Source organism: Dendrobates tinctorius, unplaced genomic scaffold, assembly GCF_039654945.1.
Source record: "Dendrobates tinctorius isolate UK_male_01 unplaced genomic scaffold, ASM3965494v1 ptg000187l, whole genome shotgun sequence".
In the NCBI taxonomy this organism is placed as follows: Eukaryota; Metazoa; Chordata; class Amphibia; order Anura; family Dendrobatidae; genus Dendrobates; species Dendrobates tinctorius.
In genome coordinates, this window is record NW_027361854.1 from 171,221 (window position 1) to 243,309 (window position 72,089).

The following is a 72,089-nucleotide window of genomic DNA, read 5'->3' on the forward strand; positions in this document are numbered from 1 at the left end:
CAGAAAAGGCCGTTCCCTAAAGGTCAAGCTGGTCCGCAGCCATTTTTCCCAGAAAATCTCAAGTAGCTCGACATGGCTAGGTACACAACCGAAAGGCTGCTATAGATGTGGCAGTCGCAAATACTGTACGTCGATTCAACAAAACGGGGAATTTCAAAGCAACGTTACAGGGAGGACGTACCCCATTTGCCAGTTCATCAATTGCAGATCAGTAGGAGTTGTATATAAAATCACCTGTAGATGCGGTTTGGAATACATCGGCAAAACAAAGAGAGAGTTTAGGGTGAGGGTAGGAGAACACCAGAGACGCCGTAAACAAACGTGATACACCAGTAGCTAACCACATCAACCAAATTCACAAAGGGGATGTGAAGGCTGTCAGTTTCATGGGGATAGAAAAGATCCCTAAAAACCAAAGAGGAGGTGACTGGGACAAACGAATCCTCCAGAGGGAAACTTACTGGATTTTTTCCGTACAAACCGTATACCCAAAGGGACTTAATGAAACACTTTCCTTTTCTTCCTTCTTGTAGGGAGACCTTAACAGGGTTACGTAATTTAGGGAGAGCCGCCGATGAGTCGGGGCGCCACTTGCGCAGGATTTTAGGGTGCCAACCTCCACGTGAGGTAGGGAACAGCTAGAGATGGAATAACAGGGCCAGATTGAGTGAGCACCCTTTCTATACTTCATACAGACACTTGGAAGGTCTGTGGTGCCCGACCATTTTCATCCAACACATAGCCTAAATTGATGAAATTTACATCTTTATAGTCGATTATCCCTAACCAGAATAAGTCTATTTTGCTTTTTAACTCTGATATGATGCGTAACTGAATGTACTAGGTAATCGCTGAAAATGTCCACATGATGGGTTAATTGGCGTGAACTATGTTTTCCAACGCCTTTTTGCGTTAATCAAGACGTGCATATGAGAGCATCATAAACGTTATTGTATACTTAGATGAGTGGAGCACTGTTGATTATCTAAGTATTCTATATGGTTAACTATACAGTAACATCACAATGAACGTGAAGATGCAGTAGGTTTCCATGGATACATGGGCGTCACATGACTGTTTGCTTCTATGACGCTTGCTGACAGAGTCCGGATGATTGACAGCGCTATAAAGCCCAGGAAGTGGGGCATGTGTATCAGCGATGTCCAGACCGGATATGATGTGCAGCAGTCTGCAAATTACCCAGGAAGTGGGGCAAACAATGAGCGCAGGTTGTAGCGTTCAGCACAAACCGGAAGTACCGTTTGTGGCGACCGGAAGCGGCACTAAGCCGCGGTATGCCGTGATCTATAAGAAGGAGCTAAATCAGAACGGGCGCGCTACGCCTCAAAACAAGATGTCAGGATACCCCTGATGATTCTAAAACAGATGAAACGCGTTGGGTGATGTCTGTGGAGACTAGGTCACTTTTGTGAGCATTAGGAATATGCTGAACCTTCTCATCCCCTCCCAAAATGAGCGCAAGATAAGATAAGTACAGCGGTTTTGCTAATGAGATTACCATGAGAACATAACAATACAATGTTTTGTTGAGGAAGTATTACCCTGACACATTGTGTTCCATGATTAATATGCAAATTTATGCTGTCTAGATAAAGTAGCTTACATGAATATATGCTGAGACATGTTGGATTACTGAAGGTCCATTTTGTGTGTTTAAAAGAACATTACCATTGGCAGAGACCTAAGGCTGTAGGTGGTTTACAGATACATTATAGGTCCAGAAATGTGTCCATTTGTGTCTATACGGTTATAATACCTGTGATATAATGGGGCACAGTGGCATAGTTTACTTAACCAGTTGGTGTCCTTTATTTTAGGACACAGAGGCGGTACAATACGGTTTGTTTTTATAGAGCACTTTACACCAGCACTTTGTGCACCTGTTTGTGGTTTTTGTATTTGATTTTAAAGGGCTTATAAAAGCTATGTTTTAATATATTATTTCTACCAATTTGCTATATATCGAATAATCTGACATTGGTCAATATACCCCTGCTTTATTGATGAGAATGGATGGAGCCATGTACTGTAAAATCCGGAGTGACAACCTCCTTCTCTCCGCCAGGACATCAAAAATGGGTCGTGGCTGGTTCTTCCAGCAAGACAGTGATCCAAAACATACAGCCAAGGCAACAAAGGTGTGGCTCAAAAAGAAGCACATTAAGGTCATAGAGTGTCTTACCCAGTCTCCAGACCTTAATCCCATAGAAAACATATGGAGAGAGTTGAAGCTCCGAGTTGCCAAGCAACAGCCTCAAAATCTTATTGATTTAGAGATGATCTGCAAAGAGGAGTGGACCAAAATTCCTCCTGACATGTGCGCAAACCTCATCATCAACTACAAAAAACATCTGACTGCTGTGCTTGCCAACAAGGGTTTTGCCACCAAGTATTAAGTCTTGTTTGTCAGAGGGATCAAATACTTAATTCCCACTGCAAAATGTAAATAAATTTGTATAATTTATACAATGTGATTTTCTGGAATTTATTTTTGATATTCTATCTTTCAATGTTAAATTTAACCTACCCTTAAAATTCTAGACTGTTCATGTCTTTGTCAGTGGTCAAACTTAGAAAATCAGCAAGGGATCAAATACTTATTTCCCCCACTTTATAGTATGATGGCACACCTCACAGCTCAATTAATATTATGATGGTACCCCCAACAATCCACCATATATTATGATGTTTTACCTCATTGGCCCCTATATATTATGATGATCCACATCATAGCCACCTATATAGTATTATGGTCCACCTCACATCCCCCCATATAGTATGATGGTCCCCCAACACCATCTCCCATATAGTATGATGGTACACCTCACAGCTCCTATTTAGTGTGAAGGTACCCACAACATCCCCCCCATATAGTATGATGGTTCACGTCATAGCCCCCTATATAGTATGATGGTCCACCTCACAGTACCCTATATAGTGTGGTGGCCAACCCCACAACTCCTTGTATACTATGATGGTCCAACTCACAGAGCCCTATATAATATGATGTTCCCCCAAAAATAAAAAAAATCCCTATACTCACCTAATCCAGACACATCATCCTCTGCAGCGTCTGACTACTGTTTCATCCATTCTAGCAGTGGATGCAGGCAGTAAGATGCAGTGATGTCATTGCACCGCCGACATCATCTGTTGGTGCTGGACTCTGGCAGGTTACAGCCAGAAAGGATGCTCGTGGCATACTGGGAAAAGTGACGGAGCCAGCGACTTTGTGCTCCATCACAACTGTTAACAGTATTGGCGTATTAAGGATGCAGATTCTGCTAACAATGTAGCAGACAAGGCAGCCCACAAACAGACGTTCTGTTTGCCAGAATTGCCAGATGGTCAGTCCGGCCCTGGCGCCATCATATTATTTAAAACGATACCTTGGTTGATGAAATCCGTCTTGTGGTTGTTGTTAAATCTGTATTTGTAGTTTTCAGTTAAAGAGATTCTCGTGCTTCGAAGTGGCCTGTGGGGGGGGGGGGTCTTTATGTGATGCTCTGCTTGCATATTCATCTGTATAGGGCTTATGACAGGTTGCTGATCCTTCAATGACCTGCCTCCTATTTTACATACTGCATATAATAATGTTGGCTTAGAAAAAAAAATTAACTTTAACAAAATGGCCCAAGTGGCCAACAATATTATCTGCATTATGTAAAATAGGAGGCAGGTCACTGAAGGATCCGTGACCTGTCATAACCCCATCCAGATGAATAAGTGAACAGCGCACCACATGAAGACCCCCCCATAGGCCGCTCCGAAGCACGAGGATATAATTAACTGAAAACTGCAAATACAGATTAAACAACAACCACAAGACGGATTTCATCAAACCAAAGTATCATTTTAATCACCGTATCAGCGCCCACGAGACAGTGCCTGTAGTTTACTTAGCAAAATTCTGCTGCAAGTTCACTTTAAAGGAGTTTTGCCACTAACAAAGTACATTTTAATTAATAGATCTTGGAATAATAATAATTTCCACAATTGGGTGTGTTTAACCCCTTAAGCCCCAAGGGTGGTTTGCACGTTCATGACCGGGCCAATTTTTATATTTCTGACCACTGTCCCTTTATGAGGTTATAACTCTGAAACGCTTCTATGGATCCCGGTGATTCTGACATTGTTTTCTCGTGACATATTGTACTTCATGTTAGTGGTAAAATTTCATTCATATAACTTGCGTTTATTTGTGAAAAAAACGGAAATTTGGCGAAAATTTCGCAATTTTCCAAATTTGAATTTTTATGCCCTTAAATCAGAGATACGGCACACAAAAAACTTAATAAAAAACATTTCCCACATGTTTACTTTACATAAGTACAATTTTGGAACCAAAATTTTTTTTGTTAGGAAGTTATAAGGGTTAAAAATTGACCAGTGATTTGTCATTTTTGAAACACCATTTTATTTTTACGGACCACATCACATTTGAAGCCACTTTGAGGGGTCTATATGATAGAAAATACCCAAAAGTGACAACATTCTAAAAACTGCACCCCTTAAGGTGCTCAAAACCACATTCAAGAAATTTATTAACCCTTTAGGTGCGTCACAGGAATTTTTTGAATATTTAAAAAAAAAAAAAATGAACATTTAACTTTTTTTCACAAAAAAAATACTTCAGGTTCAATTTTTTTTATTTTACCAAGGGTAACAGGAGAAATTGGACTGCAAAAGTTATTGTGCAATTTGTCCTGAGTACGCTGATACCTGATATGTGGGGGGGAACCACTGTTTCGGTGCATGGCAGACCTCAGAAGGGACGGAGCGCCGTTTGACTTTTTCAATGCAAAATTGGCTGGAATTCAGATCGGATGCCATATCGCGTTTGGAGAGCCCCTGATGTACCTAAACAGTGGAAACCCCCACAAGTGACCCCATTTTGGAAACTAGACCCCCCCAAGGAACTTATCTAGATATGTGGTGAGAACTTTGAACCCACAAGGGCTTCACAGAAGTTTATAACGTACAGCGGTACAATTAAAAAATCATATTTTTTCCACAAAAATGATCTTTTCACCCCCAATTTTTATTTTTCCAAGGGTAACAGGACCCTTAAAGTTATTGTGCAATTTGTCCTGAGTACGCTGATACCCCATATGTGGGTGTAAATGACTATTTGGGTGCATGGCAGAGCTCGGAAGGGAAGCAGCGCCATTTGACGTTTTTAGCTGGAATTGAGATCGGACACCATGTCGCGATTGGAAAACCCCTGATGTACCAAAACAGTGGAAACCCCCCACAAATGACCCCATTTTGGAAACTAGACCCCCCAAGGAACTTATCTAGATGTGTGGTGAGCACACCCCCCAGCACTTCACAGAAGTTTATAATGCCCAGGCGTGAAAATAAACAAATCGTATTTTTTCCATAAACATGATCTTTTAGTCACCAATTTTTTTATTTTCCCAAGGGTATAAGGAGAAATTGGACCCCAAAAAGTTGTTGTCCAATTTGTCTTGAGTACGCTGATACCCCATATGTAGGAGAAAACTACTGTATGGGCACACGTCGGGGCTCAGAAGGGAAGTAGTGACGTTTTGGAATGCAGACTTTGATGGAATGGTCTGCAGGTGTCATGTTGCCTTTGGAGAGCCCCTGATGTACCTAAACTATTGAAACTCCCCACAAGTGACCCCATTTTGGAAACTATACCCCCCCACGGAACTTATCTAGATGTGTGGTGAGCACTTTGAACCCCCAAGTGCTTCACAGAAGTTTATAACGCTTGGGCGTGAAAATAAAAAAATCATTTTTTTCCACAAAAATGATATTTTTGCCCCCAATTTTTTATTTTCCTAAGGGTAACAGGAGAAATTGGACCCCCAAAAGTTGTTTTGCAATTTGTCCTGAGTATGCTGATACCCCATATGTGGGGGTAAAACACTGTTTGGGCGCATGGCAGAGCTTGGAAGGGAAGGAGCACCATTTGACTTTTTCAACGCAGAATTGGCTGGAATTGAGATCAGACGCCATGTTGCATTTGGAGAGCACCTGATGTGCCCAAACAGTGGAAACCCCCCAATTATAACTCCAACCCTAACCCCCAACACACCCCTAACCCTAATCTCAGCCCTAGCCCTAACCCTAATGGGAAAATGGAAATAAATACATTTTTTTTATTATTTTTCCCTAACTAAGGGGGGATAACGGGGGGTTTGATTTACTATTTATGGCGGTTTTTATGTTTGGCAGCTGTCGCACGCTAAAAGACGCTTTTTATTGTAAAAATAGTTTTTGCATCACCACATATTGAGAGCTATAATTTTTCCGTATTTTGACCCACTGAGTCATGTGAGGTCTTATTTTTTGCGGGACGAGTTGACGTTTTTATTGGTACCATTTTCGAGCACGTGATCGCTTTTTATTCCGATTTTTGGGACGCAGAATGAACAAAAACCAGAGTTTCATGAATTTCTTTTGGGGGGGTGCGTTTACACTGTTCTGCGTGTGGTAAAATTGATAAAGCGGTTTTATTCTTCGGGTCAGTACGGTTACAGCGATACCTCATTTAGGTCGTTTTTTTATGTTTTGTCGGTTTTATGCAATGAAAACTATTTTATATAAAAAATAATTATTTTTGCATCGCCTTATTCTGCGAGCTATAACTTTTTTTATTTTTTTGCGGATGACGCTGTATGGTGGCTCGTTTTTGCGGGACAACCTGTCGTTTTCAGCGGTACCATGGATATTTATATGCGTCTTTTTGATCGCGCGTTATTGCACTTTTTGTTCGGTGGTATGATAATCATTATTTTTTGCTTCGTTTTTTATTTTTTAAGGGGTTTGTTAAAGGGGTTAACTAATGGGACAGTTTTATAGGGCGGGTCGTTACAGACGCGGCGATACCAAATATGTGTACTTTTATTTATTTACTTATTTTTTTATTTTCAAAAATTAATTTATTGGGGAATATTTTTTTTTTACTAATTTATTTAGCGTTTTTTTTTTTTTTATTATTTTTACACTTTTTTTTTAACTTTATTACCTTGTCCCAGGTGGGACATCACTATCCTATCAGCGATCTGTCACAGGCATTGAAGCAGACTTCCTCATGCCTGCGCTTTGCAGGCAGTGAGGAAGTCAGCTCCCTACAGGCCCCCGAAGGTCCCCGTCGCCATCTTTGATCCGGGGGCCTGTAGGGGAAAGAGCCTCCCGCAGCAGCGCAGCACATTGCGCTGCCGTGGGGGGCTCAGGGAAGCACGGAGGGAGCCCCCTCCCTGCCGATGCTTCCCTTTAACCGGTACACCGCGATCGTGTTTGATCGTGGTGTACAAGGGGTTAACATTGTGCCGGGTGTCAGCTGTGATAATCAGCTGACACCCGGCCGCGATTAGCGGCGCTCACCATGATCGCTATGACGTACTATCCCGTCCCTGGGAATTAAGTCCCAGGGCACATGGACGGAATAGTACGTCTGTTGGCAGAAAGGGGTTAAAAAAAAAAGTTCTTGTTCTGAGATAATCTAATAAATGTGCCCCTGCTGTGTACTGTGTACTGGCCGTTTCTAACCATACAGGAACATGGTCTGATCATACCACATCTCCTGGGCCGGGGAGGAAGCAAGAGAGTATACAGACATTGCAGCAGCGGTGGGGAACCTTATTGGATATTTACAGTATACCATCCTTTGGGGGACGCACAAATCGCATGCTAACGCCGCCATCAAAGTATGTGTTTGTAGGGGATTGAAGTAGAAGATCCTTTTAATGCCACCTCCCCTTTAAGGAGTTCTAATATTGATATATTGTAAATGTTGTGTAGATATGCTCGGTACTGCTACACTATTACCGCCGTTCTCATTGGTACTGCCACATTATATGTGTTACATAGATTGTATTGTATTATGTTTTGCATATTGATGTATATGTTTAGGGTAAGCCAGTGCATCCTTCAGGTTCAATAGTGGAGGGCACTGTTAGTATAGCGTTCATAGATATGATTAAGCATAGTTCCGTTGCGGGCCACTAGATGAGGGTATACTAGTGGGCCTTGTTAGGTATAGCTGATAGGAAGTTCATATAGGGGTTAACTGTAGGAGTAGCTGCTATGGGTTAAGTAATTTAGGCTGCAGGAACAAGTCAGAAGGGCGAGCACGCCCGACAAGTCCACAAGGGCTCTAAGCCCAGGACGCCATAGCAGTTATGCAACGTTGTTTAAAGAACAAAAGCACGGGCACAGTCAGACGGATGCTGGATAAGACCGGAGCACCCAGGGAAATTGCAGTTTATGACAGCAGCAGGAATTAATACGTGGTCAAAAAGTCTTGCAGAGTATTCACCATGTGGCAGATCTTAAATAGGACTGAAGCTTGCAAATCCAGAGCGAAGCGGATGAATGGGATCCCCTATGTCTTGAGGTCCTACAGGAGTGATGCTGCGGTACCACCAAGGGCGCTATTTCCCCGTAATGCACGTGAGGATACAGAAAGTAAGAAAGGGAAAGTGCAGGAGGAATGCTGTGTGGACTGTAATGTAAATTATGTGTCCGGGACCGTTGAAGAGCAAAGTAAAATCGTTGAGTTGACTTAGGAACCGGTATCTGTGTCCGTTATTTCAACCTTAAGCACTGAAACCAAGTGTACAGGAGCTGGGTCGCACTGCAGTGGAATCCGTGTCCATGGACCATGGTCCATGGCAAACAGGTACGCCGATAGAAGCTGAAAGTTTTTCTGTGGGAGGAGGCCAGGACACCAGAATATCAGTGTCCTCGGCTACAACTACCGTCCTGGCCCCCTCTTACATGTTGATGGCAGTGGTGTCAGGACGTAATCTTTCATTTCATTGCTCACGCCTCAGCATTCACTAGTGAACACTACGTGTGCATACTCAGAGATCTAGAAGAAATGAAAGGGCTGGCGGCCATCAAAATACAACTGCCTAGAGATGACCTCAGCACTACTGGATAATGGTGGACAAGCAGAATCCAATCCCCCTCAATGATGAGTAAGAAAGCTTGGTAGATTAAATTAAATAAATGATTTAATAAATAGTATTTATTGCGTAAAAGCAACAAAACATAAAAATAGATATAAATGTGGTAATTGTACTGACCCGAAGAATAAAGCTGTCATCACTTTTACCACACAATTTGTAAATTGCTGGATTTTGTTCATTCGGTCTCCCAAAAATCAGAATTGAAAGCATTCAAAAAATGTTATGTGACCGAAAATGGTACCAATAAAAATTTCAGCTCGTCCTGAAAGAAACAAGCCCTCACATGACTCTATCAGCAGAAATATAGAAAAATTATAGCTATCAAAATATGGCGATGCCGCAACAAAAAGTGTCTTTTAGTGTTTGATAGCAGCCAAATATAAAAAAAACTATATAAATCTGGTATCACTGTAATTGCACTGAAAAAATAAAAAAAACCTTTTCTTCACTTGATGGTGATTTGCTCATTCTGCCCCCCCCAAAAAAAATCGCAGTATGGCTCGGCGCACATTTATCTTGCACTCTACACTGAGCGCTTACACTGGGGTTTCCACGTAAATCTCTGAAATAAGCGATTCAGACAAAACCCCCGTCGGAAGACGGAAGATTCCCTATAATGAGGCAGATTGAGAGATTGTGGACGCTGTATAGCCTATGATCGAGAGGTGTCTGTCTTTTGAAGCAGTTTTTGCATCTCTAAAAAGGACACCACTGAACAGAGGCCAGAGAGAGTACAGAGTAAAGCCCCCGTCACACATAGCGATCTCGCTAGCGAGATCGCTGCTGAGTCACAAGTTTTGTGACACAACAGTGATCTCACCAGCGAGATCGCTGTGTGTGACACTGACCAGCAACCGGCCCCCCTGCTGGTATCGCTGATCGTCCTGAAATGGCCAGGACAATTTTTTTGATCGCTGGTCTCCCGCTAGCCGGCACGCATCGCTGCGTGTGACAGGTGGGAGACCAGCAATCAGCGCGCTGGTAACTAAGGTAAACGCAGGGTTTCTAAGCAGCGCGCGGTGCTTAGAAACCCGATGTGTACCTTAGTTACCAGCGCGCTGATGCAGGGAGCTGGTAACCAAGGTACACATCGGCTTTCTAAGTGACGCGCGCTGCTTAGAAACCCGATGTGTACCTTGGTTACCAGCTCCCTGCATCAGCGCGCTGGTAACTAACGTACACAGCGACGTGCCTGCTCGGCGTCGCTGGTGCTGATCGCTGGTGAAGCTGCCTGTTTGACAGCTCACCAGCAATCATGTAGCGACTGACCAGCGATCCTGACAAGTTGATATCGTTGACAGAAAAAACTGACGGCACATCTAGAACTAGTCTGAACATGTATGTTAGCTTTCTGACTGAGCACTCCGCCCTTCATCAAGATGCGATTTTAATTACATCCAATCACATTTTGGTTCCCATCTTCCTATAAATACAGGCTTTACCATGTTATTAGCCAGAGGTTAGTTCACACTAGGCAGTTAGAATAGGGACCCATTCAATGAGATCACCTTGACGTTGGTGAATGGGCTCACATCTTTTGGCCAAATTTTGTGCTAAGTATCGCATGTGTTTTCTAGATTACAAAAGCCATTATGCTATTCGTACTTCATATATTTCATATTTGATATGCCTTAATGCAATTGAGTGCAACCATTTCCTTATTTGATATGTAAGTTGATATCGTTGTTGGGATCGCTGGTGAGTCACTATGTGTGACGGGGCCCTAACTCTTCTGCCTCATTATAGTGAATGGATCCCTCAGGGGTTTCATCTGAATCATGTCATTCAGAGATTTAGGTTGAAACCACAATATAAGGACTCAGGGTAGAGCGCCGAATAAATGTGATCCAAATTGTTATGTAAAATGTTTCCAACAAAAGCTACAACTCAATCCATAAAAAAGCAGGTCCCCACTCAGGTCTGTCACCTGTCAATGGAAATATAGGGGGCTTCCACGTTACTGGTAGCACAAAGGCTCTGTAAAAGCAAAATAGCTCATCACTCCTCAAAATAAATACAGCAAATTCGGGGCACCCAAATCCACATACCCCTCTGTGTTCTGAGCCCTTAAGTGTGCCTAACCCACTTTTAGCGTCCACATGTTTGGCATTTTTGTAGTGATGAGAGCCCGCCTAATTTTCTGGGGCTGCTGAGAGCTTATGTTTTTAGTCTGAGATGGGGCCCATATCCATGGCCGCTTCCTAAGTTAGTAATATCAGCCCACAGCTGTCTGCCTAGCCTTTGCTGGTTATTAAATATAGGGGGTCCACCATTTTAATAACCAAGAAAGGCTAAGTATACAGCTGTGAGATGATATTAATAGCCTGAGAAGCTCCATGGGTATTACCCCCTTCCCAAGCTATAAACGTCAGCTTGTCCTTTGCTGGTTATGAAAATGACATGGGAGTACACGCCATTTTTTTTCAGAAAAATATTTATTAAATACATGTACAGTAAGCTGCTGGGCTTATTATATATGTCACTGACATTTTTATATCTATCCGATGTATATATCTGTTCTATTTTGTCAGGTCACGCTGTGATATTACGGTACATGGCAAATGAAATGTCGGGTTTTCAAGGACATGGATGTCCGAGTGACACACTTTTTTTTCTTACACCCATTGACTTGCATTGGCAAGCCTCGTCTAATATACAAGGACAATCGCAGCATGCTAAGATTCTTTATTCTTAGTGTGTGTTTAGTTAACTCTTTATTTACAGGTTTAATAATGAGGGTGCCCCCCCCCCGCACACAAAGTAAATTTTTAGATCTATATTGTAAAACTGAGTACAGTAGTGGACATTTTGATTTAGATAAATAGAAAAAAAAAAAGGTGTCCAAACACAAGGATGTCAGCGGCATCACACGCACATAGAAGAACAACACAGAAGTATCCAGAACAAGGGTCAATAATGGCAATAATAGGCCTGGCACAGGGCCGGACTGGGACAAAAATGCAGCCCTGCCACACAAATCCCACCAGCCCACAAACTGTAACACTCAGCCCCAATCAGTGAATTTTTGCTATACTTTGCCGTCCCCTCATCACTTTCTTAAAGGAGTTATTTGATGAGCCACATGTGAATGGCACCACAGTGCGTATGATTCACCACAGCTCCATTTACAAGGTGCTCTTCAAAGCTATGTTTCTCAGGATCATGGGGGTCCCAGCGGTCAGATCCACAACAAACAAAGTCATCCCCTATCCCCACATAATGCTCCATACAGTATTATGGGCCCCATATATTACTGCATACAGTATTATGGGACCCATATAATGCTCTATACAGTATATTGGGCCCCATATAATGCTCTATACAGTATATTGGGCCCCATATAGTACTTCATACTGCATAATATGCCCCATATATTACTTCATACAGCATAATGGGCGCCATATAATTCTCACCATACCCCACTGCTCTGGTCTCCTCAGTGTATTCTGATTCTCCGCACTGCTTGGCACAGGGACATCATTAACTTTATGTATATAATTATCCACTTGGAAAGATAGTAATAGTGATTTGTTTGTACCCTGTTGTCTGGGGCTGGCCCACTTTATGGGAGTGCTCAGGGCATATGATTATACACCAGTAAAAAGTATGAAAGGCTCAATGTGACCAGTGCCACCTAGTTTCCTACCCCTCTTATTCTACCAGTACTGTGGGCACACTGACTGGTACTGAGGAAGAGAAAGGAAGAACAGAGAGAGAGAAAAAAGAAAACAGAGAAAGAAAGAAAGAAGAGAGAGAAAGAAAGAGGGGAAAGAACAGAGAGAGAGAGAGAAAGAAAGGACAGAAAAAAAGAACAGAGAAAGAAAGAGGGGACAGAAAAAAAGAACAGCGAGAGAGAAAAAAGAAAGAGGGGAAAGAAACAGAGAGAGAAAGAAAGAGGGGAAAGAAACAGAGAGAGAAAGAAAGAGGGGAAAGAAACAGAGAGAGAAAGAAAGAGGGGAAAGAAACAGAGAGAGAAAGAAAGAGGGGAAAGAAAGAACAGAGAGAGAAAGAAACAGGGGAAAGAAAGAACAGAGAGAGAAAGAAAGAGGGGACAGAGAAAAAGAACAGAGAAAAAAAAGAAAGGGGAAAGAAAGAGAACAGAGAGAAATAAAGAAAGAACACAGAGAGAGAAAGAAAGAGGGGAAAGAAAGAGAACAGAGAGAAAGAAAGAGAAATAAAGAGAGAACACAGAGAGAGAGAGAGAGAACAGAGAGAAAGAAAGGAAGAACAGAGAGAGAGAAAGATTACAGAGAGAAAGAACAGAGCAAAAGAAAGAACAGCGAAAGAGGGGAAAGAAAGAACAGAGAGAGAGCGAGAAAGTGGGGAAAGAAAAAAAAGAACACAGAGAAAAAAAGAAAGAGGAGAAAGAAAGAACAGAGAGGGAGAGAGAAAGAGAGGGGAAATAAATAAACAGAGAGAGAAAGAAAGAGGGGAAAGAATGAACAGAGAGAGAAAGAAATAGGGGAAGGAAAGAACAGAGAAAGAAAGATGGGAAAGAAAGAGAACAAGAGCGAGAGAGCAGAGAGAAAAAGAACAGAGCGAGGTGAAGGAAGAACAGAGAAAGAAAAGAGAGAGAGAGAAAAAGAAAGATTAGAGAGAGAAAGAGGGGAAAGAAAGAACAGAGAGAGATAAAGGAAGAGGGGAGAGAAAGAAAGAAGAGAGAGAAAGAGAGGAAAGAAAGAACAGAGAGAGAGAAAAAAAGAAAGATTAGAGAGAGAGAGAACAAAGAGAGAAAGAAAGATTCTATAAAGATACTATAGCAGCCCGGCTCCCATTGTAGTGCCCACCTGAGCCTCCCGATGCAGGACATATCATGATCCGCACACATGGCCGGCATCCCCGAGTCCAAGGCAATCCCGCTATCCGCGCTGTCGGTGGACATGGTGATGGATCTGAAGCATTCCCTGAAGTGCGTCCATGGTTCCATCACAATCTCCTCGTGAAATTCCCTCACTTCCGGTCAGCTTCTAGCACGTCACTTCTGGTGGAACGTCATGTGCGAATTTTAAAGTGCTCCTCGGGGCTCCGCCGTGTACTCCTGTGTCTGCGGGAAAAGTAAGCTCCCGGCTGGGACAGAGGGGCAGACTCTCAAAATCGGGACTGTCCCGCTGGGAGGTATGGATGCTCCCTCCATACACCTTGTACACGTATGGCTCCACACACCTCATACACACACGGTTCCGCTTTTAATGCCTCGCACACACACAGCTCCACTCCGTAAACCTCGTACACATGCGGCTCTGCTCCGTACACCTTTTACACACGTGGCCACGCTCTGTACACCTTGTACACACATGGCTCCACTCCTTAAACCTTGTACACATGCAGCTTTGCTCCATACACCTCGTACACATGCGGTTCCACTCCATACACACGTGGCTCCACTCCGTACACACATGGCTCTGCTCCGCTCCATACACACGGCTCTGCTCTGCTCCATACACATGCGGCTCTGCTCCGTGCACCTTTTACACACGTGGCCACTCTCTGTACACCTTGTACACACTGCTCCACTCCTTAAACCTTGTACACATGCGGCTTTCGTACAGACGCGGTTCCACTCTATACACACGTGGCTCTGCTCCGCTCCATACACACACAGCTCTGCTCCACACAACCACGGCTCCGCTCCGTACACCCTGTACTCACGCAGCTCCACTCTGTACACCTCGCGCCCACACACGGCTCCACTCAGTACACACATGGCTCCACTCCGTAAACCTCATACACATGCGGCTCTGCTCTGTACACCTTTTACACTCGTGGCCACGCTCTGTACTTGTACACACATGGCTTTGCTCCATACACCTAGCACACACGCGGCTCCGCTCCGTACACCTCGTACACATGCTGCTCCGCTCTGTACACCTCGTACACATGCGGCTCTGCTCTGTACACCTCGCACACACGGCTCCACTCAGTACACACATGGCTCCACTCCGTTAACCTCGTACACATGCGGCTCTGCTCCGTACACCTTTTACACACGTGGCCACACTCTGTACACCTTGTACACACATGGCTCCACCCCTTAAACCTTGTACACATGTGGCTTTACTTCATACACCTCGTACACACACAGTTCCACTCCATACACATGTGGCTCCACTCTGTACACACACGGCTCTGCTCCATTCACTTTTTACACACGTGGCCACTCTCTGTACACCTTGTACACACGGCTCCACTCCATAAACCATGTACACATGCGGCTTTGCTCCATACACCTCGTACAGACGCGGTTCCACTCCATACACACGTGGATCCACTCCATACACACATGGCTCTGCTCCACACAACCACGGCTCCGCTCCGTACACACGCGGCTCCACTCTGTACACCTCGCGCACACACGGTTCCACTCAGTACACACATGGCTCCACTCTGTAAACCTCATACACATGTGGCTCTGCTCTGTACACCTTTTACACATATGGCCATGCTCTGTACTCCTTGTACACACATGGTGTTAGGGCTGGTGGAACGCACCAAATAATAAAGATGGTAATAAGGTGCGTTCGCAGCCCGGGGTCCACCGTGCAGGGGTGGTAACCTGCTGCTCAGTAATGGATGCTATATGGCGGTATACTATAAGAACACATGCGGGTTATCGTCACCCGGTGTGTACAGGGGCGGACTCTGTTGCTTTACAGAGCCGCACTACCGCTGAACATAAACGCCGGAGCCTGTTTGTGCTCACAGAGCTCGGCTAAAAGAGTGCACAGTGTACGGCCACAGAACGTTACCCCAAGGACACGGGGTTAGAGTCCCTCTAGGCCCACTGAGCGTGCGGCGTCGCTGCCACGAGCGCCGCTAAAGACACTGGCAATGAAGTGTGGATCATGTGCACTGAGGCATGCTGGATCACTGGTGAGGACCAATGTCTGACTCAAACCCTGACCTACCTACACCTAAGCCTGGGCGCTAGCAGGCTAGGCTGCACAACACATGCATACCAAGGGTAGGGGTTTCATAATGAGTCAATCACCAGATACATTCATATGTGCATACATCTCTCACACCTCATAGTCTGTAAATACATTCTATGCTAGCGCATGGGTGAGCAGCCATGCGAATCTGAGCAGGCTCCCCTGCATTTGAAGAAGAATGGGAGACCGCTGGGTGCAAGGCTCTGGATTCCTGCTGTGCAGTGGCAGGAACCCGACGCCTAACATTACCCCACCTCCTAGGGCCCCCTCCCCTCTGAGCCTCGCTACACTCAAACGCCGCAATTAGGAGTGGAGCGTGGATGTTCTCCACTGGCTCCGAGGTCCGAGCCTCCGGACCATGTCCCTTCCAATCCACCAAATAAAACTTTTTGCCCCGCATCACCTTGCATCCCACGATGTCATTGACCTCAAACTCGTCCGAAGACAAGTCTGATGTCCCGGCAGATGACTCGGAGAACCGGGACAAGCGAACAGGCTTAAGGAGGGACATGTGGAATGTATCAGAGATAGCCAAGTGTGGTGGAAGGGCTAGACGGTAGACCACAGAGCTGATCTGCTCGAGGACCTTGAAGGGGCCAATGTAGCGCGGTGCGGACTCTATCCACAGCCTGATGTTTCGGGCGGAGAGCCTCACCAAGTCGCAAGGGGCAAAAGTCGGAGCAGGGCACCGGTGTGCGTCAGCGGAGGTCCTCATTCACTCCTTGGAAGCCCGGATAGCATCCTGGGTGCGATTCCCAAATGTCGCGTGCCTCCACCGCCCAGTCTGCCACCCTTGACACAGTGGATGACACGGGCATGGGTACAGGGACGCGTGGATGCTGACCGTAATTTAGGAGGAATGGGGTCTGACCGGTGGAGTCGGCCACAGCATTGTTCAAAGCGAACTCTGCCCATGGTAGCAAGGATGCCCAGTTGTCCTGCCTGGCCGAGACAAAATATCGAAGATATGTGATCAGGGTCTGGTTGGCTCTCTCTACCAACCCGTTCATCTCGGGATGATAGGCCGAGGAGAGATTCAGCTCAATGCTGAGCAGGCAACAAAGCTCTCTCCAAAACCGGGATGCAAACTGAGGACCCCGGTCACTGACAATTTTATCCGGCATGCCATGCAGGTGGAAAACGTGCTTAATGAACAACACTGCCAGGCCCAGCGCAGAAGGTAACCGGGAAAGAGGTACCAAGTGCACCATCTTAGAGAAATGGTCGGTGACAACCCAAATGACCGTGCTGCCACTGGACTTGGGTAGCCCCACCACAAAGTCCATACCGACCATCTCCCAGGGCCTGTCCGCTACCGGCAGAGGAAAAAGAAGCCCAGTGGGCCGCTGCCGAGAGGAACTATTCTGAGTGCAAGAGACGCACGCCTGAATATAGTCCCTGACGTCACGAGCCATATGCGGCCACCAGTACGTCCTTGCCAAAAGCTTAGAGGTCCGTTTTGTCTGAAATGTTCACCCACCCTGGACGAATGAGCTCAAGAGAGGACTTCCGGTCGCAGACGGGCAGGGACAAATGTCTTGCCCGGAGGTACCGACTCAAGGGCAACCGCAGCCACAGTCCTCAGGCTCTCGGATGGGACGATCAGCCGAGGCTCCTCCTCCTCTTCCTCCGATGACACCACGGAGCGGAAGAGAGCATTGGCCCGGACGTTCTTCTCCCCGGAGAGAAAATGGAGGGTGAAGTGGAACCGGGAAAAGAACAAGGACCATCTGGCCTGGCAAGAGTTTAGCCGCTGGGCTGTTTGCAAATACACCAAGTTTTGTGGTCGGTGAACACCTGGAAAGGGTGGCGAGCCCCCTCCAGGAGGTGTCTCCACTCCGAGAAGGCCAACTTCATCGCTAGCAACTCCCTGTCCCCAATGGCATAATTACTCACCGCCGGTGTGAAGCTCTTGGAGAAAAAGAAGCATGGGTGCTTCCGACCTTGCGTGTCCTTCTGAAACAGGACCGCTCCAGCACCGACGGAAGAGGCATCCACTTCCAGAATGAAGGGCTTATCTACATCGGGGCGATGTAGAATGGGAGTACTAGCAAAATGGGACTTAATGGAGAAGGCCTTGGAGACCGGTTCCGACCACAACTTGGGATTTGCACCCTTCTTGGTGAGTGCTACCAAGGGTGCTACCAAAGTCGAGAAGTGGGGGATGAATTGGCTATAGTAATTTATGAACCCCATAAAGCGCTACACCGCTTTGAGAGAATGAGGTTCCTGCCAATCCATCACCACCTGTAGCTTGGCAGGATCCATGGCCAATCCCCGGGCAGAGATGATATAGCCCAGGAAAGGCAAGGACTCCTGCTCAAACACACACTTCTCCAACTTGGCATAGAGGGAGTTTGCCCGCAGGTGATCTAAAATTTTGCAAACATCTCTCCGGTGGGAGTCAATATCTGGAGAGTAGATGAGAATATCATCCAGATAGACTACAACCAAGGTGGTAAGCATATCCTGGAAGATATTGATCACAAAGTCTTGGAAGATGGCCGGGGCATTACAGAGGCCGAAGGGCATCACCAGGTATTCATAGTGCCCATCCCTGGTGTTAAATGCCGTCTTCCATTCGTCCCCATCACGGATGCGAATCAGGTTGTAAGCTCCCCGCAGATCAAGTTTGGAAAACACCCTCGCTCCCCGTAGCCTATCAAACAGCTCTGATATCAGGGGCAGAGGATACTTATTCTTAACGGTGATGGCGTTAAGACCCCTGCAATCAATGCAAGGATGTAGTTCCTAACTCTTCTTCTGGACGAAGAAGAATCCCGCCCCCGCTGGTGACACTGACTTCCTAATGAATCCTCTTGCGAGATTCTCCCTGATGTATTGAGACATGGCCTCTGTCTCCGGGAGAGATAGGGGATAGACTCGACCTCGGGGAGGCTCAGCACCAGGCAAGAGGTCAATAGGACAGTCATAGGGGCGATGCGGTGGAAGGGTCTCCGCCGCCTTTTTGGAGAACACGTCCGCATACTGTCTATAGTGTTTGGGGAGCGAGGAGAGATCAGCGGGAACCTCGGTGGAGGCAACCTGAACGCACTCCATCAGATATCTACCCTCACATGATTTACTCCACCCAATAATCCTCCCTGAGGACCACTCTATATGGGGGGAGTGGTACCGCAGCCAGGGGACCCCTAGGAGTACCTGGTCAATACCCTCGGGCATGACGAGAAGGGATATCGTCTCCTGATGAGATGGATCCACTGAGAGTAACAAGGGGACGGTCTGGTGGGTTATCTGTGAGGGTAGAGTGGCGCCGTTCACCACTCTGACGGTGACTGGTGTAGACATCATAAAAAGGGGTATAGCGTGCCGTTGAGCGAAGGCTGACGACATAAAATTGCCCTCTGCCCCAGAATCCACGCAAACCTCCACCGCCAGAGTGGAAGAATCAAACTCAAGTGTCCCCTTAAAGGACAGCTTGGAGGAAAACGTCGCTGATTCTAGTGCGCAAGTGTGGGGAAGGTGACTTGACGGACAGATGTGACTGGTAGAAGGAGGGGACGGTTTGTGCACAAGGGACAGAGCTTGACAGGTTAGAAAGGTAACAGCAGGGAAAGACAGAAAAGGGAGTGCAGTACCGTGAATTGACCACAAGATGGCAGGGGGGAGTAGTACAGGACTTAACATCAGCTTAGGGCTTAGGAATCCGCTTAGTCATGGGGGGGCGGGGAGATAGGAGCCCGGGCGGGAAATTCCCCTGTGAGAGAGGGGATAAATAGGAGAAGGCGGGGCCCCAGGAGAGATTAGTACCGGGAGGAGCTCAGAAAAAGATTGGAAGGGGAGAAGAGCTTGGCCAGGGGGACTGACAAGGGAGAGACAGTCAGGGGGGTGGCCCTGACCCGACGGACCGCAGGACAGGCAAGGAGAAGAGACAATCAGGGGGAGACCCTGACTCAACAGACTGCAGGACAGACGAGGCCCCGGGGGTACTGATTGGAAGACGACCTCGGGCAGGTGAAGTGCTGGGGGTAGATTGGTCTAGGACAGCCCCAAGTGAAAGATCCGCGAGGTGCGTTACTGCGACTGGAGCTGAAGAATAGGTACCCGGGCCTGGTGATACAGTGGTGTAAAGAAGCTGCGGTGCGTGTTTGGTGGTCAGGAAGACGACAAATAAATCCGGAACTGTTACAAGTGGAAGCTGTCTCCGTCTCGTCTTTGCCTCGTCTGGTAAGCAGTGGTCCACCCCCCAAGCCCCGCCCCCTACCACACCACCTCCTACGGCCACTAGGCGCGAGCGTTCTCCCAGCTGCTGTGGGCACCGGTTGGCAAGGTGACCGGACTGCCGGCAAACATGACAGCTCACAAGAGCTCGAGTGGACAGGGGCCTGGATCCCTCATGGGAAGCCTCCTGACGCTCGGACGCCCGATCGGAAGATTCCAGAGGTTTAGCAAAACTAGGTGCCAACCTAAACCTCTGCCTGCACTGGTCCCGCTCCAACCTTCGCTCGGTGAAGCGAAGATCTATACGGGTGGAGACAGTGATAAGCTCCTCCAGTGTAGCGGGAATCTCCCTGGTGGCTAGAGCGTCCTTCTCATGGCCAGCCAAACCTCTCCAGAATGCTGAAATGAGGACCTTATCTGGCCACTCTAACTCTGAGGCCAGCGTCCGTAACTGGATGGCAAAGTGGCTGACCATGGACAAGCCCTGTGACTATGCCAGCAGCTGGAGCGCGGTGTCATGGGTGACTCGTGGTCCCAGGAAGACCTGCTTCAGAGTGTCCAAGAACCACGAGACACTCTGCACCACATGATCACCACGCTCCCACAGCGGTGTGGCCCAGTCCAAAGCCCTGCCCAACAAGAGGGAAATAATGAATCCCACTTTAGCCCGCTCAGAGGGGAATCGAGCAGCCAGCAGCTCCAGCTGTATAGAGCACTGGCTTATGAAACCCCTACAAGAAGCACTATCACCTGAGAACTTCTCGGGCGACGGGAGGAGGGACAAAGTCAGGGCAGGGATGGCTGTGGTCACACGGGAGACAGCCTCTGTGGCTGCCTGAAAAGTGACCACAGTAACATCCGCAGCTGAGGCTGAACACTCGAGAGCCTCCAACATGCCCTGCAGCTGCCGGATGTACTGCAGCAGTCGCTGTTCATCCGCCATTACTAGCCAGACCCTGGCGCTAGGATAATGTTAGGGCTGGTGGAACGCACCAAATAATAAAGATGGTAATAAGGTGCGTTTGCAGCCCGGGGTCCACCGTGCAGGGGTGGTAACCTGCCGCTCAGTAATGGCGGATGCTATATGGCGGTATACTATAAGAGCACACGTGGGTTATCGTCATCCGGTGTGTACAGGGGTGGACTCTGTTGCTTCACAGAGCCGCACTACCGCTGAACATAAACGCCGGAGCCTGTTTGTGCTCACAGATTTCGGCTAAAAGAACGCACAGTGTACGGCCACAGAACGTTACCCCAAGGACACGGGGTTAGAGTCCCTCTAGGCCCACTGAGCGTGCGGCGTCGCTGCCACGAGTGCCGCTAAAGACGCTGGCAGTGAAGTGTGGAGCACGTGCACTGAGGCGTGCTGGATCACTGGTGAGGACCAATGTCTGACTCAAACCCTGACCTACCTACACCTAAGCCTGGGCGCTAGCAGGCTAGGCTGCACAACACATGCGTACCAAGGGTAGGGGTTTCATAATGAGTCAATCACCAGATACATTCATACGTGCATACATCTCTCACACCTCATAGTCTGTAAATACAGTCTATCCTAGCGCATGAGCGAGCAGCCATGCGAACCTTTTATAGCCACGGGTGTCCGGGACCTTCCTGGCTTCTCGGATGGGTCAATCCGAACACGAGCAGGACCTGAGCACGTGACCCTCGATCTCCAATGGGAGATCACTCCACGGGCATGCTCAGTGGCCCGACATGAGGACTTAGTCCCTGGAGAATCTCGCTGCTGAGCAGCATGCATTGTCATAGCTGTGGCAGAGGTGGCAGCAGCAAGCAAACCCACGGAGTTGGCCTGGGCAGAGCGTCAGGACTGAGGAATCTGCTGAGCAGGCTCCACTGCGGCTGAAGAAGAATGGGAGACCGCTGGGTGCAAGGCTCTGGATTCCTGCTGTGCAGTGGCAGGAACCCGATGCCTAACACGCGGCTTTGCTCCATACACGGCTCTGCTCTGTAAACCTTGTACACATTCGGCTTTGCGCCATACACCTCATACACACATGGCTCTGCTCCACACACACACATTGCTCAGCTCCGTACATGTCGTATGGATGCTCCCCACCATACACCTTGTACACGTATGGCTCCGCACACCTCATACACACACGGTTCCGCTTTTTATGCCTCCACCTCTTACACATGCGACTCTACTCCGTACACCTTTTACACACGTGGCCACTTTCTGTTCACCTTGTACACACATGGCTCCACTCCGTAAACCTTGTACACATGCGGCTTTGCTCCATACACCTCGCATACATGCGGCTCCGCTCCAAACACACGTGGCTCTGCTCTGCTCCATAAACACGGCTCTGCTCCGTACACACAGGGCTCCGTTTTGTACGCCCCATACACACACAGCTCCACTCCGTACAACCCTTACACACGCGGCTCCGCTCCGTACACACGTGGCTATGCTCTGTACTCCTTGTACACACACGGCTCCACTCCGTAAATCTTGTACACATGCGGCTTTGCTCCATACACCTCGCACACACACGCGGCTCCGCTCCATACACACGCGACTCCACTCCGCACACACATGGCTCCACTCTGTACATCTCGCACACACGGCTCCACTCAGTACACACATGGCTCCACTCCGTAAACCTCTAACACATGCGGCTCTGCTCTGTACACCTTTTACACACGTGACCATGCTCTGTACTCCTTGTACACATGCGGCTTTGCTCCATACACCTTGCACACACACGGCTCCGCTCCGTACACCTCGCACACATGGCTCCACTCCGTAAACCTCGTACACATGTGGCTCTGCTCTGTACACCTTGTACACACGTGGCCACGCTCTGTACACCTTGTACACACATGGCTCTACTCAGTAAACCTTGTACACATGCGGCTTTGCTCCGTACACCTCGAACACACGCGACTCCGCTCCATACACACGGCTCTGCTCCGTACACACAGGGCTCCGTTTTGTACACCCCATACACACACACACACACACACACACACACACACACACACACACACACAGCTCCACTCTGTACAACCCGTACACGCGCGGCTCTGCTCCGTACACAACACACACACACACACACACACACACACACACACACACACACACACACACACACACACACACACACACACACCTCCGCTCCGTACACCTCGTACACATACGGCTCTGCTCCGTACACCTCGCACACGTGCGGCTCTGCTACATCCACCCTGTAAACCCCTCCTGACCCCACACAGAAACTTGCCTCATCCAGCACAGCAGTGTCCTGCATACATTGAGGCCCCTGATCATGTGACCTCGACTCCTCCTCTCCTGTGATCTCATCACAGGTCCTGTGGTAGAGAATAGAACATAGCAGCAGAGGAGAGCAGGAATGGAGATGATCGATAGACCGAGGGCTGATGCGCAAAGGACCTGTGATGAGGTCACAGGAGGGGAGGAGTCAGGGGTCACATGATCAGGGGGACCTGACTCCTTCCCTCCTATGACCTCATCAATTACAAGCCTTTGCACGCTACCAGCAGCACCAGCATGCAGGCTAAATTGTAGGTGCTGTTGGTAGCAGAGCGCATAATGCCGCCCCCTGTGTACAGCAGCTATCTGCCGCCTGAGCCACAGGCTCAAATGGCCTCATTATAGGTGCGGCCCTGCAGTGACCACTGTTGACATCAACCCCTAATACTACTGCAACAGGGCATAGGGAAGAGCCTGGGCTAAGTGCCAGAATTGGCGCTTCAAATATGTAGGGTTGGTATATTTAGCCTGGGACTGGGTAAATAAGTATGAAAAAGAAGGTGTTGAACAAGATTTGCTCATCGCCCATATGTAGCAGAGTCGATCGGGTTGTGCATGCTTCTAGCCTCCTATGGAGGCTATTGAAGCATGCCAAAAGTTATATAAAAAAAAATAAATAAATAAAAAAAAATAAATAAATAAAAAAAAAGTTCAAATCACCCCCCTTTCGTCATTGGAATCACTGAAACTTGGTGGGACAATACACATGATTGGAATACAAGACTAGAAGGATACAACTTATTTTCAAGAAACAGACTTGATAAACGAGGAGGAGGTGTCGCATTGTATGTTAGAAACGCGTATATCTGCACAGAGATTGAAGCTTCAGAGACTGGGAGTTCTGTGGAAACTGTTTGGGTAAGAATACAAGGACAGAACAATGGAAAGGACACCATTGTAGGCATTTACTGCAGGCCGCCTGTGCAAGCTGAAGATATGGATGAACTCTTTATGCATCAAATGGCCAAGTTCTCCAAAAAATATGACATAGTTGTCATGGGAGATTTCAACTATCCAGACATTTGTTGGGAATCTCTCTCAGGCAAAACTAACAGGTCAAGGAAATTCTTATAATAATAATAATAAATTTTATTTTTATAGCGCCGACATATTCCGCAGCACTTTACATTTCAGAGGGGATTTGTACAGACAATAGACATTACAGCATAACAATAATCACATACAGTAGATTATAGCAAATACCAAGAGGAAAGAGGGCCCTGCTCGCAAGCTTACAGTCTATGAGGAAAGAGGTAGACACGAAAGGTGGGTGGTAACAGTTGCCCTGATTGTATGGACCAGCCATAATGTTAGGTGTGTGACAGTACGGACACAGAGGGCTAATGGATGCATAAAGCATGTGGGAGAATGATGCGGGGAACCTGGTTATGGTAAAACTTTTGGCTCTGCCACACAGGGATAGATTAGGTTAATGTGTTGAGGCGATAGGCCAGTCTGAATAAATGCGTTTTCAGGACACGCTTAAAATTGTGGGGATTGGGGACTAATCGTATTGACCTGGGAAGTGCATTCCAAAGAATTGGCGCGGCACGTGTAAAGTCTTGGAGACGGGAGTGGGAGGTTCTGACTATTGAGGATGCTAACCTCAGGTCATCAGCAGAACGGAGGGCGCGGGTAGGGTGGTATACTGAAACAAGGGAGGAGATGTAGGGTGGTGCTGAGCCATGGAGGGCTTTGTGAGTGAGGGTAATAAGTTTATACTGAATTCTGGAGTGGATGGGTAGCCAGTGTAATGACTGGCACAAGGTAGAGGCATCGGTGTAACGATTGGTGAGGAATATGATCCTGGCTGCAGCATTCAAGACAGATTGGAGAGGGGAGAGTTTGGTAAGAGGGAGACCGATTAGAAGAGAGTTACAATAGTCGAGACGAGAATGAATAAGAGAAACAGTAAGAGTTTTTGCAGAGTCAAAAGTAAGAAAAGGTCGAATTCTAGAAATGTTTTTGAGGTGCAGATGACAAGAGTGAGCCAGTGATCGAATGTGGGGGGCAAAGGAAAGCTCGGAATCAAGTATGACCCCAAGACAGCGGGCCTGTTGCTGGGGAGTAATAGTGGAACCACACACAGAAATGGCAATGTCAGGTATAGGTACATTAGTAGAGGGAGGAAACACCAGGAGTTCAGTCTTTGACAGGTTCAGTTTCAGATATAGTGAGGACATGATATTAGACACAGCGTTTAGACAATCGCCGGTGTTTTCTAAAAAGGCTGGCGTGATGTCAGGAGAAGAAGCGTATAATTGGGTGTCATCAGCATAGAGATGGTACTGGAAACCAAATCTACTGATTGTTTGACCAATAGGGGCAGTGTACAAGGAGAAGAGGAGGGGGCCTAGAACCGATCCTTGGGGACCCCAACAGTAAGGGGAAGATGAGAGGAGGAGTAACTGGCAAAAGATACAGTAAAGGAGCGGTCGGAGAGATAGGAGGAGAACCAGGAGAGAACGGTATCCTTGAGGCCAATGGAACGGAGCATAGTGAGGAGGAGCTGATGATCCACAGTGTCGAATGCTGCAGAGAGATCCAAGAGAATTAGCATGGAGTAATGACCATTTGATTTAGCCGTTAGCAGATCATTGGAGACTTTAGTGAGGGCAGTTTCAGTGGAGTGTAAAGAGCGGAAACCGGATTGGAGAGGGTCGAGAAGAGAGTTTTCTGAGAGATAGCGGATAAGACGGGAGTGGACCAGGCGTTCCAGGAGTTTAGAGATGAAGGAAAGATTAGAGACAGGTCTATAGTTAGCGGCACAGTTTTGGTCGAGGGATGGTTTTTTAAGTAGTGGATGTATGATGGCATGCTTAAATGAGGAGGGAAAAATACCAGAAGAGAGAGAGAGGTTAAATATTTTAGTTAGGTGAGGGGTGACAGCAGGGGAAAGGGACTGGAGGAGCTGTGACGGAAATGGGTCACTGGTGCAAGTAGTTGGGCGAGAAGATGCAAGGAGCCTGCTTACTACTTCTTCTGTGACTGGTTCAAAATCAGAGAGTGAGTTAGATGCAGTGGGGGAGGGAGGACAGTGCATGGCATGAGGTGATTGGGAGATAATTTCCTGTCGGATCTGGTCAATTTTTTCTTTGAAGTAATTGGCCAGATCGTCAGCTCGGAGCTCCGTGGTTGGGGCCTGTACTCTTGGATTGAGTAGAGAATGAAAAGTGTCAAAGAGACGTTTCGGGTTATTGGACAGTGAGGCGATGAGGGTGTTGAAATAGGTTTGTTTTGAGAGGTGAAGGGCAGTGTTGTATGTTCTAAGCATAAACTTAAAATGGATGAAATCTTCGGGTAGATTGGATTTTCTCCACAGACGTTCGGCGCACCTGGAGCACCGCTGCAGGAAACGTGTTTGCACCGTGTGCCAGGGTTGTCGCCGTCTGCGTTGTGGTGTTCTATTTATAGGGGGTGCAAATTCATCCAGGGCAGTTTGAAGTGTTTCATTGTAATGCTTCAATGCAGAATCAGGACATGAGAGGGAGGAGATAGGGGCCAATGAAGACTGCAAGTTCTTCATAAGTTTCTGGGTGTTAATGGCCTGTATGTTTCTATAAGTCTGGACAGTGGGGGTGACCTGAGCAGCCTGGCAGTTCTTTATAGAGAATGAAAGAAGATTGTGGTCAGAGAGCGGGAGAGGGGAGTTTGCAAAATCATCCACTGCACAAAGCCGAGAGAAGACCAAGTCGAGGGAGTTTCCGTCTTCATGCGTTGGAGAATTAGTAAGCTGCGAAAGGCCAAACGAGGAGGTTAGAGATAAAAGGTGAGTAGCAGATGGTGAGAGGGGAAGAGCAATGGGGATGTTGAAATCTCCCATGATGAGGGTAGGGATGTCACAGGAGAGAAAATGTGGAAGCCAAGTGGCAAAATGATCCAGGAACTGATGGGAGGGGCCGGGAGGACGATACACCACCGCCACTCGCATGGAGAAGGGGGTGTAGAGTCTGACGGCATGGACCTCAAAAGAAGGGAAGACAAGTGAGGGTACTTGAGGGATAACCTGAAAGGTACATTTTGGTGATAGGAGCAGACCAACGCCTCCACCAGCTCTACTGTCTGATCTTGGGGTATGAGAGAAGTGAAGCCCCCCGTATGAAAGAGCAGCAGCAGCGGTAGTGTCTGACTGCTGGATCCAGGTTTCAGTAAGAGCCAGGAGGTTAAGAGAATTAGAAAGGAAAAAGTCATGAGTGAAGGAGAGTTTGTTACACACTGAGTGAGAATTCCAAAGTGCACAATTAAGAGAGACAGATGGCATGCAGGGAATATTAATAAGATTAGAGGGGTTTCTAAGTGTAGCAGTCGGGGGGTTTGACTCTCTATAACATGGGGGACCAGGGTTCGGAGCAATGTCTCCTGCGACTAGGAGAAGGAGGATAGAAAGAGTGAGCAGATGGTTAAGTGATTTGTGAGAGCGTCTCTGATGTTGAATGGTGGGACTGACTGGATCTGTGCAATTTAACAACGTGAAAAGAGCATGAGTGCTAAACATAGGAGAGGAAAGAAGCGAGGGGCCAATGTGGATGGAGTGTAGAGAGTTAATGCCAGGGCGGTGGATGTGTGTGAATGCAGCGGCCAGGATTAAAATTACACAAATGCATATGGTATATATTTGTTGTACTCCAAATGTACAGGCAATAGATGTATATAAATGTCTTACCTGTCTCCTGCCCTGTCTAACATCCATGTTATAACTGCCAGTACTTTGATAAACTGTACTTGGATAAAGTGTGCATAAATGCCCCCTGCATAAATGCTATCCCCAAGCTATGTCTGAATATATAGGAGGATAAGACTTAGAACTTTTTTTTTTTTTTTTTTTGGCCTCTCTCTCTTCTCGTTAATCAATCACACTAAATTGAGACACCAGGACCCAATAAAATGTTGTGGTCAAATAAACACATGTCCAGCACTACATGGATCATAAAGCACTTTGAAAAGTTTCTTGACCTTACAACATAAGGGGACAAGCAGAGTAAGTTGAAAAAACTATATACCATATATAAGCTTGCAGAGTTGAAAACACAGAGATAGCATTCAGGATTAACTGCTTGCTGACATTGAATGGAGACACAGGAGTGGATTCAGAGCAGAGACTGGAAAAGCTGGTTACCATATATAAGCTTGCAGAGTTGAAAACACAGAGATAGCATTCAGGATTAACTGCTTGCTGACATTGAATGGAGACACATTCTTATCCTCTCTTGCTGACAACTTTATCTTACAAAAGGTAGGGGAGAAAACAAGGGGAACTGCTACCTTGGATCTAATCCTTATAAACAGGGAGGAAATGGTTGAGGAGGTAAAAGTGGCTGGGACCCTAGGAGGTAGCGACCATGCTATTTTAGTATTTTGGATAACTAGAGGAGGAAGACATGTGAAGACTCAGACGTCAAGGTTAGATTTCAGAAAGGCAGATTTTAAGGGATTCAGAAAGAGAATTGGAGGGATCCAAAGGCTGGATATCCTTAAAGACAAAAATGTCCAGGAAGGATGGGAAATCTTGAAAAATGAAATTCTCAAAGCACAATTGTTAACAATTCCAAAAAGAGGGAAGAATAGGAAGCATTTAAGGAAACCAGGATGGATGAACACAGAACTTAAGCACATGCTAAAAAGGAAGAAAAAAATGTTTATAAAATGGAAAGAGGGAGGCATATCTAAAGAAGAATATAATGCTGTCTGCAGAACCTGCAGGGAACAAATCAGATTAGCTAAAGCTGACAATGAATTGAGGCTTGCAAGAGATGTCAAAAGCAATAATAAAGGATTTTGGGGATATGTCAAAAGTAAAAGAAAAGTCAAAGATGCTATAGGATTTTTACAGGATGAAAATGATGAAATGGTAAGACAGGATGTTGAGAAGGCCGAACTTTTAAATTCCTATTTTGCATCTGTTTTCTCTCAGAAAGGAAATGTAACATCAACTGTTCTTCACTGTCCTATTAAGGGAATAGAAGGATCCAGGATATCTATAAACAGAAAGATAGTGAGGAAACACTTAGCTAACCTAAATGAATTCAAGTCACCAGGTCCAGATGAATTACACCCCAGAGTACTGAAGGAGATACCAGGAAAGATCTTTGAACAAATTATTAAACAACATGTATGTCAGTACCTGGATAAGAATGAAGTGATTAAACAGAGTCAGCATGGGTTTGTAACTAATAAGTCATGTCAGACTAACTTAATTTCCTTCTATGATGGAATCACTGATTGGGTGGATCAAGGAAATGCTGTAGATATAGTATATCTTGACTTCAGCAAAGTATTTGACAAAGTATCTCATACAATCCTTATTGAAAAAATGTCTAAGTATGGAATGGACAAGGCAACTGTTAGGTGGATTCATAACTGGCTTAGTGATCGGACCCAAAGAGTGGTCGTAAATGGCTGCACATTCAGTTGGAAGAATGTCTCAAGTGGAGTACCACAGGGCTCTGTCCTGGGCCCTGTATTGTTCAACATCTTTATCAACGATTTAGATGAAGGAATTGTGGGTAAACTGATTAAATTTGCTGATGACACAAAGCTAGGAGGGATAGCTAATACTAGAGAAGAGAGAGAGAGGATTCAAAAAGATATAAATAAACTGGAGAAGTGGGCAGCAACAAACAGAATGGTTTTTAACAGGGAAAAATGCAAAGTACTACATCTGGGCAATAAAAATGAAAAAAACATATACAGAATGGGAGGAATAGGGCTAAGCAACAGCACATGTGAAAAAGACTTGGGCATACTAATAGATCACAGACTGAATATGAGTCAACAGTGTGATGCAGCAGCAAAAAAGGCAAATGCAATTCTAGGATGTATTAACAGAAGCATACAGTCTAGATCACGTGAAGTCATTATTTCCCTCTACTCCTCTTTGGTCAGACCTCATCTGGAATATTGTGTCCAGTTTTGGGCACCACATTTTAAAAAAGACATCAACAAACTGGAGCAAGTTCAGAAAAGAGCGACCAGAATGGTGACCGGTCTGCAAACCCTGTCTTATGAGGAAAGGTTGCAGGATTTGGGAATGTTTAGTTTGCAAAAGAGAAGACTGAGAGGAAACTTAATAGCTGTCTACAAATATCTAAAGGGCTGTCACATTGTAGAAGGATCAACTTTATACTCATTTGCACAAGGAAAGACTAGAAGCAATGGGATGAAACTGAATGGGAGGAGACACAGATTAGATATTAGAAAAAACTTTTTGACAGTTAGAGTGATCAATGAGTGGAACAAGCTGCCACGAGAAGTGGTGAGTTCTCCTTCAATGGAAGTCTTCAAACAGAGGCTGGACAGACATCTGACTGGGATGATTTAGCGAATCCTGCTTTGAGCAGGGGGTTGGACCAGGAGGTCCCTTCCAACTCTACGATTCTATGACTCCAATCAAAATAAAAAAAATCCCACATACACATTCGGTATCACCGCGTTCAGAATATATATCATTAAAAAAAAAAAAAGCATTAACCTGATCGCTAAACGGTGCAGTGAGAAAAAAAAAAAAATTCAAAAACGCCAGAATTACTTTTTTTTGGTTGCTGTGACATTGCATTAAAATGCAATAAGGGGCGATCAAAAGAACGCTTTTTTTTTTTTTTTAGCAAACTTTGGAATTTTTTTTCACCACCTAGATAAAAGGGAACAGACATGTTTGGTGTCTATAAACTCGTAATGACATGGAGAATCATAATGGCAGGTTAGATTTAGAATCTAGTGAACCTAGCAAAAAAGCCAAGCAAAAAAACAAGTGTGAAATTGCACTTTTTTTGCAATTTCACCGCACTTGGAATTTTTTTCCCGTTTTTCAGTACACGTCATAGTAAAACCAATGGTGTCGTTTAAAAGTACAACTCGTCCCGCAAAAAATAAGCCCTCACATGGCCATATTGACGGAAAAATAAAAAAAGTTATGGCTCTGGAAAGAAGGGGAGCGAAAACGAAAAATTGAAAAAAGCTCTGGGAGTGAAGGGGTTAATGAGAAAAAAAAAAGTATTTTGATTTTACCAAATAGCTGCAATGAAACAAAGTGAAAAATGTAAAGGGGTCTGAATACTTTCCATACCCACTGCACATTTCTTGTGTAAAATAAAGTGGTATTCCTATCTCCAAGATCCTATCTCAATATGTAGTAGGTGTAATAATAATTTGCAAATACCTCCAATTAGAAATTCACTGTCTTTCCTCCATGGTTACATCCACTAATATGATGACAGGTAGTTTAGCGGTTGTAACCATGAATACCTAAGGTCCTGCAATGCCTGCACATGAGGAAAGAGACATAGCCAATCTGAGAAACTACACACTTCTAATTGGAGGTATTTACTAATATTATTATTACTACTACACCTACTACATATTGGGACGGGATCTTTGAGATGAGAATACCCCTTTAAGCTTTACTGGCATAACTTTTGAAGAATCTGCTGGGTGGGCATTGCAACTCCCTATCCGTTCACTTTGGTGGATCTCGCCGATATTGGCATAAAAACAACCAAAAACTGCAAAATGTTTGCAGGACCTGAAGGTTAGCTAGTTTTCAAAGTGCTCTATGTCAGATAGAAGACAATAACACATATGAATTGGGCCTTCGGGTCTCACAAAATGTGACACAAAGTAAACTTCTTTGAAAATGCAGATTTTTTTTTTTTATTCATCACTTAAAGTGGGCCTGTCACCAGATAAAAGTGGTTGGTTTCTGTTATTTTATTCTTGCAGTTTGAGGTTTTAAAAAAAAAAAAAAAAACAAAAAAAAAAACACTAATGCCACATTTTTTTCAGAGCATTTTTATTCAGTAGCAATTTTTCTGAACTTTACCAAGTGGGCAATACTCAAAGGGTAATTAAGCTATTCTACATTAAGACGCTGCCCCTTCCAGGGAATACAGCAAGCCACACACCATTGGGAATAAAACCCTGAAAGTTAAATTAGTGGTGCCAATGTCTCTTCTAAATATCTGTGTATAATATTTGGGGAATGGAGGTTTACCGCCTAACAGTGGCACCCAAGGAATTTTACAAGAGTATGGCCTGGTCATGCATTTTGTGGCTCCATTCTATTATTTCTGTACACTTCAAGTATACAGGACCCTGAAGAACTTCTGTTCTAAAAAGGGCTTGTCCATTACCCCTTCTTAAAATATATGTTCAGCCCTGATAAAATAAAGCTTATACTCGCCTCCCGTGCCGGCACCGTTCCCACAGTGTTGGCACTCCCTCTCCCTGGGGCTGTGATGTGGTGTTATGACATGTGCCGCCGGCTCCCAATCAGCGCTGGCGTCACTGTCTCCGCCTTCGTACAAACTGAACATGAAAAGGAAGCCAGGAATCAGCTGCAGCTCGGACTTTCTCTTTATGTTCAGTTTGTCTGATGGCTGAGACCGTGACGCCAGCGCTGATTGGGTGCCGGGCATCACTGTCACAACACCGCATCACAGCCCCGGGACCACGCGTGCAGATACCGTAGAAACAGCACCAGCACGGGAGGTCAGTATAGGCTTTATTATTTTATCAGGGCCAAACATTTAGCTTAACAAGGGGGTTGTCCCAATACTCGACAACCCCTTTAACATTTAGTCACGTATTCTATTAATGGCTTTAAAAGGAGATGTCCCATGAACGACATATCGCCCAGCTATAGGAAAGAATATATGATTGCTAGGGTTTTGACCCCAACTGATGCCATGTACAGTGGCCCCAAATTACTTGGGTGAATAAAGTATTATTGAGCATGTGCAAACTCTGCTCTAATAAGTGTTCATCACATTTACAGATATTTTCTTGAGTGTTATTAGAGCGGGGTTTGCACATGTGCAGCATCGCTTCAGTCACACAGGAGACCATATCCTCAAGATCAGTGGAGGGGGTCTCAGCAGCCGAACCCCACCAATCAGCCATCTATCATCAGTGCATGTTCACAGGATAACCCCCTACAAGGCCACGGTCAGCACTTGGTCAGTTCTTTACCTCAGTAAGCCAAAACCAGGAGTGGAGCAATCAGAGGAAAAGTATAATAGAAACCCGTCACCTGTGTGCACATGACCTAAGGTTGTGAATGAATGACCAACAATAGCTATGAAAAGAAAAGGGACGATACAAATACTTTGACAACCATGTACCAGTCAGTCAATACCAATTTTATTTGGGAAAATATACAGATTGCAAGGGAAACTTGTAACGTTACTTACAGGCATTTTTGTTTTCCAAGAAATACATAATTAGTAGTAAAAGCGAGTAAAAAATTTTTTTTTCTTGCAGTCACAGTGATTTAACCCATCTGATACCAGAATTAACCCCACAGAAAAACCGATTCAATCTCATCAGAGAAATCACAACCATGCGATTCGTTCACCTCATGTCCCCAAGTCTTATCCCATGTATTCAGATGTAGAGATTAGTGATGAGCGAGTATACTCATTGCTCAAGTATTCTCCAAGTATTTTGGCGTGCTCGGAGATTTAGTTTGTGTCGATGCAGCTGCATGATTTGTGGCTGCTAGACAGCCTGAATACATGTGGAGATTCCCTAACAGTCTAGCAGCCACAAATCATGCAGCTGCTTCGACACAAACTAAATCTCTGAGCACGCCAAAATACTCGGGAGGACACCCGAGCAGCGCGCATACTCGCTCATCACTAGTAGAGACCAGGTGTATAACACCAACATGCAGCTGTGCAAATCCTCAATACGTTGGGCTCTCTATAGCAAGTGGATTTTTACCACACAATTCATCAGGTAGGAAAAGGGAGAACAAACAAAAAAACAAACCCAAAAATCTTCAGTCTCCATAACATGTCTACCCAGGCAGGAAAAGAAACGCAATACAAGAACATTACATGATATAAAAATATAAGTTTTCTTCATAATGTGGAAATCGGATGGATGTCTGCAACAGCAAAAGAGCAAGGCCAACACCACTATTCTGCCGCACTGTCCCCATACAGACTGTAGCCAAAGCAAAAACGCCACTTATAACATCGGTGTCACAGGAACAAATCACAGTGGTATTCTGACAGCAGTTTAAAGGGGTTGTCCATAGAATAAGAATACCTTGACGACCCTCACCGATTCAGAGAACTGGGGTTCTTAAACAACCGCGTGTGAATGTAGCAGAGGTGGATTATGTGCAGTGCTGCACCATAAATTCTTAAAGGGACTGCCAGATACAGTGCTTGGCTGCTCCCATTCACACAGAGCTCTTCAGAGCCCCAGTTCTCGGGGTGTCACAGAGGTTGGACCTCCAGCGATCGGAAAGTCCTCTCCCTATTCCATGGATAGGGGATAATTTCCAAACTTGGTACAACCCCTTTAAGGTTTCCTACATGGGATGGGGACAAAATATTCATTGTGGATCTCGCTATAATAGACATGATTTATACGCACTTTTGGGACAGATTTCACACCGTACATTGCAAAGTGTGAAATTCGCTTAAAGAATTGAATTTCTGCCGATTTAAAATCCCCTCCATGCCAATCTGGGTGTAGACATTTGTACGCATTGTGTGGATGAGCTTAATTAACGTCTCATCCACCTTCCTGCTACTGTAATCGCTGCAGATTTTCAACCAAAATCCACAGCAATCCCGCTACATGTGAACATGCCATCAGAGAACTAGTCAACTGGCCTCGGAGACAAGTCTGGAAATGACAAATTTACTCATTCACATGGGTCCCGATTCATGATTGCATTTGTATCTTTGCTTTTCGTTTGCGTCTTGTTCACACTTGTAATTTTTATTTTATATGTTAGTCAATGTGGTAGAATTGGGAGTTTCCAGAAAATTTCATTCATCAACTGCGCGTAAGAATTTTGCTAACTTTTTCTGCAAATAAACTTCAGTCCCCCCAGAAGTGATTTTATTGTACTTTTTAAATACAAAAATAAGACCATTTTTTTTTAAACAATTCATAAACCACTGGCATCATTTTGAATAAAATTTGGCGCAAAAATGTCAACCAATGAAAAAAAAAAAAACTGCAAATAATCAAACAGGCCCAAATAGTAAGAATTTGAAGGTCACTATTACAACATTGAATGGCGTTGTCCACTTTTGAAAATGCCTGCAAGTTAAAAAAAAAAAAAAAATCTGAATTCCCCCAGCGATTGATCTATGGGGAAAACTTTTAGTAATTATTCAACTGTAGGCAAAAAGAAGCATTACAGTGTTCATTCAGATACATGTGTTGTCTATGTAGGCAGGACAGATACTCCAGAGCAACACTGTTTGTAACCACTGTGGTCCAGAGATAAGAACCCTGGGCAGAGGACCTCTTTCCTATTATCTCAAAATTCGCTAAGTATGAAAATGGATTTTCAAACCCATTAAAGTTTAGTGTGAGCATTATGGCAGGTAACCGATGCAAAGACCACAATACTCAATTTTGAATTCTCCTTATGGGAAAACCTACATCTACAGATTTATGGAGCATGTAAAAGGGTTTCCAAGTGACTTGATGGCAAAGGTTAGAAGAGTTACATTGCGATTCTTTGATTAGACATCTGGAATTACAAATATTCGCCCAATGTTGATTTACTCAAATATGACCTAATCTAGACGAAAAGTTTTATTCATGATGTGCATAGGATGCAAGGCATCTCAGGGGGGAGGAAAGAAAAATTAGGTGGTACATAAACCTAGAAGAAATGGTCAGTCCACAAAGAAGTCGTCTCCGACAGCTAAGCTCCTGATCCACAGTCTAAGTACAACATATGTCCTGTATAATTTAATGCAATAGCTAAAGAATACAAGAAGCTCGAAGGGATGTGGGGTTCACCTTTTGATTCTCTTCTACCGATATATATAAGAAAGAATAAAAGCTGGAAATCCGGATCAATTTCTTTGGGAGTTGACGTGCAATTCATGAGGACCGTACTTAAGGGCGAGTCTGTCAGCCCAAAGAAACAGACAGTATACACTAACTATCCTTGACGGGGATATTGCCTAATAGTCTAATTGTTGCCTCCCTTCTACAGAAACTAAAATGTTACCAAGATAACTAATTAGGAGGCTCGGTGCACCCTTAGGGTGGCCAAAAGGCTCAGTCCACCGCTCCACACACTGGTTCTGCATGTCCCTGCCTCCCTCACTGGTGTGACTGGCAGTTCTGGCTCGTCTGGAGCAAACAATGACTGCGGAGAAAGCAAAGTCACTCACCAGTCAGCTAGCCGAGGACATGCAAGTCAAGTGGGTGGGATTATGCAGATCTTCCCGGCCACACAAAGTGTACACCTTGCCCCATAATTAGCATATCTGACTAAAGTTTAATTATTGCAGAAATAGAGGCAGAGATTAGACCACTGAAAGGTAGTCTAAGCACGACACGGATATATGCTTAGTCTATACGGTCAGTTTGGGGTGATGGACTCACCAAGTACTTCCACGTGTATGTAGTTTAATAAAAACTAAAATGAGTGTGCATTTATCTACAGAACAGGATGGGGTTTAAGGTTTAAAACCGAACATTAAATTCATTTTAGAGTAAGCAGGAAAAGAAGGAAATTGATGTAGGAGTAAACAATCAATCCAAGGAGACAGGGTAGCACTGTGCAGACAAGGGATTCCTTACAACAATGTGGTTGGAACCGATTTTACACATGACAGCATGCCCGTTTTGTTATTGCTCACCTTGACAGATGCCTGCCAGTACATGTGTATGGTCAGAAGGCATCAAGCACCAGTTCTATTCATTAGAAAAGGGCACATGCACCATACCTGCTGGCCCTGCACATGTCCTGCCATCATCAGTGGCGCTCACCTCCTGATGTGGAAGCGTGCAAGAGAGCAGTGCCCGAATAAACCTTTATGCTTCGGCACCACCTCCAATTAAAGGTTTAGGAGAAAATAATGAGACATATCAACTTGAAAACCATTGCTCTGCAATATTAATACAAATCAAGTCCTCAAAAGCCATTCGGAGCACAGCTTGCTTCATGATAACCTACTTGGTGATCTGCATTTGGATATGAACAGTCATGGCTTCGGCAGTGCCTGTCCAGAACTGCCATGAGCTTCTCACAAGAGGATAAGATGCGGTCGGATCTGTGATCAGAGCCACCTTGGCAGCAGAGGGAGGTTTCGAGAAGTAGTGGCAGAAATCTTTAAGGAGGAATTGTTCCAATTTTATAAAACATCGATATTTGTTTAGAAAGAGGGGCTTAAGACTGGTTTTGTGCCTGATTTTATTGTTCGTTTTTATAGATTTTTGGTTAAGTAGTCTGGTGTAAATTCCAAAAAGGACGGTTCCCTCAATGTCCATGTTTTGTATCCAAAGAGGGCAGGGGAGGGAGGCATGAATCCATTAGCACTCTGCAAAATCACCCATCAGAGGCTTTTCTTTTACATTATTTCTTGGGAGAGGGGAAAGAGGCAAAAATAACGCAGACACTAAAAAATAAACTGGCAGGTTGAAGTCAAACACCTCCATGAGGCGTTCCTCACTCTGTGCCTTCATTATCCTCAGCAGTGGCCTGTTCAGCAGTCTTCGAAGCCTGGAATGGATAATGCACGATTTAGCATAAGGGCATAGTAACAATGACGGTAGTATCTTAGCAATGTAAAAAGAAGAACATTAAAAAAGGGTTTCCAAGAGTTTACGAAACACTAGCTGCTAGAAATGTTATTAAAGGGGTTTCCAAAGACCTTTATACTGATGGTCTATCCTTAGGATAGGTTATAAATATTTGATCGGTGGTGACGAGACATCCGGAACCTCAGCCAATCAGCGGTTCCTGGGGCAGTGCCAGCCAGATGTGCCGAGTTGATTCATACCCCCTTAAGCAACTGTTGGGGGAAGTGGCCTTGAGTGTATGTTAAATATTTAGGACTAAAATAATCCTTTAACAACGAGGTAACACACTAGCAGTTTAGCCCATTTTTCGGATGCCAATAATTCGGATGCCAATAATTATGGTCTTTAGCAGTTCTTTAATTAACGGTCATTTACAGGAGCAGGTGGTTTAGCCGACTAGCGCTGATACCTTCTTTTTCTTTTTTTTCTGAGTCTTCCGACTGGCTGAACTTTGCAGTAGTGCCTAAATTAACCATAAGAAAAACAGATTACAAAAAACATCACACAGTAATGACAATAAAATATAGTCTTGTGTAAAGGGAAAGAAACTCCACACTACGTCCACCTCAAAGACCTTTCCTAGGTAGTGCCAAGGAGCAGCTTCAGCTTTAGACAACCCTTGAACAAACAAAAGAGGACCAGCAGAGAGACCAAGGGGTCCTGGAGATAAAGAAACCACCAGAATATTGCTGACAAAGAGTCAAACATTTGCTGTTATTGCAGGTTTCCGTGCAACTATTCGTAAAAGGTTATTCCAGCACATCTACAGGATAAGGGGATGACTGGCAAAAATATTAGTGACTTTATTCCAAGTGGACAGTGTTCTGAACCACCGAAAGAGCGCTGCTGGCATATAAAATGCATTTAGGCTGTGTGCCCACGTTACGTTTTTTTAAGCGGTTTTGATGCGTTTTTCGGGGTCAAACCGCATCAAAAACACTTAAAAGAAGCATCCCATTCATTTTAATGCATTTTGGCCTTTTTGTGCCAATGGATGCGTTTTTTACCGCTAAGGAAACGCTTAGCAGCATGTACATTAATTTCCGCTTAGGTCTGCGTTTTTGGCTATTTCGTATAGTCCAAAAGACGCATCAAAAACGTGCGTTTTTTGCGCAAAATTCACGCGGAAAAAACGAGCGTTTTCTGGGTAGGCGACCCGTTTCCTGAGGGTTCAAAAATGCTACTGTGGGCACATAGCCTAAGGCTTTTAAAAAATGAAGAACAAAAAGAAAAAAAAAAAAAAAAAACAAACCTCACCTTCAGTTCTGTATCTTGCACCTCCAATTCAGATTTATACAGATCTGGATCAAAAGGGCCACTAGTTATCCTCATGGGGCCATTAGGCATCAGGAGAACTGTGAACTTGAACTGTGCAACGTGCTCGCCTATAAAACAGACAGAAATGGCTGCATTGAGTTCAGTGCTTATCCAGGACATGCGTAATTAAGGTTTCACTATAATACGTTTGCTTATACAAGAGAGGAGAGTTCACACATCTCCAGACAATTACATTTTAACACATGAATCAAATATACAAGAAGGGGCTGTCTGAGTGGCTCCGTGTATTAGCTAGGTCAGACCCCTTCGGTCCCTGAATGAGCCGAAAGATAATAATCACGAGTACCTCGCTAACTTTTCGTCACTGACGTGACCACACAGTAGTTCTGCAGTGGTCTGCAGACCCCTTTACCATTTGGTGCTCACCTTCCTTCTCATACAGTACATTGAAAGGCTGGAGAAGCTCATGTTTGGCGCACTCCACTACACCCATTCTAGCCTTTTTCTCATCTTCAAAGGCCCTACACAAAATGGAAAGATTACAATTACATTTACGGCCATTTGCTGCAAAATTGTCGAGAGCCACAACTTTATTCTCATGCATTTCGTAGCTAGACTTAAATACTAGACACAAATCTGGCGCCAAAGCTTCACTGCATCTGTTCAAGCGAATAAGATGCCACTTCATACCTGAGAGTGAATGGCATGGCACCAAAACGTCTCTCGACTTCGCTGAAAAAGGCACGGGAGGTTTTCATTTTCAGACCATACTGCTTCGTTGGGTCCCTTTTGTAAATTGTTGTCCTCTGACCAGCATCCTTTGCCTAGTTTCAACATCACCCAAAAAAAAAAAAAAATCTATCAACTTCGATAACTAGGACAATGTAGAAAAGCCACAACTCACTGCAGTGCGCTACACTGTACTCAACAGGGGTGTAACAATCGTGGTGGCAGAGGGTGTCGGCCGCTTTGGCCTAAATGTATGTCCTCAGATGTACATTCATCTGAAATTAATTGTGGCGCAGAAATCCACCAGCTCCCTGCACCAAAAGAGCTATACTGGCCGATAGTCCATCAGAGGGTGGCAGGTGACGTCAGGACGCCATCACTTCCATGCATCAATCGCTCCCTCCAACCTGGCCATGGAGGATGAGGACACTGCTCTTCCCGGGTGCAAGAAATAACTGTTGATGGAGAGCGCTAGGATGGGGAACATTATTAAAAAAAAATGGGGGGACATCATTAAATAAAAAAGGGCTCCGGACAGGAGCCATATTACAGGATGGAGCCCTTGACGGAGGACATTACTACAGGATGGTGCCCAGGACGGAGGACAATAATATAGTACAGGGACATTACTACAGGAAGGGGCCAGAACGGGGGGATATTACTACAGAGCAGATGACATTATTAAACTATGGGGGGCATGATTACAGGATGGGGCCCACGACTGGGGCCATTATTACAGGACTAGAAACATTACTACAGGATTGGGCCCAAAACAGGGCACATTATTACAAGAAGGGGCCATTATTACCAGATAGGGGCCAGAACAGATGACATTATTATAGGGGCTTAATGATTTGACCAATATTCTGGTGGGGGCCCTGGTCCAAATTCTGCACAGGGGCCCATAGGACTGTAGTTAACGCCACTGGTGCTCACCTTTCCTTCTCCGGTGCTGATGAGAACATCAACTGCGTAAACCTCATGGACCTCAAACTCTGCTTTTTCATGGTCCTTCCTGCAAATAAAGAAAGTTCCCATAATACATGAGCACTCTTCCCATCATGTCAGGTGTGGATTTTAGTCCGTGCAATATGAAGCTGTAAATTCTGGAGACTTGAAACCAGGGAGGCAAAGCTTGTGGTACAGGTACCGCATATTGTCCAGTGTAGTGAGAGATGGCAACCTTGTCATGGCAGGTGGGCTCCTAAGGCCTGATCCTGCTGTGTGCACTTCAGTAATAGTACATCTGCTCCTGCCAATTTTCCTTAGGTGATGACTATAGCATGGCACTGTGTACATAGAATTTAAAGGGAATTATATCTTCAAATGTGCAGGTAAAATGACTAAATGTCAAAGTTCATTCCACAGACAATGCACCAACAAGCTGTACAGAATATATGGAGTATAGGAATGGTGAAGGATGGATATATGGTTTTTATCCATGAACTTGATTATTGTCCCTGTCTCATTTTATTCCTCTCTGAATGTATGTTCAGACAAACAATTGTGACATTGCCTTCAGTAACCCTGGGGGATAGAATATGTTACTTCTGACATTTCTTTTATTAAATACCTGTATTTCTCATGAAACCAACCTAGTGCAGCCTTCTTAAAATTCTGATGTTCCTCTTTTATTCCCCTAGAATCATATGAATAATTTGTCAACTGGGTGTTACCATTGGCATTAAAGAGGCGTGTCCCCACACTAGGCAGCACCAATTGGACCGTTTCAGACACAGGAACACAACCCCAACTGGTAACACCCAGCTGTCAATTTACTCACCTACTTCTAGGAGGTACAGCACGATGCTGTGGAATACTAAAACTCACGTCAGGATGGCTGACAGGTCCACTTTAAGTGCAATTAATCTTTTTAAGATGTTTTAGGTGAAAAATTCAATCAGACTGGTCAATGAGCTATGGAAAAATGCAAACCATTAGGCAGCCAGCTGAGCCGTGCAGGGTCTGAAGTCTGAACAGCGGATCCAATGCCACCCTCCCGGAAAGTAGTAAACACAGCAGAAAAAATGAAAAAAAAAAAACAAAACAAAAAAAAACAAAACACAAATATAGCTGCATGCAATAACATACTTCTGCTGGTCATTTGGGTTCTGAATAATGGTCTTCTCTCCATCGATAACATGCTGCTTTAACTGATGTGACAGCATCCCTAAGTGGAGAAAAAAAAGAAAAAGGCTTTTAGAGAAAGTGCAGTTAAAGGGAATCTGTCACCCTTTTTTGGACTATCAGCTGCCGGCATTGACATCAGGGGCTTATCTACAGCGTTCTGTAATGCTGTAGATAAGCCCCCGATGTAACCTGAAAGATAAGAAAAACACGTTAGATTATACTCACCGGAGGGGGCGGTCCGGTCCGATGGGTGTTGCAGTCCAGCGCCTCCCATCTTCATACGATGCCATCCCTCTTCTTCCCTTCCTGTAGTGGCTCCGGCACAGGCGCACTGCTCTGCCCTGTTGAGGGCAGCACAGAGTCCTGCAGTGCGCAGGCGTCGGGAGAGGTCTGGCGCCAGCACACTGCAGTATTCTGCTCTGCCCTCGAGCCACTACAGGAAGGGAAGAAGAGGACGGCATCGTATGAAGATGGGAGGCGCCGGATCGGACCGGACCGCCCCCTCCGGTGAGTATAATCTAACTCTTTTTTCTTCTCTTTCAGGTTACATCAGGGGTTTATCTACAGCATTACAGAATACTGTAGATAAGCCCCTGATGTCAATGTCGGCACCTGATAGTCCAAAAAAGGGTGACAGATTCCCTTAAAAGTGTAACAGTGCTTTTATTTTTATTTTTTTTACTCATTTCATGAGTAATGTCTGTCCCATTACTGAGAGATGACAGTTGGTGCTCAAGGTTTATGGAGGAAGGTAACTGTGACCTCAGGAGACCTTGCAGCAGAATATCTGTCGGCCTCTGGCTCCTCCCTCTGCTATAGAATTTTAAAAGCACCAACTGTCACCTCCGACCCGAAAGAATAAAGAGAAAACACGAGATGGTGGCCCGTTCTCCAGAGATGCTATTGATATGCCGGAAATGTCACAGATGAGACAACCTCTGGAAAGCGGATCTGCCACCAGAATTTAGAATACAAACTGCATACATATATAAAAAAAAAAAAAAAAATAAATTGCTTACACTTAAAATGAATGAGTTCCAGCTACAGCTCGACTCAAAATGCTCACTAATTTTAGCCAGGAAACATTATTCAGCCATCATTAGCTGGATTATCAAAGTACACCATTCTTATCAGGTCTAAAAGCTATTTGGGAAGGCCTGTAGTTTTTATTGTCAAATCTATTGACACATCCACTTTACCTGTATTTTTGTAGTTATAGACAAATAGACGAACTCTGAAAACATTAGATAATATTTCCCATGTGTCTCCTACCTTCAATGGGTACACAGTTAAAAGACGGACAAATCTTGTTCCACGCTTCAGTCACCTGCGTGTTCTACAAACAAATTACATGGAGTCATTAGACAAAACAGAATATTGTAATACACGACACACACATACACAGACAGTGACCACAGCTGCTCATCACGACACAGTAGCCCGGCAGACGTTGTGCCAGCCCTCCATTTACTAGCCTGTGCTGACGTCTTATAGGGAATCTGTCACCTTTTTTTGGCCTTTCAGCTGCCGGCATAGACATTGGGGGCTTATCTACAGCATTCTGTAATGCTGTAGATAAGCCTCCGATGTAACCTGAAATTGACACTAAACATGTTATATTATACTCACCGAGGTGGGCGGTCCGGTCCGGTCCGGAGACTCCAATATTCATACGATGCCGTCCTCTTCTCCCGTCCTGTAATGGCTCCGGCGCAAGCGCACTGCTCTGCCCTGTTGAGGGCAGAGCAGTGTCCTGCAGTGCACAGGCGTCGGGAGAGGTCTGGCGCCTGCGCACTGCAGAATTCTGCTCTGCCCTCAACAGGGCAGAGCAATGCGCCGGAGCCATTACAGGACAGGATAAGAGGACATCATCGCATGAGGAAGGGAGGCGCCGGACCGGACCGCAACACCCATCGGACAGGACTGCCCATCTCGGTGACTATAATATAATGTGTTTTTCTTCTCTTTCAGGTTACATTGGAGGCTTATCTACAGCATTACAGAATGCTGTAGATAAGCCCCAGATGTCTATGCCGGCAGCCAATAGGGCAAAAAAAGGGTGACAGATTCCCTTTAATACAGGACACATTGTATCGGCAGAGCCACTTCTCGGACTGTAGCCAAACTGAGCACTTTCTGGTTCTCACCTGGTTTCCAGGCTTTACAAGACGGAGCGCTGCCTCCGCACACAGATGCGCAGCCTTGATAACATCGGCTTTACGACCAGTGACTGCCGAATCCTAAAGAAACGTAAAAATAGTATTCATCCCAAAAGTGCTGGGGAAAAAAATAACCAAACAAACACACACAAAACAACCCGCTATACTGTGCCAATATGGAAAGATTAAACTGTGCTTCCCAACTCTCTACAAAAAACCTTTCACAAAAGATGGAGGTTTGCATAACAAAACAGTTTTAGGATCAGGTGGGTCATAATGAAAAACCTTGGAACTTTCTCTAAGGCAATGCGAGTATAATTTTGAGAAGGCTGAAGCCACCTGCACAAAAATGTATCAAAACCTGGACCTCTTCAAATTTGTAGGATATATCTATATATATATATTTTTGAATAATATAAGGCTGTGTGTAGAAGAAATGGAGAATAGCTGGTCTTACCTTAGAAGCGCCGACAACAAAGCTGTGTGCAACATTAGCAATGAAGCCGTCTACATGGACGCCTAGGTCTCTGTAACACAATTGAACAGTAGTGTAAGACAGAGTTCACGTGGTGTGGTTTTTGCTTGTGCAGTCTACATTTGACAAAAACCACTGAGCTCAGTGATTGTCTGCAGCGGTGAGGTGCGCTTTAGACATGACTTCAGCGCTGCAACCAGTAAACAAAGACCAGAGATGCTGTAGAGGCAGCACTGTTTTCATTGTTCTAACCAGGTGCAGGCTTGTGGAATTAAAAGGAATCTGTCTCGAAGATTTTTGTCACCTAATCTGAGAGCAGCATAATGTATGGCCAGAGACACTGATTCCAGCAATATGTCACTTATTCGACTGCTTGCTGTAGTTTTCATAAAATCACTATTATAAGCAGGAGATCATTACTAAAGGACTATTTGGCCTGCTGGCAGGTAGTCCATCCATGCCCACACCACTGATTGAACACTGCGCATAGACAGGAAGCTGCCAGAGGAGGCAACCAATTAGTAGTGGGGATGGGGATATACACAGCACTCAGAGAACTGATAGATCTGCAGCAGCTAAAACACTTACTAATCAAAACTGCAGCAATAAGTGCATTAAATGACATCCCTGAAATCAAGGTCTCTGTCCTTACATTATGTGCTGCTCTCAGATGAGATTGCAAAACTCTGGTAACAGATTCCATTTAAAAGTGTAGCCCCGGAAAATCTCTTTAAATGAGCAGTCTGGTGATTTTTTTATTTTACAGTGTGCCATCATCCTCACCGGCCAGCAGATGTCTTCTCCCGGGATCAGCCCTACTTCAGTGTCACGTTACCACCTCTGTAACCTGCCAGATCACTGAGGCAGCAGTTACATTCTAAATGTAAGTGTATCCGATGCAGAATGAGGCTTCGTTCTAAATTCCCATACACTTACATTGAGAAAATTCAAAAAGTGACCTCCACTCCACCCGGCAACCTGGCGGGCCATTTCCTGTTCTGTCCAGAAGTCACCGTATCCCAGAATTCCAAGCAGAGGAAGTTCAGCGACTGCCATATTGGGACACCCAAGTGATGGGTGATTCAATATGGAAACTGCTGCTGGTATCAACCTATTGTGCGGTACCACCAGCAGAACACCACACTTACACGGTACCACCAGCGGAACACTGTCACACCACACACACGGTATACGCCATACGCAACACACACACGGTATTCACCGTACGCACCACACACACTATACATGACTTACACTCACACGCAGCCTCTTTTGCGGTACCAACAGCGGAACACTGTTGCTCTGCGCAGGCGCAATGAATCATTCATCTGATCCCGGCAGCAGATGCGCAAAGTGTCTACAGGCAGAGGAAGCCGGTCACATTAAAGGGGTTTTTCCCACAAACTAAAGTTCATTTTAAAAATTGTCTGTGTCTGACCGTGTACGGAGCATACCACATCTCCTGGGCAGGGGAGGAAGCAAAAGACAATACTGACATTACAGCAGGGGATCACAGAGGATTCATTTTGTGAGGTAAAATACTTCACTGACTGTTTTTAAACAATATTTTACCTCACAAAATGTATCCTCTGCGATCTCCTGCTGTAATGTCAGTATTGTCTTTTGCTTCCTCTCCTGCCCAGGAACTGTGGTATGTTCTGTACACGGTCAGACACAGGAGAGAGAGAGACAGGGCACAGGGGGGAGACAGCTCAAACAGGATAGCACAAAAGGGGACAACACAGCACAGGAAGGAGAGAGACAGCAGACAAGGGGGATAGCACATGGGGTAGACAGGTCAAAGAAGAGATCACAGACGGGAGAAGTCAGCACATGGGGAAAGAGTGAATAGGTGGGTGAGTCCATGGGGGGGGATTCTCAACGCTGCAAAGCCTGCCCCCATCATGACATTACTGCCCTCCATCTAGTTTTTTAATAAGGATTAAATTGCAAACTTGTTTGTATTTAGAAGAACTATCCGTCTATGAAGACTAGAATAGACCTTTAGGTTTAGACTTTAATAAGGGCGAGAGGTTTGGAAAACGTGTACTTACATTTTAACTAGGTCACCTTTTTTCAGTTGGTAATCTTGGTCGCTCTTCAGAGGGGAGAAGTGACACACAGTGTTATTAACAGATATACTTGTTGGAAAGGCAATACCTGCAATAAAAAAAGAAGAGGCTAAACGGCGAGCATCATCATCAGCCAGTCTCATGTGAAGAGCAATCACTGTGGCCACCTGAAGAGACCCAAGGGCACAGAATTCCAGGATGGAACAAACAAGCCGACACACTGGAAATCTGCACCACGAATGGCCAGGGGCACACCAGGTGTGTGGCCAAACTCCTGCTGACCTTTCTTCATTTCTTTTTCCTTTTTGAAAATCTTGCCAGTTTCCTCCATGATCAGAGCATCTCCCCTTTCACACAGGCTGAGGATAGACGCGTCTGCGGTGGCGGCCTCCACAAGAGAGCGCAGGACCCCTGGAACAGACAAAGGCGACGGATTAATCAGAATTAGAGGCTTTTATTTCCCACCGCCCTGTGCTCGGAGAGTGGGCTACGGAGCGATTGTGCGTTGCAGTTTTTACGTGGGAGATTTAAACCAAGCTCAACTATTCTTCTACAAAAGGAGCCACGTCAGGGGAACAGTTATACATGGGATAATTAACGCCTCGGAAGTCGCGTTCAGAGCTTTTAATAGCGAGAGCAGAAATATAAAAGGAGCTTGGCAAATTTACATACATACACCTACCCACCACTATTCAATGCGCTGGTTCACTTGACAGGTATTGAAACCAGGGCTCACTCGTATACAACAAATACATCCGTGCATTTCCTCCTCAGAAGTTAGGAAAATTAAAGTGGACAGGACAGATTTCGCAATAGATGCTTCTTACATTGCTAATCGACACTCAGACCTGATGAGGCAGATATGCTTACATTGAAATTCCACGTCAGAAAAGCTGTAGAATACTTTTTGAAATGTTCCCCCCGCCTAATATTAAAATAGGCACTTATTTCTGGATTTTACAGCCTTTCAGACATTGATGTTCAAGGCAAGTACACCAGTCTTGACAGGTCTAAGATATATTCAATGATGGTAACAGCTTGTACTGTGAAATTTGGCGACAGATTTGCTTCAGTAGTTGTGCGCATACAAAAAAACAAAAAAAAACCCAAGGAAAAAACAAAAAAAACAAAAAACAAAAAAAACCCACAAAGCTACATTTAGGACAAAATGTAAATATAAGATGACTGCAGGCTGCTAATGTAGGAATTCACATGCTGGGTGCCCGCCTACAAGCTGCCCGGGAACCTGATAAGAGCAGGTCTGCCACGTGTTGTCACAGTTGGGAAACCAGTATTCTAGTAAGAGAGAATGGCTTTGTGACTTGTAATTATGGAGCACGTACTGTGGGGCGCAGGTTTCTGTTCATGTAACGACGTTTTAGAAACTATAGCATTATTGCAGAGGCTGCCGCCCGTTCCGCCCGGCACAATCAATGTGCAAGCACAGCGGCCATGGCGGCAGGACCTTTGTGATGGAATTTGTGCCCGTATAAAAAGCTTAAAGGGGGTTGCTGGATATAAACCATTTATGGGGTACATTGCAGTCCTGTGCATCTCAATTATGGCAGCTGCCAGAGCAGTTTTCAGCCGGTGGGCGGTTAGGTCAGTCATGGACAACCCCTTAAAGCATTTGCCAAGCATGCACCGCCACGCCACTGCTGGCGGCAGCAGTGACCTCGCGCTAAATTCAGTATAAACTGAGGCCGGTGATTGCCTGTTGCGGACGTACAGTATATCGCAGACATGACATCAATGTAGGAAAAAAAAAAACTCTGGGAAGCAGCAGAAATGAGACCCCGGAGCGTCAATACCCAATTTCTTCTATTTTAAGGGCTATTTCCACAAATCCACTTTGGCCCAGTCATTAGTAGACTATTAACAAGTGAATCGGCCAACACTGCAGGACAGAATGGCCGCAGCTATCGGGCACTTGCTGTATGATTGGACGCAAAACAGTGCGGCTTTTCAGAGAAAAGACACCCAAAGCTGCAGAGGACTGAGCCGCGCAGGAGACTGGTGGGACCCCGATAGTGTCTCCCTGCCCACTAGCCCTTGAGTGAGAAGTGTCTCCCCTAGGTAGGCAGTCATTGACGGCTGGGCGGGACGACCACAGAGGACCAACAGTTTCAACCATTCTCCTGCCTGGCTCACTTCCCAGCGACTTTTCAAGTATGTCTTTCTCTGAAAAGCCGCATTTCAGAGTCAGGAATACCTGGCAGAAATCATCCCGCCAGAGTCAGATACAGGGTAGGCAGCCTGTATCTGCGGTCAGGATCCCTTTACGCCTTATTGAAAAGTGGATTGTGACTGCAAGTAGACATATTGAGCATCAATGGAGGTGTCAGACTCGGCGCCAACCTATTAGGAGAATACAGAGCTGTAAGGGCGTCTATGTGGTCAGTTCTCCATATTATATCCGCCACATGCCGCTGCCCGTTGTGGAGAAGATCAGAGGCCTCCGCAATAGAGGTCCGTACACACAGGGTGCAGTTTGTATGACAATCCTCAGGTCACCGGAGCGAGGTATTTAGCTAACGGACTCCTGGAGGGTAAGCCATGACTGACTCTAGGAACAGGTGTGATTCTGGATAATCATTCAATATCGGCAACCAAATCTGCTGCTCCATTTACACTGACAGGCTCTGGGATGGTAACGAGCAGCAGCTGTGTACAAGTCGTTTAGGCCTTGAGTGCCGGCGTCTTTACATAGACCATCGAGCATGTGAACAGAATGAGGGCAGCACGTTGGCTCAGTGGTTAGCACTGCAGCGCTGGAGTCCTGGGTTCGAATCCCACCAAGGACAACATCTGCAAGAAGTTTATATGTTCTCCCCGTGTTTGCGTGGGTTTCCTCCCACACTCCAAAGACATACTGATAGGGAATTTAGATTGTGAGCCCCATCGGGGACAGTGATGAAAATGTGTGCAAACTGTAAAGCGCTGCGGAATATGTTAGCGCTATATAAAAATAAAGATTATTATTATTATTAATGATCACTAATAACCGTTCTGTCCCATTCAGCATCATGTTATCCCAATGAACGAGCACCTCTCTCCAGGTCAGGCAGGGGAGACAAGTGATGATTGCCACAGATCACCCACCACACCCATACACTGAGGACTCGCACTACCAATTAGAAGCTTTATTGGGCTTTACACCTCCTTGACAGCAGGGCGACTTCAGACATGTTTTATGAGCAGGCTGGAAATAAAGAGCAGGGCAGAAACCACCATGGCCGTGTGCACAGTATATAGGTGGGCTGAACTAGAAAACAGTGGGGTACATTCTACAGATTTACGTTGTACGGTAAGATTTCCAGAGAGGGGGAACATGTCAGCTGCCCTAACAGGGAGGCGGCTCGTGCGTGCTCCATACCATGGGACGTGACAGCTGCCCATCTACCGATCAGTGACCATACAATCAGGCAGACCATCAGCATATAAAGTTGCCTTCTCAGTCATCTGCTGGTGTAACCATACCAGCTGTTACCCCAAAAACGAGCAAAACTATTCACCAGGCAATCAGCTCATATCGCAGGATACGAGTCGTTAGCACCTGGGAATGGGCCGTCGATCACATGTGTAGTATTGGGATAGAACCGCATTCATGCTTCCCCCTAAAGGGAAGCGGTCACTACATTTTTGTCACCTAATGTGAAAGCTGCATGATGTAGAGACAGAGACCCTGATTCCAGCGATATGTCACTTACTGTGTTGCTTGTTGTAGTTTTGATAAAATCACCGTTTTATCATCAGGAGATTAATAAAGGACTAATCTCCGCCCGCTCCATCAATTGGCAGCTTTCTGCCTCTGCAGTGTACATAGAAAGCTGCCAATCATTGATGGGTTGGGTTTATATGGAGCTCAACATTCAGAGAACTGCAATATCTGCAGCAGATCAAGTTGGGACTATCAAAACTACAGCAAGCAGCCTAGTAAGTGGTACATCACTGGAATCAGGGTCTCTGCCCATACATCATGCTGCTATCAGATGAGACAGCAAAAACCTAAGTGACCCAGCAGTCAGTCCCCCACTGATCTCTCAGTTATCACCTATTCTGTGTAGGTTGGGACCATTTTATAGAAGTGATTTTGCACACGACTTCAAAAGTTTGGGGGAAGCGAGAAAAATCGACCATGTCCAGAAACGCGAGTGTGGCGGTAATCAGATGTCATCATGCTGCTATCAGATGAGACAGCAAAAACCTAAGTGACCCAGCAGTCAGTCCCCCACTGATCTCTCAGTTATCACCTATTCTGTGGATAGTGGAGAACATATTACAACGGGAATACCCTGTAAATTGGCCCTGACATCAGCCATGGCAAACAAAGGAACACAGAGTATAGTCAATGGGACGTATGGGCATCAGTGCCAGTGTGTAACCAACGTGTCAGACTGATGGGCGCCAAATGTAGCCGTGGCTTGTCACCAGCACTGGCGGACAAGGCTTTGTGCCACTGTACAGTTGCAGAGGGAGGGCTAATGGTCGCTGTTTGCCGCTCATTGTAGTAGAACATGTCCGATTAGTTCTTCCACTGGGAGATCAGTGTCGTTCGAAGTATCCATCCATAGCTAACCCTTCTCCCTGAGGCTGGGCCACATGGCGAGGGCAATCAGACAGGTTGGGACCATTTTATAGAAGTGATTTTGCACACGACTTCAAAAGTTTGGGGGAAGCGAGAAAAATCGACCATGTCCAGAAACGCGAGTGTGGCGGTAATCAGATGTCAGGGTCACCCTAGTCTCAGGCCGACTACAAGGGCTAGTCCTCCTGATGAGCAGAGCTAGGCCCTCCTGGCACAGAGCGCCCACATACTTGGCCTGGATTCCTGCTCTGGAGGGCACAGCTTAGAGTGAGGCTGACAGTGTCTGCAGGCCACAGGTGCACCTGCCGCTGTACGGGACCCTGCTGGCCGGGAGGCAGCGGGGGCCACATGGCAGGAGCGTGTGCACACCGGGGGGCCCTGCTCTGCGATTATCCTACAGGACAGCGCAGTATGGCTTCGGCCTCCACCACACGGGACAGAGGAGCCCCAGCCGGGAGCCAGTCACCGCTGCGGGCCGTGCACAGCACCAGGCTCCGTCATATGTCCAGAGCGCGGCGGGCCCGGCAGACACGTGGGTGCCCGGAGACGTACGGGTGCCGGGGAGGCTCATGTCAGGCGGGACACGTGCGATCCCCTCCCCCACTGTGGCTCAGCTCCTACCGGCCGCCAGTGCCGGCACATCAGATCCCCGCCGACCCCCGAGCTCTGTGCCCACCTCTCCCCGAGTCCCGGCCAGGGCTGCCCGGCATTCACGTGCCGGCACCGAGAGCCCGGCAAAGCCACGACCCCCCTGCTGACAGCCGGACACTCACTGTTGGCGATGTCGCCCCCCATTTTGTACTTGGTGACCACCAGGTCCTCAGCGATCGTCTGCTCTTGCTGCTCATCGTCACCCGACATTTTGGAGTCCAATGGTCTCTCTTCTGCACAGGCGTGCGGCGCGCACAGAGAGCGCGAGCTCACAGGAGGCGGGAGCGCACCGCAGGCGGAGGGTTGAGGGTTGGCCGCAAAGCACCCTGGGAGTTGTAGTTCGCAGCCCCTCTGCACCCGTGACGTGAGGGGACGCGAGGCGCCTGCTGCGTGAGCTAACAACATGTGTGCGCAAGGCATGCCGGGAGCTGTAGTTCCTGTACTGAGCCGGCAAATATAGACTACACACAGTGAGCGGCGGCTATAGCTGGAGGGAAGGCACGGTCCTGTGTGTAGGGACGGGAAGGAAGGTAGGGTCCTGTATGTAGGGACTGGAGGGAAGGAAGGTACGGTCCTGTATGTAGGGACGGGAGGGCAGGAAGGCACGGCTTTGCGTGTAGGGACGGGAGGGCAGGCACGGCTCTGCGTGTAGGGACGGGAGGGCAGGCACGGCTCTGCGTGTAGGGACGGGAGGGCAGGCACGGCTCTGCGTGTAGGGACGGGAGGGCAGGCACGGCTCTGCGTGTAGGGACGGGAGGGCAGGCACGGCTCTGCGTGTAGGGACGGGAGGGCAGGCACGGCTCTGCGTGTAGGGACGGGAGGGCAGGAAGGCACGGCTCTGCGTGTAGGGACGGGAGGGCAGGAAGGCACGGCCCTGCGTGTAGGGACGGGAGGGCAGGCACGGCCCTGCGTGTAGGGACGGGAGGGCAGGAAGGCACGGCTCTGCGTGTAGGGACGGGAGGGCAGGAAGGCACGGCCCTGCGTGTAGGGACGGGAGGGCAGGAAGGCACGGCCCTGCGTGTAGGGACGGGAGGGCAGGAAGGCACGGCCCTGCGTGTAGGGACGGGAGGGCAGGAAGGCACGGCCCTGCGTGTAGGGACGGGAGGGCAGGAAGGCACGGCCCTGCGTGTAGGGACGGGAGGGCAGGAAGGCACGGCCCTGCGTGTAGGGACGGGAGGGCAGGAAGGCACGGCCCTGCGTGTAGGGACGGGAGGGCAGGAAGGCACGGCCCTGCGTGTAGGGACGGGAGGGCAGGAAGGCACGGCCCTGCGTGTAGGGACGGGAAGGAAGGTAGGGTCCTGTATGTAGGGACGGGAGGGCAGGAAGGCACGGCTCTGCGTGTAGGGACGGGAGGGCAGGCACGGCTCTGCGTGTAGGGACGGGAGGGCAGGAAGGCACGGCTCTGCGTGTAGGGACGGGAGGGCAGGAAGGCACGGCCCTGCGTGTAGGGACGGGAGGGCAGGAAGGCACGGCCCTGCGTGTAGGGACGGGAGGGCAGGAAGGCACGGCCCTGCGTGTAGGGACGGGAGGGCAGGAAGGCACGGCCCTGCGTGTAGGGACGGGAGGGCAGGAAGGCACGGCCCTGCGTGTAGGGACGGGAGGGCAGGAAGGCACGGCCCTGCGTGTAGGGACGGGAGGGCAGGAAGGCACGGCCCTGCGTGTAGGGACGGGAGGGCAGGAAGGCACGGCTCTGCGTGTAGGGACGGGAGGGCAGGCACGGCCCTGCGTGTAGGGACGGGAGGGCAGGAAGGCACGGCTCTGCGTGTAGGGACGGGAGGGCAGGCACGGCCCTGCGTGTAGGGACGGGAGGGCAGGAAGGCACGGCCCTGCGTGTAGGGACGGGAGGGCAGGAAGGCACGGCCCTGCGTGTAGGGACGGGAGGGCAGGAAGGCACGGCCCTGCGTGTAGGGACGGGAGGGCAGGAAGGCACGGCCCTGCGTGTAGGGACGGGAGGGCAGGAAGGCACGGCCCTGCGTGTAGGGACGGGAGGGCAGGAAGGCACGGCCCTGCGTGTAGGGACGGGAGGGCAGGAAGGCACGGCCCTGCGTGTAGGGACGGGAGGGCAGGAAGGCACGGCCCTGCGTGTAGGGACGGGAGGGCAGGAAGGCACGGCCCTGCGTGTAGGGACGGGAGGGCAGGAAGGCACGGCCCTGCGTGTAGGGACGGGAGGGCAGGAAGGCACGGCCCTGCGTGTAGGGACGGGAGGGCAGGAAGGCACGGCCCTGCGTGTAGGGACGGGAGGGCAGGAAGGCACGGCCCTGCGTGTAGGGACGGGAGGGCAGGAAGGCACGGCCCTGCGTGTAGGGACGGGAGGGCAGGAAGGCACGGCCCTGCGTGTAGGGACGGGAGGGCAGGAAGGCACGGCCCTGCGTGTAGGGACGGGAGGGCAGGAAGGCACGGCCCTGCGTGTAGGGACGGGAGGGCAGGAAGGCACGGCCCTGCGTGTAGGGACGGGAGGGCAGGAAGGCACGGCCCTGCGTGTAGGGACGGGAGGGCAGGAAGGCACGGCCCTGCGTGTAGGGACGGGAGGGCAGGAAGGCACGGCCCTGCGTGTAGGGACGGGAGGGCAGGAAGGCACGGCCCTGCGTGTAGGGACGGGAGGGCAGGAAGACACGGCCCTGCGTGTAGGGACGGGAGGGCAGGAAGGCACGGCCCTGCGTGTAGGGACGGGAGGGCAGGAAGGCACGGCCCTGCGTGTAGGGACGGGAGGGCAGGAAGGCACGGCTCTGCGTGTAGGGACGGGAGGGCAGGCACTCAGTATCCAGGACAGGAGAATACTAATATGTGGACTATATTGTAGTATATACTGTGGAACGATGTATATATTATTTAATGTGGAGCTGTGACTGTGTATATATGTTTTGGGGAGATCACACCATACAAAGTTCCATACTGTATTCTGTATTACAGAATACAGTATGGAGTTATGTATATATATATATATGTATGTATAAAAATGTATGTATGTGTGTATCACCAACCAATCACGAAGCGTCTTTCATTTTACCAGAGCTGTTCAAAAGAAGGTGAGCTGTGATTGGTTGCTATGAGCAATAGTTTTCCTTGCAACCAATCACTGAGCATCTTAATATTAATAATCTTTATTTATATAGCGCCAACAGATTCCGCAGCGCTATACAGTTTAACAGTTTCAAAACACAGGTCATAAGTAACAACGTTAGCAATACAATAATTAAAGCAAAATAAGACAACCCTGCTCGTGAGAGCTTACATCTTTCATTTCACCAGAGCTGGTTAAAAGCTGAGCTGTGATTGGTTGCTATGAGCAACAGTTTTCCCACTCGACAAAACCTCTGCAGACACTGACATGGTGGGAGAAATCTAGCGTCCCTGGGAACATACCGTAAGCTCCCAGCCATTGTCTTCCCCCCTGAAAGGTGCAGAGAGCATATGACAGAAATGAATCCCCCCTCCCGTGCCCATATACACATCACACATCCTCCATACTGTTGGCACATCTTCCCTCTTAAAGGGATCTTCAGTATGGAAGTTAGGGCAAATCCCTCAGCGCTCTTATTCTGACCCCAGGCTTCTATAAAAGGGATCATTGGTATGGAGGTCAGGGCAAATCCATCCAGCGCTCTGGTTTTGACCCCAGGCCTCTCTAAGGGTGGTTTCACATTTGCGTTTCCAACAGCAGCGTCGGCCTGCACACAGCCGCCGTTACGCCCCGCCCCCTGCCGCGCCTCCTCCGACGCTGCTGTTGGAAACGCAAATGTGAAACCACCCTTAAAGGGATCCCCGGTATGAAAGTTAGGACCGTTCCACTCAGCTCTGTGGTTCTGACCCCAGGGTCTCTTAAAGGGATCATTGGTATGGAAGTTAGGGCAAACATAAAGGTCTTTGGAAATGGACTTGTAGCCTTGAGATTGCTCATGCTTCCTCACAATCTGGTTTCTCAAGTCCTCAGACAGTTCTTTGGTCTTCTTTCTTTTCTCCATGCTCAATGTGGTACACACAAGGACACAGGACAGAGGTTGAGTCAACTTTAATCCATGTCAGCTGGCTGCAAGTGTGATTTAGTTATTGCCAACACCTGTTAGGTGCCTCAGGTAAGTTACAGGTGCTGTTAATTACACAAATTAGAGAAGCATCACATGATTTTTCGAACAGTGCCAATACTTTTGTCCACCCTCTTATTTATGTTTGGTGTGGAATTATATCCAATTTGGCTTTAGGACAATTCTTTTTGTGTTTTTTCATTTAAGACAAATTAAATGAAGATAATAATACCAAAGAATTTGTGTTTGCAATCATTTTCAGGAAGAAACTGAGTATTATCTGACAGAATTGCAGGGGTGTCAATTCTTTTGGCCACAACTGTATAACATAGAAGACACCAGGGCTGGGTAATATAGTTCACATAGAATACGCTGAGGCCTTTGTATACCAATTACATAGGGGATGCTGGGGTTGGTGTATACCCATCACATAGGGGATGCTGGGACTGATTTATATACACCACATAAGAGATCCTGATGCACAGTAGGAGAAGAAAGGAAGCAAACAGGTGAATATAGTAAAAAAAATCAAAATTTTATTTGTTAGTACAAAAGTATTAAAAAGACATGAAAATCCATAACAAGAAAAGCAATCCAGAAAAAAGGCAGAGATACCAGAGTCGGTTGATCCTGCTGCAATATATTGCACAAATCCCAAAGGAAAGTAAAAAAAAAGTGCCAGTGAAATGTTCCGCGTGTCTGATACACCAGCTTTCTCTTAAGTCGTGCATGAGGGACCTTATGAATCCATGTGACTCATTACATGGTGAACAATGGGCCAATCGCAGCGAGCAAGTTGGCGCGTGCGCAATGCGCCTGCCAGGTCCCGGCAGATGCGAAGCAGGCATCCAGCGTTATTGCGCACACGCGGGGACTGGTGTGTGGTCGGGTGTCCTCCCTGGCCTTCTGCGTACACTCGAGGCTTTCCCCCTCCCCGCGCGTGTCGGGGCTCTACCACCTGGCCCAGGGTCTTCGTTGTCCTGCTGCTGGTAAGCGCTACCCATGGGTATTGGTCACTTTGATCCTTATAACATGTATTATGGCATTACTTGTCTGGGGGACCTGAATCTTGCTTATTAAGTGATCTGTTTCACTGGCACTTTTTTTTTGAGCTTTGCTGTGTATTGTATGCTGCCCTCTTAGTGCTGCAGCATACAATACATCATGACGGGAAACAAGTGCCGATCTGATCGACAGAGATTTTACTTTCTTGATGGGGCCCACTCCCTCCATAGGGCCCTGAACCGCTGCACATGTAGGAAGGATGGTCACCTCTGAACTGGAGCTGTGCCAGGCACTACTCACCCGTCAGTCCGGAGCAAGAGCAGTCAGCTGGCAGAGCCTGTGTCTGAGGAGATTCCAGGCAGGGAGTCAGATGCTTCCTGCCCAGCAGCGCTGCCACGTCCCGCTCACACTGTGCGTGTGCGCACATTGCAGCAGCGCACACTAACATCATTTGTAATTAAAGGGCCCAGCCATGAAACCAGGGCCCGCAGCCCACTTTGTGTCTAAGAGCTCCAGCCCACCGGGAATCTGCCTGGCTGGGCAGATTATCAATCCGGGCCAGGAGGGATGGCACGGCCCTGTGTGTAGGGACGGGATGGAAGGCATGGCCCTGTATGTTAGGGACGGGAGGGCAAACATGGTCTTATATGTAGGGATGGGAGGGAAGGCATGGCCCTGTATGTAGGGACGAGAGGGAAGGCATAGTCCTGTATGTAGGGACGAGAGGGAAGGCATGGCCCTGTGTGTAGGGACGGGAGGGAAGGCATGGCCCTGTATGTAGGGACGGGAGGTAAGGCATGGCCCTGTAGGTAGGGATGGGAGGGAAGGCATGGTCCTGTATGTAGGGACGGGAGGGAAGGCATGGCCCTGTATGTAGGGACGGGAGGGAAGGCATGGTCCTGTATGTAGGGACGGGAGGGAAGGCATGGCCCTGTATGTAATGACGGGAGGGAAGGCATGGCCCTGTATGTAGGGACGGGAGGGAAGGCATGGCCCTGTATGTAGGGACGGGAGGGAAGGCATGGCCCTGTATGTAATGACGGGAGGGAAGGCATGGCCCTGTATGTAGGGACGGGAGGGAAGGCATGGCTCTATGTGTGGGGATGGAAGGTAAGGCATGGTCCTGTATGTTGGGATGGGAGGGAAGGAATGGTTCTGTATGTAGGGACTGGAGGTAAGGCATGGTCTTATATGTAGGGACGGGATGGCCGCACTCACAGCTGTCAACCAAATAGCAGGGCAGTGCGAGCCCAGGGCTGTAACAACCATGCCAGGGTGCGCATGGCACAAATCCTCTTTTTTTCACTAATTTTGTGGCACAAGTATTGTCACTATCAGTGGCGTAACTAGAGTCCGAAGGGTCCCGCTGCACCATTAAGTCCAAAGTGCTGCTACTCCCTGACCATGGAAATTTAGTGTTAGGGTATGTGTCCACGATCAGGAAGGGCAGCCTTTTGGATGCAGTTCACATGCGCTGTGTCGAAAACGCTGCGTTCTACATTAGAGCACAGTGGATGGGATTTATAGAAAAACCCTCTGTGCTTCAATTTACCGCTGTGTAATCTCACCAGCATCACGGGTTTTACAAGCCGCAGCATGTCAAATACCTGCATTAGAGACACTAGTGTCCGCAAAAGAGATTTCCATAATAGAATGTATTGGATGCGGTAAATCTGCATGGTTCAGTGAACACAGGGGGATTTACCTGCGTGATTAGGATGTAGCGTTTTGGCCACAGTGAAAATACTAGCGCTGCTTGTTCCTGATTGTGGGAACATAGCCTAACAGTGTAAACTTGGTGTGCCCTCTATATACATAACACACACAAGACTCAAGATCCAGACAGACCAATCTCAGCACAGCCTGGATTGATTACAGGAAAGCCTATGACTCAGTGCCACACACATGGATCGGTGAATGCTTGGCTCTCTACTATATCAACAAGGAATTAAGAACCTTCCTCAGATTCTAAAATGGAGCTATGGAGAACAACACTGGATGTCAACTCAAGACAACTAGCACAAGTGACCATCAAATGCGGCATATACCAAGGTGATGCACTGTCCCCATAATTACAGAATCTGGCTATGGATACAAGTTGAAGGGTGGAAGCACCATCAGCCACATCCTCTACATGGATGACATCAAGCTGTATGCGAAAAACGAACGACACATCAATTCACTGATCCACCTGACAAAGATCTACAGTGAAGACAACGGAATGTCCTTCGGACTGGGGAAGTGCGGCCGGTTGGTAATAAAGAGAGACAAGGTAGTCAAGACTGATGAAGTGGAATTACCAGCAGGGCACGTAGCAGATGTACAGACATGCTACAAGTACCTCGGCATCCCACAAGGATTCGGTAACCATGACGAGGAGTCAAGGAAAGCAGCAACATCCAAATACCATCAAAGAGTAAGACAGGTTCTGATGAGCCAGCTCAATGGGAAGAATAAAATCTGTGCCATCAATACATATGCTCTGCCTGTTATCAGATACCCTGCTGGTATAGTGTTCTGGCCCAAAGGAGAGATGGAAGCTGCAGATGTGAAGACACGAAAGCGCCTCACAATGAATGGAGGTCTTCCCCATAAGTCCAGTACCCAAAGATTCTATACCAACAGAAAGGAGGGTGGGCGAGGCTTAAGCTTCCAAGCCATCATCACAGATGAAACAACAAGTATCCAGGAATACATCAGAAAAATGGCACCAAAAATGAGATGCTAAGAGAAAGCCTAAGGCAGCAACAACAACAGATCTGGAAGGAAGAACGGGAACAGGACGCGCCTAGGAAAGACAGGCCGCTGCATGGGATGTACCATCGACAGATAATGGAGGTGGCTGACATGGAGAAATCCTACCAATGGCTGGAGAAAGCTGGACTCCGAGACAGCACAGAGGCACTAATCATAGCAGCACAAGAGCAAGCACTAAGTACCAGATCCATAGAAGCAGGAATCTACCACACAAGACAAGTCCCAAGGTGCAGATTATGCAGAGAAAACTAAGAAACAGTCCAACGCATAGTGGCAGGATGCAAAGTGCAAGCAGGAACAGCGCATACTGAATGCCACAACCAAGTAGCGGGAATTGTATACAGGAACATCTGCACAGCATATATGCTAAGTCCAGGTGGGAGACCCCAGAGAAAGTGGTGGAGAATGAAAGGGGTAAAATTCTGTGAGACTTCAAGATTCAGACGGATAAGCAGGTGTTGGCTAACCAACCAGACGTTGTGATAGTAGACAAGGATCAGAAGACAGCAATGATATAGATGTGGCAGTGCCGAGTGACAACAACATCAGAAAGGAGGAATATGAGAAGCTGGAGAAATACCAGGGCCTCAAAGGAGAACTGGAGAAGATGTGGAAGGTGAAGGCAACAGTGATACCAGTGGTGATAGGAGCACTTGGAGCAGTGACCCCTAAGGGTATGTGCACACGCTGCGGATTCTGCTGCGGTTCCGCAGCAGAATTGGCCGCTGCGGATCTGCAGCAGTTTTTGCTGCGGTGTATAGTACCATAATATCCTATGGATATTAAAAACCGCAGTGCAGACGGTGCGGATTTTTCTGCGGTTTCTAAACCGCAGAATGAATTGACATGTCAATTCTTTCTGCGGATTCCGCTGCGGTTTGCCATCTCCTCCATTGTGGCGATGAAAAACCGCAGGCTAATCCGCAGGTAAAACCGCAGGTCTTTTGACCTGCAGATTTACCTGCGGATTTTACAAAATCCGTGCGGCCAAATCCGCACCTCATTCCGCAGCGTGTGCACGTACCCTTAGTCAGGAAAATGGCTACAACAGATCCCAGGAGCAACATCTGAGCTCTATGTCCAGAAAATCACAATGCTGGGAACAACAGATCTTTTGCAGAACCCTCAAACTCCCAGGCCTCTGGTAGAGGACCCGAGAATGAGAAAGGATAAAAAGACCACCCCCATTGGCGGGTGAGAAGGAAGATTTTATATATGCCCTCCATCCTGGTATATATGTCCCTCATCTGGGTATATATGCATGTCCTCTATCCTGGTTTATAGGTTCCCCTTTCTGGTTCCATCCTGGTACAGCTGCATGTAAAAGTTTGGGCACCCCTGGTCAAAATTACTGTTATTGTGAACAGTTAAGCAAGTTGAATATTAAATTATCTCTAAAAGGCCCAAAGTTAAAGATGGCACATTTCCTTTGTATTTTAGGCAAAAAAATATTTTTTTATCTTTTACATTTTAAAAATTACAAAAAGAAAAAAAGGATGGATGCAAAAGTTTAGTTGGTTAGTACTTAATGGCACCCCCTTTTGAAACTATCACAGCTTGTAAACTCTTTTTGTAGTCAGTCAAGGGTCTTTCAATTCTTGCTTGAGGGATTTTCATCCATTCTTCCTTGGAAAATTCTTCCAGTTATGTGAAATTCCTGAGTTGTCTTGCATGCACTGCTATTTTGAGGTCTAGCCACAGATTTGTAATGGGGGGGCGCGGCTGGTACTGATGGTGGTGGTGCATCGGCTGGTTCTGGCATAAGCACAATAGCAGCTAAGGCAGGAGGTGTTGAGCCTGCGTCATCGTCTGGCCCAAGAAGGCCTGTAAGGTTCCCTTTTCTTGGCGTAGGAAAACCGCTTTTAAAGCCGGAGCTTCAGGAACATGGCGTACATTGCCGAAACAGCCACGGGCTCTATTGCCTCCTCTTCTGAATGTTCCAAACCTGCAAGCACGGAGTTGTCAGTGCAGGGTTCTGGTCAGGAAAAACACCTTTCCTTGTGTCCTTCACCCCCACCAAAAGTGAAGGATGCGGCAGCCGACACTTCAGATTACTCTATGGAGCTCTTTTCACATACCATGCCTGGGTTAGCCAGTCAAATCATGAAATCCCCAGTCCAAGATGAATCTGACATGGAGTGCACTGATGCACAGCCACTGCTAGATGATTCTGGTACATTGACCCAGACCACTACATTGCCCTCACAGTCTACTGAGCCAGAATCTGACACTGATGAAACTCAGGTGCCCCTTCCCGCATACTATACCACCTTAGACGCTGACACAGAGGAAGAGAGGAAGGTAAAGATGAAGGTGCAGATGATTTTGAAGAGGAGATGATGGATGACCCAGTTCTTGACCCGGATTGGCATCCATTGGGGGAGGAGGGTGGCGCTGGCAATAGTTCAGATAAGGATCCGCAGCAGGCATTGACATCGCAGCAGCAGTTATCTGGCAGGCCCGTAGCTGAGCAAAAATGTGGAACAAAAAAAAAAAAGTTGCAGGACAGCTTGGCCAGATGGTCAAGTTAGCACAGAGTGCAAGGCCAGAAAATGTATATCATAGTAGGAAGAGTGCAGTGTGGCATTTCTTTGTCCAAAATCCTACTGATGAGGCAAAGGTAACCTGTAAGAAGTGAAGTGCAGAAGGACCTTTAGCCGAGGTAAACAACTCAGAAATTTGAATGCCAGTTGCATGCTTAGACATTTAAACAACATGCACTTGCAAGTGTGGACGGACTACAAAACCTCAGGTAGCACATGTGCACCTGCTCCGATTGAACGTAGCCAGCAACGCTCCATCTCTTCCCCCACTGTAAGACCACCGCCACCTTTAAGCACACCACCAGCACTAAATGTTGAGGTGTCGTCGCAAGGCCAAAGCACAATGGTTTTGCAACACAACACTGAATCTAGGCCATCACCACCAATACCATCACCAACCCCCTCTCACTACGTCCGGTCCACCGCTAGTTCCCCCATATGCAGCTCTCCATTCCAGCTCACCCTACCAGACACGCTATGACCTACCCAGTCGGCACTTCTTTTTTCGAAAAGCCATCCCAGCCCTCCACCTGCATGTGAAAGACCGCATTGTCCATGCACTCAAGCAATCAGTGAGTGGAAAGGTGCACCTCATAACAGATGCATGGTCCAGTAGGCATGGCCAGGGCTGTTACGTGTCCATTTCTGCGCACTGGGTTAATGTGGTGGATGCAGGCTCCACAGGGGACAGTGGCGGTGGAACAGTGCTGCCTAGCCCACGGTATAGGAAACAGTTGGCTGTAGGCTTTCGACCCTCCTCCATAAGCGAAAGCTCGTCCACAGAGCGCAGTCGTACGAGGACTCCATCCGCAGCTGGCAGTGTTGCACACGAGGTGTCCCACTATCGAACAGCTAGTGGTAAGCGTCAGCAGGTGGTGTTAAAGATGATGTCTTTGGGCAACAACAGACACACCGCGGAGGTACTGGCCGACTACTTACAGCGATAAACTGAGTCATGGCTCGGCAGTCTACATCTTGAGCCAGGCAAGGTAGTCAGTGATAACCGCCGTAATTTTGTGGCAGCCATAGGCCATGCAAAACTCAGACACATAACTTGCCTGGCTCACATTTTGAACCTGGTGGTGCAGTGCTTCCTTAATAATTATCCGGAGTTAACATCCCTGCTCCATAAGGTGCAAAGACTGTGCTCGCACATCCGTCGCTCGGCCCTACACTCCAGTCGTATGCAGAAGCTGCAGCGATTGCTCCACCTCCCCAAGCACTGCCTAATTATAGACATTGCAACAAGGTGGAACTCCACCCTGCACATGGTTGAGAGGTTGTGCGAACAGAGGCAGGCTGTAACACATTTGTGGGACGATACACGGCCAGGCAGTTTGAGGGAACACATGGAATTGTCGGGTGTGCATTGGTCAAAGTTGAAAGACCTCTGTAAAGTCCTTCAGCGTTTTGAAGAATGCACACGGCTGGTAAGCGCAGATGACACCATCATTAGCATCCCACTTATGTGTCTGCTCATGCAAAGTTTGACGCACATTAAGGAACAGGCGTCTGCAGCGGAGGAGGAGGAGGGAAGCCTTGCTGACAGTCAGCCATTGTCTGGTCAGGGAACTGTCCTGGATGAGGTGGAGGAGGATGAGGGGGATGATTATATTTGGCAGGAGGATGCTTCTCAGGGGGCAAGAGAAAATGTTGGCGTTCCAAGGTCAGGTACAGTGTTTGTGCGTGACTGTAGGGATTTGGATTTTCCAGAAAGTGCTCCTCCACCCAGCAGTGGCAGTGTATTATTGACACCTGGAACATTGGCCCACATGTGCGATTATGCCTTGCGGCTCATAAAAAGGGACCCCTGCATTGCCAAAATGATGAAGGATGACGACTACTGGCTGGCCAGCATCCTCAATCCACGCTACAAAGGCAAATTACACAACATCATGCCACAGGAGAACCTACAGATAATATTGGCAAGCAAACAAGCAACTCTGGTAAACCGTTTGAGGCTTTCCCAGCACACAGCAGCAGTGCTTTTTCTCCCACGAGCCATAGTTGGCACAATGGAAGAGGTGTTCGTGGTGCACACAGCCGAAGTGGCGTTGGAGACGGGTTTCATGACCATGTTGTGGACTGATTTCTCAAGTACCGCTCACACGACTCCTAATACTACATCGATTAAAAGTGACAGGAGACAGCAGTTGTCAACTATGGTGACAAACTACTTATCCTCCCATATCGATGTTCTCCCTCACAGGTCATTCCCCTTTGACTATTGGGCCTCTAAACTGGACACCTGGCATGAATTGGTACAATATGCCTTACAGGAGCTCGCTTGCCCTGCTGCTAGTGTGTTATCTGAAAGAGTCTTCAGTGCTGCTATATCAATCCTGACAGAAAAAAGGACCTGTCTGTCAACCCAAAATGTTGATGATCTAACCTTCATTAAAATGAACCATGCATGGGTTTCAAAGGATTTTGTACCACCTTCCCCTGATGACAAATAGGTTGCCAGAAAACTGCCTCGCTTTTGTTCTCATCTTCCTCTGACTTGCCCAATTCCGCCATTTACAGCTGCTGAATGTCCAGCCTACACATCAACATATGCCATTTTTTAAACCTCCCTAACTGGGCTGACCAACACCCCCCCAAGGGCTGGGGTCAACACCTGGCGCACCCGGGCAAGTGCCGTTGCTCTGAACAGGTGGATGGGCCCACTGATGGCAGACTGCACTGGCACAGGGCCCCTCATAGTATAACACAGTGTCTCTGATGGTGGGGGGACCCACTCACCGTCAGACACAGCAGCATGCTATGAGGGGCCCTGTGCCAGTACCGTCGTCCACGTGTGTGCCCCCCCCTGCTTGACCACAGCACTTGCAAATTGCAATATTTACCTCTCCCTGCTCCACCGCTGTGTAGTCTGGGCAGTTAATTCCTTCACAGGGACGGCCAATAGAAATTTGGTGTATTGATCGATGATGGTTAAGATGTAGCTATGGCCTCTCCTGCTGGCGTCTAACTTCAGATGATCAATGGCTACCATTTGTAATGGACGTCAACTTACAAGCGGATGCAATGGTGCTTTATGATCACCTTTCATAGTTGTGATAGTCACAGACGTGTGACATTCCTGCCACCATTTTTCAATAACTCCTCTCATGCCAATCCAATAGAATCGCCTATGGCCTGTGGCTTCTGTCTTTTGCCCTCCAAAATGACCAGACACATCATGATAGGCACTGAGGACCATGTCTACATCTCTCCCTGTGATCACAATTTGATGGGGACGAGTAACGGTGATGTGATCCACGCTACTGCAATAAAGCAATCCTTTCTTCACAAAGAACCGTTTTTGCTGTCTCCACAGACACAGTAAGTGAGGGTCTGCATCGTCTCTGCAACATCTACTGTCATGTTTTCCCGCGATGAGTAATTCCCACATTTCTGCAAACACTCGACTTTCTGTCTGTACTTTTAGCCATGTAGTTTGCACTAGCAGAGAGTCTGGACTGGCTTACTCAGAATTAAATATATATGAAGATTTAAAAGTACCACAACACTATATACTGGTGTACGCTTCAAATACCTTTCCCTTTTTCTACTTTTTAAATTCTGGTGCAATACATACTGAGCCGGTGAGTGTCAGGGTATGTGCACATGTTGCAGAAAATTTCTGCACAAAAACCTGAATCCCTTCCCAGAAACCGCACCTATTTTTCCACGGCGGTTTTTGCGCGTTTTTTGCGTGGTTTTGATGCGTTTTTTACCGCAGCGGTTTCGAAAAGCATGGGAGAAGCCTAAACCGTGGAAAAAAACGCAAAATTAATGTGCATGCTGCGGTTTTTACCGCGATGCGGTTTTTTCGCGGTAAAAAACGCATCAATGTGCACACAAAGTGCAAAATGCATAGAAATGACTGTGCAGCTTATATTTAGCGGTTTTATAGCGGTTTTATAGTGAAAACCGCGGTAAAAACCGCTAAAAAAACGCTGTGTGTGAACACAGTCTCAGTGTCTGACTCCGGAAGTGTAGACGGAAATTTACAATTACCCCTAGACTGGATACACCTGGTATGTGCTGATACAGTACCTTTGTTCAAAATTTTTTATTAAGGTATCATCCATAATGAGTGAGCGTGTGTTGTTTCCGCCTTCTATATAGACGTTGAATCGGAGATACCAATTTTTACCCTATACTCGATCCAGCTTGTATCTTGTTATACAGTACCTTTGGTACACATTTAGTGTTACGGTCACATCCATACTGATAAAGTGTCTGAGAGTGACTACGGGACTATGTAAACGGAGATTTTATTTGTTCACTATAATATATTTATTTGCTATCTTGTTATCCAGTACCTTTTTAACAACATTTTTTATTATGGTCAAAACCAGACTGAGTGAGCGTCTGAGGGTGACTCCGGAAAATTATACCGTGATTTCAAATGTGACCAACACTGTATAGAGCAGTACGCTTCTGATACAGTAACCTTTTTTGCTATTTAGATTCAGGTGTAATCCATAATGAGCCTGTGAACGTCTGTCTGTTACTCCGGAAATATATTTGGAGATTTAAGATTACCCCAACACTATATACAGCTGTACGCTTGTGTTACATTACCCATTTACAGCTTTTCATACTCTTGTATAATCCATACTGGGCCTGAGAGCATTTGTATCTGCCTCCTGAAATATATACGGAGATTCAGAATGTTTGCACTATACTATACATTATATACCTTGTATCTGGTGATACTGTACCCTTTTTCAACTTTTTATTTTATTGTGTAATCCATACTGAGCCTGTGAGCGTCTGTGTATGACTCATGAAATATATACGGAGATGTACTATTATTCCTAGACTGTCTAGAGCTGTACGCTTCTGATGCGGTACCATATATCTGCTGGTATTTTGGGTCCATTTTCCAAAACATGAGGAAGTATGGTGGAAGAGGCTGTGGGCGTGGGGGGCCACCTGGTACTGATGGTGGTGGAGGTGCATCTCCTGGTAGTGCCAAAAGCACAATAGCAGCTAAGGCAGGAGGTGTTGAGCCTGCGTCATTGTCTAGCTCTGGAAGGGCTGTAAGGCTCCCTTTTCTGGGAGTAGGTAGACTGCTTTTAAAGCCGGAGCATCAGGAACTTTTTTTGGCTTACATTGCTGAAGCAGCCTCCAGCTCTATCGCCTACTCTTCTGAAGTTTAAAAAAAATCCAAGCACTGAGTTGTCAGTGCAGGCTTCTGGTGAGGAGCAACCCCTTTCCTTGTGTCCTTCACCGACATCAAAAGTGAAGGATGCGGCAGCACACACTTCAGATAACTCCATGAAGCTCTTTTCACATACCATGCCTTGGTTCATTAAAAATGGGGCCCATCATATACTGGATCATTCCAAATGGGCGATATCAGACACTGGAGCAGCATTTACGGTGCCCATTATACACTGGAGCATTAGAAATGGTGCATATTATATATGGAGCATTATTTGGCCCCATAAGACACTGGAGCATCATGCATGAGGCCCATCATATACTAGAGCATTCCAAATGGGGAACATCTGACACTCGAACATTATCCATGAGGCCCATCAAATAGTGGAGCATTCTAAATGGGGCAGATCAGTCACTGGAGCAGCATCTATGGGGCCCATCATATACTGGAGCATTCCAAATGAGGGACATCTGACACTGGGGCATCATCCATGAGGCCCATCATATACTGGAGCATTCCAAATGGGGCAGATCAGACACTGGAGCAGCATCTATGGGGCACATGATACACTGGAGCATTAGAAATGGGGCCCATTATATATGGAGCATTATTAGGGCCCATAAGACACTGGGGCATCATCCATGAGGCCCATCATATACTGGAGAATTCCAGATTGGGGACATCAGACACTGGAGCAGCATTTACGGGGCACATTATACACTGGGGCATGAGAAATGGAGCCCATTATATGTGGAGCATTATTTGGGCCTATAACACACTGGAGCATCGTCCATGGGGACCATCATATACTGTAGCATTATGTGGAGCTCATCATATACTGTATGGAACATTATACAGTTGTGGCCAAAAGTATTGACACCCCTGCAATTTTGTCAGATAATACTCAGTTTCTTCCTGAAAATGATTGCAAACACAAATTCTTTGGTATTATTATCTTCATTTAATTTGTCGTAAATGAAAAAAACAGAAAAGAGAATGAAGCAAAAAGCAAAACATTGATCATTTCACACAAAACTCCAAAAATGGGCCAGACAAAAGTATTGGCACCCTCAGCATAATACTTGGTTGCACAACCTTTAGCCAAAATAACTGCGACCAACCGCTTCTGGTAACCATCAATGAGTTTCTTACAATGCTCTCCTGGAATTTTAGACCATTCTTCTTTGGCAAACTGCTCCAGGTCCCTGATATTAGAAGGATGCCTTCTCCAAACTGCCATTTTTAGATCTCTCCACAGGTGTTCTATGGGATTCAGGTCTGGACTCTTTGCTGGCCACCTTAGAAGTCTCCAGTGCTTTCTCTCAAACCAATTTCTAGTGCTTTTTGAAGTGTGTTTTGGGTCATTGTCCTGCTGGAAGACCCATGACCTCTGAGGGAGACCCAGCTTTCTCACACTGGGGCCTATATTATGCTGCAAAATGTGTTGGTAGTCTTCAGACTTCATAATGCCATGCACACGGTCAAGCAGTCCAGTGCCAGAGGCAGCAAAGCAACCCCAAAACATCAGGGAACCTCCGTCATGTTTGACTGTAGGGACTGTGTTTTTTTCTTTGAATGCCTCTTTTTTTCTCCTGTAAACTCTATGTTGATGCCTTTGCCCAAAAAGCTCTACTTTTGTCTCATCTGACCAGAGAACATTCTTCCAAAACGTTTTAGGCTTTTTCAGGTAAGTTTTGCCAAACTCCAGCCTGGCTTTTTTATGTCTTGGGGTAAGAAGTGGGGTCTTCCTGGTTCTCCTACCATACAGTCCCTTTTTATTCAGACACCGACGGATAGTACAGGTTGACACTGTTGTACCCTCGGACTACAGGGCAGCTTGAACTTGTTTGGATGTTAGTCGAGGTTCTTTATCCAACATCCGCACAATCTTGCGTTGAAATCTCTTGTCAATTTTTCTTTTCCGTCCACATCTAGGGAGGTTAACCACAGTGCCATGGGCTTTAAACTTCTTGATGACACTGCGCACGGTAGACACAGGAACATTCAGGTCTTTGGAGATGGACTTGTAGCCTTGAGATTGCTCATGCTTCCTCACAATTTGGCTTCTCATGTCCTCAGACAGTTCTTTGGTCTTCTTTCTTTTCTCCATGCTCAATGTGGTACACACAAGGACACAGAACAGAGGTTGAGTCAACCTTAATCCATGTCAACTGGCTGCAAGTGTGATTTAGTTATTGCCAACACCTGTTAGGTGCCACAGGTAAGTTACAGGTGCTGTTAATTACACAAATTAGAGAAGCATCACATGATTTTTCGAACAGTGCCAATACTTTTGTCCACCTTCTTTTTTATGTTTGGTGTGGAATTATATCCAATTTGGCTTTAGGACAATTATTTTTGTGTTTTTTCATTTATGACAAATTAAATGAAGATAATAATACCAAAGAATTTGTGTTTGCAATCATTTTCAGGAAGAAGCTGAGTATTATCTGACAAAATTGCAGGGGTGTCAATTCTTTTGGCCACAACTGTATGTGGCCAATTATTCTGTATGGAGAAATATATGGGGCTCATTATTCTGTATGGCGCACAATGTGGTGGCCATAATACTGTATGGAGTAATATACTGTCCTTTTTTTGAGCTATTGTAGAATTTAAAATAGATATCAGTCATGTCATGTAAGCAGTGAAGTATTTGTCATTGTACTATATACAGTGGGGAAAAAAAGTATTTAGTCAGTCAGCAATAGTGCAAGTTCCACCACTTAAAAAGATGAGAGGCGTCTGTAATTTACATCATAGGTAGACCTCAACTATGGAAGACAAACTGAGAAAAAAAAATCCAGAAAATCACATTGTCTGTTTTTTTTTCATTTTATTTGCATATTATGGTGGAAAATAAGTATTTGGTCAGAAACAAGCAATCAAGATTTCTGGCTCTCACAGACCTGTAACTTCTTCTTTAAGAGTCTCCTCTTTCCTCCACTCATTACCTGTAGTAATGGCACCTGTTTAAACTTGTTATCAGTATAAAAAGACACCTGTGCACACCCTCAAACAGTCTGACTCCAAACTCCACTATGGTGAAGACCAAAGAGCTGTCAAAGGACACCAGAAACAAAATTGTAGCCCTGCACCAGGCTGGGAAGACTGAATCTGCAATAGCCAACCAGCTTGGAGTGAAGAAATCAACTGTGGGAGCAATAATTAGAAAATGGAAGACATACAAGACCACTGATAATCTCCCTCGATCTGGTGCTCCACGCAAAATCCCACCCCGTGGGGTCAGAATGATCACAAGAACGGTGAGCAAAAATCCCAGAACCACGCGGGGGGACCTAGTGAATGAACTGCAGAGAGCTGGGACCAATGTAACAAGGCCTACCATAAGTAACACACTACGCCACCATGGACTCAGATCCTGCAGTGCCAGGCGTGTCCCACTGCTTAAGCCTGTACATGTCCGGGCCCGTCTGAAGTTTGCTAGAGAGCATTTGGATGATCCAGAGGAGTTTTGGGAGAATGTCCTATGGTCTGATGAAACCAAACTGGAACTGTTTGGTAGAAACACAACTTGTCGTGTTTGGAGGAAAAAGAATACTGAGTTGCATCCATCAAACACCATACCTACTGTAAAGCATGGTGGTGGAAACATCATGCTTTGGGGCTGTTTCTCTGCAAAGGGGCCAGGACGACTGATCCGGGTACATGAAAGAATGAATGGGGCCATGTATCGTGAGATTTTGAGTGCAAACCTCCTTCCATCAGCAAGGGCATTGAAGATGAAACGTGGCTGGGTCTTTCAACATGACAATGATCCAAAGCACACCGCCAGGGCAACGAAGGAGTGGCTTCGTAAGAAGCATTTCAAGGTCCTGGAGTGGCCTAGCCAGTCTCCAGATCTCAACCCTATAGAAAACCTTTGGAGGGAGTTGAAAGTCCGTGTTGCCAAGCGAAAAGCCAAAAACATCACTGCTCTAGAGGAGATCTGCATGGAGGAATGGGCCAACATACCAACAACAGTGTGTGGCAACCTTGTGAAGACTTACAGAAAACGTTTGACCTCTGTCATTGCCAACAAAGGATATATCACAAAGTATTGAGATGAAATTTTGTTTCTGACCAAATACTTATTTTCCACCATAATATGCAAATAAAATGAAAAAAAACCAGACAATGTGATTTTCTGGATTTTTTTTTCTCAGTTTGTCTCCCATAGTTGAGGTCTACCTATGATGTAAATTACAGACGCCTCTCATCTTTTTAAGTGGTGGAACTTGCACTATTGCTGACTGACTAAATACTTTTTTTCCCCACTGTATTTCTCTGCCGTATCGGAGCATCATGAGTTGTGGTATGTGTTAAAGGGGCGCTCTTTGGCCCAGGGCACATGAAAACCTAGAGCCAGCCCTACCCCCCCACAACTTTTGCCAAATAACCCCCAGTTTTCAGTGCGTAACTATTATTAGGAAGTAAATTAAGGTTGACAAGCTTCAGTAATAAGAATTGATGTTTTTGGCATTGAAATGGGCACTGTAGGTGTGTTTCCTGTCCTCCACTCCCTGCCGACTTTGCTTCCCCATTGACTTGCATTGGGTTTCGTGTTTCAGTCGGC

The 72,089-nt window shown here is 46.7% G+C and overlaps 1 protein-coding gene across 1 annotated transcript; it reads right to left on the reverse strand.

Moving 5' to 3' along the window:
* Positions 1-33,490: 33,490 nt before the first annotated feature.
* On the reverse strand, positions 33,491-52,465 carry PA2G4 (proliferation-associated 2G4). The gene is made up of 13 exons (XM_073552187.1): positions 52,148-52,465; positions 47,069-47,197; positions 46,769-46,874; positions 44,697-44,766; positions 44,228-44,320; positions 43,353-43,416; positions 42,042-42,120; positions 40,887-40,965; positions 39,912-40,045; positions 39,648-39,742; positions 39,201-39,328; positions 38,353-38,406; positions 33,491-37,863 (listed from the first exon to the last, which is right to left on the reverse strand). The coding sequence occupies exons 1-13, from the start codon at positions 52,443-52,445 to the stop codon at positions 37,810-37,812; spliced, it is 1,383 nt and encodes a 460-aa protein (XP_073408288.1). The 5' UTR covers positions 52,446-52,465; the 3' UTR covers positions 33,491-37,809.
* Positions 52,466-72,089: the final 19,624 nt, after the last annotated feature.

Excerpts from the sequence above, each read along its gene's own strand:
- PA2G4 (XM_073552187.1), bottom strand. The coding sequence starts at position 52,445 with ATGCCTTGCGCACACATGTTGTTAGCTCACGCAGCAGGCGCCTCGCGT. Across the intron at positions 44,767-46,768 it reads AAAGGTGACCTAGTTAAAAT|AGACCTAGGCGTCCATGTAG; the intron begins GTAAGTACACGT and ends ATTGTGTTACAG. Across the intron at positions 40,046-40,886 it reads TCAGCACCGGAGAAGGAAAG|GCAAAGGATGCTGGTCAGAG; the intron begins GTGAGCACCAGT and ends TGTTGAAACTAG.